The following is a 71026-nucleotide window of genomic DNA, read 5'->3' on the forward strand; positions in this document are numbered from 1 at the left end:
CAACACCTGGCCCTTTTCAGCTGATGAAATGAACCTTTGGTCTTGTGAGTAACCTTATATTTTGATCTTTCTCTTGAGCTCACTGACCTTGGGAAATCATTTATTTAGGACTTAGTCTCCAGCCAATTGTAGGCGTATGGCCCAAAGTGATCTCCTCCACCTCTCTTCCTCTGTAGCAGTTTGCTGAAAGGGACAGCACAAAACCTTTAATATACCGGCTCAGCAGGGCTCCCACCTCTCTTACCATGAGCATGGAAAGCCTCTTTTTTCAACCCAATGTTGTATCTTGTTAAATTGCAGGACCACAGAGTCGGATTTATACCCTAATTCTGTGTCTTTTGCACGAGCATTTGCTTCTCCTGTGACAGGACAGTTTTTGTACATCAGCTCTTTCTTGTAGTAGTCAAAGCATTGTAGGGGAGTTGGGAGCATATTTATTAATTGAATGGAGTATCATGTGTTATCCACATGAAGATGTCACTACGCTGGGTAGATAGAGACAGGCTCTGTGCAAAGGCTGATTAGCCTGGTGTGGCAGTGGCAGTTTCCAGGCTGGGCGCCACAATCCACACAGATGCCAGCACCCTCTCAGGTTGTACACACTGCAGAAGTGACACTGCAGCTCCCACCTCGCTGCAAAGGTGCTGGCACAGCAGGATTCTAGGTTCCCTCCTGGAGAGAGCAATAGCAGTATGGAGAAAAATCTCACATGGCATTGCGACTTCTACTTCATTTTGGGTATAGCCTGGAATCAAGGGGATACATTTCATTTTCTCTTAGTTTGCTTAAGAAAGAAAAAAATTATCCAAAAATGGAAATAAAGCTTGTTCCATCCATATACTGGAGATTTGCTCTTTTCCTGTTTCAACAGTCTGCAGCCTGTTCTGTATTCTCAATGTACTTCTCTCTTAGAGTTCTTGGAGGGCTGCAAAGCTACTTTCTACATTTGTATGTGGGATGCTGGTATCCTTCTCTCCTGTGATAATTTGGAGACAGACATGATGTGTCAGCACTTGGGAGAATGGTATTTAAAAGAAAAAAAAAAAAAAAAAAGATTTCTATGAGAAGCCAAGTCGCAGTGTTTGGGAGAAACGTGGCCGAAGGCTTCTGTTGGGGTGAAGAGGACGGGCAGTGAAGGCTCCCGTGCTGCCCATCCGCTGATGCTGAAGCTGATTCTGCTCTTCTGCGGCACCTTCCTGTTCGAGGGAGCAGGACAGGGTCCCATAACCTCCCTGTTCAGGCTGCGCGACTCCGCGCCGGCTTTCCCCGCACCTGCGAAGTGCCGCCGGAAAAAAATCTGGTCTTTTATTTAATTATTTAAATTTCAAGGTACGCCGAGGCTTGGCCGTACTGGCGTTGCGGTGCGGTGCTGTGCGACGCGGGCGGTGCGGAGCGATGCCATGCGGTGCGGTGCCGGTAGTGCTGTTCTGTGCGGTGCCGGCAGTGCAGTGCGGTGCGGTGCCGGCGGTGGGATGCGGAGCAGTGCCGCTGGTGGGATGCGGGACGGTGGGATGCGGGACAGGAGCGCTGAGCGGGCGGTGGGATGCTGTGGGATGCGTTGGGGGGGACGTGGGACGCGGCGGGATGCGGGGCAAGAGCGCGGGGCTGGCGGCGGATGCGGGGCAGTGGGATGCGGTGGGATTCGGTGGGATGCGGGGCAGGAGCGCGGGGCTGGCGGTGGATGCGGGGCAGTGGGATGCGGGCCGCTGGGATGCGGTGGGATGCGGGGCAGGAGCGCGGGGCGGGCTGCGCTCGCTGCCCCGGGCTGCGGCCGCGGGCGGCGGGGGGCGGTGACGTCACAGAGCCGCTCGCCAGCACAACGTTCCATTGAGCCGAGCGCGTGCTCGGGCGAGCACATGGGCAGCGGGGCCCGCGCCGCTCCGCGCCCGCCGCTCCGCTCCGCTCGGCGCCCGGCCCGCCCGGCCCCGGCCTCGGCCTCGGCCCGCCCGACCCCTGCCCGCAGCGGGGCCACTGTGAGTACCGGGGCCGCAGCGAGGCGGCGGGGCGCGGGGACAGGGGGTATTTATTTATTTATTCTGCTTTTGCCTTTACGTCGCCCAACACCCCCCCCCCCCTCCCCCCCTTGTTATCCGAGTCCCCGGCGGGGCGTGCGGGTCGCGGCGCAGTTCGGAGCCCGGGCGCGGGGGCAGCGCGGATGGGGGGAGGGGAAGGTGCGTTTCGTGTTATTTATTTATCTTTGTTAAAGCGCTGGGTCGCCCGTGGCCTAAAAATACAACTGCACGCCGAGACCCGTGCGGATGGGGAGGAGACGGGGCTGGGGCACCGTCCGACGGCGAACACGGCCGCGATGGGGTCGGCGCTGCTCGGAGTGACCCGCAGTGATGCGCCCATCCCCCGCAGCTCCCCCCACCCCAGGCTGCCGGACCCGGGGAGGGAGCGGGGACGAAGAAATGGGTGCGTCCCGCGGTGTGGGGAGACCCCCGGGGCAGGGAGGTGACGGGGGGGGTGCCCGCGGTGCGGGGCTGGACGAGCCCTCTGTCACTGCGCGGAAAATGCGCGCAGCGCGCAGGCCGGGGCGCAGAGCTGGCCTGCAGCCTGCCCTGCTGCCTGCCCCGCTGCCTGCCCTCTGTGCCTGCTGCTGCCTCGGCGTGCGGGGTCAATTCAGCTTTAACCAGCAACGCTCGGCCACCGTGAGTGTGTGGTCGGCCTGGTCCAGAGCTGGGTACCAGGAGGGCCAAAGGAATGGACTGGGAAGATTCTTTGCATCTTCCACGGACCGTTTCTACAAACGATTTTTTAGGCCGTCTTTTCCTCAAAAAGTTTTTTGGGGCTTTGGAGTACTTTAATAGGCCTCATTTTATTTTTATACCTAAATAGTACAATAGTACTGATGTGTTTCCATTGAGAGGGTGCATGCTTTAGGACTTGGATCTCAGTCTGTTAAACTGTTGGTTGCTGCATCTTAAAATATTGTGCAGAGAAATCCCAACAGAACCGAGAATTGAATCTGAGCGATGCTGTAGGCCTTCAGTGAGATCTTTGTAATCCCATCCTTGTTGGCAAGTTTAGACATGTTGTCCTGGCCACATATCTGGTCAGACACAGTGAGTCATGAGCTCTACACTAGTTCCTCTTTATCAATATGTTAAAAAATTGGTGTTCTTTAAGTCACTGATTTGGAACAAAAGAGCTTTTCTGAGGGTGTATTAGAATATGTTAGCCATTGCTAAATACACAAGAAGAACACAATTATGTTTACATACGTGTTACAGCTGCATGAGATGAGAATGTATATTTCTTCACTAGAGCAGAAATATAATCTCACTAATGCCAGTTTGCACCAACCACAGTCCACTAGTGTGGATTGTTTTAAGAGTACTTAAATACATAGTTGCAAATTAGGAAGATATTAAAAAAATGCAGCTCTGAAGTATGGCCATCACTAATAAATAAACATACAGTCTGATACTTAATCATATATCATAAACATCCATTTTCCTTTCAAATGTGATTTTTAAAATTATTTAACAAATATGTATTTTCCAAGCACGTGAGGCAGTAAGGTGCTCTTTTGTGCTAGGGGCTGCACATCTCGATAAATGCCAGCTTGCAGCCTCGGGGGTTTAAGTCATTTTATATTCACTAAGCATCATTTTAGGAATGCACCTCTAACTTTCTTTCCCCCTCTCTCTCTGTCTTATAGCATTAAGTCAGGAGTATGGCTTACAGCTATTTTAGGATTGTTGTAATTTGGATTGGTCTGACTATGCCTCTGCATTTTAAGTTATATTAAGGTAATTAGTGGTACAGGTGCAGTTTGTCAGCCAGCGGGAACGCCTCTGTACCTGTTTGGAGTGAAATGTACATGTGTGTCTCGCATCCCTGGGAGAGGGGCTTCGTGCACAGGGACAGCAGGAGCAGTGCCAGCTCGCTGTCTGCGCACGGCCTGGGGGATTTGGCATCGTTTGCATCTGCTCGCTGATGTCCAGCGGCGGCAGAGCCGTCTGCAGTCGCAGAAATAAGGAAGGGCTCAGGCCTGCCTCCCTCGAAGAGCCTGTCTGTTGCAGAAAGGAATCGCGTGTTCAATTAGTTTGTAAATTGGAATATTGGCTTCCCGGGTGAAAGTGCATGCTTGGACTATAACTTTGGCTAGAGCTGACGGATTTCCGAGGTGATGGTGAGTTGTGTGTCCTGATGGCAGCACGGTTCTGCATCTCTGTGTTATGGTGTGCCCTTCTCTCTGTGCCCCTGCACAGCCAAAGCCCAGCTTTTTGTTTCATTAAGGACTTTGCTGTTCTAAGATTGGGTCTTATGCTTAACTCTTTGCAAGATTTGAACCATATCTTCCTGTTTTTAATCAGAATGCTTTACAAAGACAGCTTATGCTTCCTGGCTGTATTGTATTTCATTCACCTTTTTTTATGAGAAATTGCTGTCAGGGGAAGCAAGGCTAGGGGAAAGAAAAGTGTATCTGTACTTTCAGGGTATTGGTGCATCTTGTGTTTGTTTAGCACCTTTCAGCTGAACATGTTCAGTGCATTATTACGGTATCACATTTTCTACAGGCCTCTTTCTATGTGTTTTTTTCAATAATTATGGTGATGCAGCCCAGAATTGCAAGGTCGTGCTTACAAGTGTGACAGCTTCAATAATATTTTTTCCCCATTGGTCTATGAAGACAGTAGTGCTGGCAAACCATGGGAAAATGTTTTTGGGTTTTTTGTGACATGGGAAGCATTTCTGCTGCTTGCAGGATTACTAGAGGTTTGTCTTTTGCTCCCAGCAGATGAATTTAAAGAAGTCTGATGTCAGGAACTTGTGGTGCAGTGCACTGCAGCTGTGTGCCAAGCAGTTCAGCAGTGCAAATGAGTCCATCAGAGCATCAGTGAAATCTCTGTGCTGCTCTCAGTGCATCACTGATGGGATGGAGATGCTGGGATGGTGGGCACGGCGCCCTGACCTCTCAGTGTTATCTAGGGGTGGTGTGATGTCCTGCTTTGTGAGCCAAAAGGGATGCAGAGCTGCAAACTGAGCTAGCAGAGAGGAAAATGCATCCCTGGTCAGGAAGCTTTTGCCTTTCTGCAACGAGGTGATACTGATCTTATTTTTTAGTACAGCATGTTGTTTTCTGTCTCCTTGATGGCTGGTAGCTTTAGTTCTGAACACCTGCAGGTTCCTGGTGAGATTTATGAAAGGTGAGAAGGGAATAAAAACATAGTCTGTCTCTTGGACTCAGTATCACTGCATCTAGGCACATTTTCCCTCATCACAGCTGCATCTGCTCCTGAGATTGTCCATCTTATGTAGCAAAGTGCTCAGTGCCCTGGCAAGCAGTGCTGCTGTATGCCTGCATATGGCATTATTATACCTGGGGGTGCAGTGCCTGCCATTTGCTCACCTTATGGGTACAGTTCCATGGAGGACAGCATTTTTTTTGAGCTACCAGTGTTGCTATTAAGGAGTGTTCTCAGTTCTCTCTCTCTCTGGCAAGTGCCAGAGATTGTTTAAAACAGGGCTTGCTGGTGGTGTTTTTTTTTACCCTGTTGCTTCAAGGGTGACAGATAAAAGCACTGATATGGTTACCTGGAGCATCAGCTCTCCTCAGCTGAACACAGCAGCCTGCTGTGACTCAAACACTGGGACTGGCCAAGCATTTGGAGTGGTCTGGATGTGTATGATCTAAAACATCCAGATGTGTATTATCTGAATGCCTTTTAATGCATGCCCTGATGGTCTCATTCATTATGTGAATTCAAGGTATGGATGTGAACGTCAGTGTGCAGCTCTATCCTGCAAATCAGGGTAGGATACCCTGAATAATGGGGGTATACTGCTTGAGCATCACCCAGGTTTTCCTGGCAGGTTTGTCCCACCCCTTCTGATGCCTGTGCTGTCACATCTTCACTGCTATTGGTATCTTATATTTGTCAGCAGATACTACAATTAAATCTCTAGTCACTTCAAAGGAAAAATGATCCATGAATTCCTGCTGATACAGTGCATCATGTAGAAAGGAGCTCTCAAATGCAGCAGTGGCAGGCAGACCTAAACCCAGTGCCTAGTAAATAATTCAAATCAGAATTTATGGTGAATTAGAAATTAAAGACAAGAGTGATTAGCTGCTAAAACAAATTGCCAAGAGAAGGGGCAGGTTCTGTCTCTCAGTCTCATTTCTGCCTTAAAACCTGAGTTGGAAGGAGCAGTAGAAGCAGCTTTGTATAAAAAGTACTGGGTAGGTTCCTGTAAATTTGCTCATTACAAAGTTCCTGGATGATAAGAAAGGAGGTTTGACCATGCCCCCCACACTATGAGGTTGGGTTATGCAGCTGTTGGGAGCCCAGCTGTGCTGTTGGGGAGTGGGCTGAGCTGAGCTGCAATGTGTGGAGCACTCAGACAAGGAAGAGTAGCCCAAAGCCCTGGAATGACTGTGTATTTGCATGGAAGAGTGTTATTGTACAGCAGAGTGTCTTTGGCATGAGATATTTTGGAAATCAGCCTTTTGTCACCTCTTTTGTTGTCTCAGGCAGGAATACCCAGTGACAGATCATGTACCTGGCCAAGAGCTGCAGGATTTTGGGAACTTTTGAGGGGTGAGGTTTACATCACTGGGATTGTTATCTGTAAGCTGGGGGCTTATCCAGGCACAAGACCCAGCTCCTCTTCTAGAGGTAAGAATGAAAGGCAGAGGAGCCTAAAGAAAGCCTGAAAAGCTCTCCTGTTTTGGGGAGAGGAGGTATCTGCTGCAAGAGCAGTAGCTGGAGCTGTAGGTTGTTTTCTTAGAGGCAGGTACAGAGCAGAGCTGAGTGGCAAAACCACATCCCATCATGTGGTTTTGAAATCAGCTTGTAGAGACCCGCAGCACACTGCGGGTTGTGTTGGGAGCCCCCAGACTTTGAAGGGGTCAGGTGCATGGATTTTAAGGTGGAAAACTCAGGTTTCCTAACCACCCATCATCATCATCATCATCATCATCATCATCATCATCATCATCATCATCATCATCATCATCATCATCATCCCTTTATCCAGTTGGATAGTCCAGTCTGCTTTTCCCTGGCTTTCTCTGAATGGCTGTTCCGGGCTGCCTGGCTTCCGTGAGTGCCTGCTGGTTTGCTGCCTCATCTGTGCTTTAGCTTTACTGCTGGAATGGAGCTCGGTAAGGGGTATGTCAGCCCAGTAACACCTTTGGTGTGGATGCAGCATCCTGGTTTTTTGCTTGGAATTGGTAGAAGCCATCACGTTAGTACCACTGTAAGTTCTCCTGCTCCAGGGGATTTCTGTAATGTAGCAAATCCTACAGGTTTGAAGTCATTCCCAAGCAGGCATGGGACAGGTTGTCTGCTGCTGGTATTCTGTGAAATCCTGTATAGATCTCAGCTGGCTGGTGAACTGTTGCCAGCAACTTAGAAAGGAGAAGAAAAATCCCATTTAGGAGTATAATTTTTTTAAAAAAGCAGCAACCTACAACTCTTGATTAGCACTTTGTATTTTGAGGCCTAGATTTGATCATACTGCAACCATCTCATCTTGAACATGTTGGCTGAGCAAAGTCCCAGCCAAAGGAGAATACAATGCATTGCTTTGCATGGTTCCCTGCCCAGGTAGGGAGTGAACAAACAAGCGAAAGGGGCATGCTAGCTGTGCAGGAGGCTGGAGTCTCTTACAGCCTCTGTAGGTTTAGGAAAAGTGGCTTTTCCTAGATGTCTTTCAGCGAGGTGCTGTGTTGTTGCAGCTTAGTGTCAGATCAGGTATCACTGTCCCTGCCTGTGGTGCAGCTCTGGGTTCACATGGTGTTGTGTGTGCTCCTTTACGTGGTGGAAACAGCAGCCCTGGGCTCCTGGCTGAGCCTGTGGGATGTGGAGCAATCACAATGCCCAGACTATGCTTGAACCCTTGACATCTCCCTGACTGGATAAAGCACAGGTCCCTGTTTGCTGATATGGATGTTTGGTATTATTATTATCCTCATCAGTGTAACCATTATTACTGTTTTATAAGCTGTATTGTAAACATAATGTTTACTGTACAGTCATGTAGTCATGCTATAGCAGTCTCTAGAAGTGATGTACCAAAACCCATTTATGCTTCAGCTGAGGTAAATAGGTAGTCACAGCTATCAGTGACTAATTTAACTCACAGAGCAGAAAGCTACCATACATCTTTTGGAAATATTTAGCAATCTTTCCAGCTCTATTTAAATAATAATAATGGGTTGTTTAATTTTGATCCTCCTTCATAAGAGTAGGAAAGTCTGAAATACATTTTCCCAGAAGTTCTCCTGGGGGGAGCAAAGGCCAAGAGCTTCATGTTGTGGCACAAGCAACTGGAATACTGCTCAGGGGTTTTAGAAGATGAATCCTTGGATTTACAGGTATCTCATATCTGGTTTTGGTTCTTCTTAGTTAGCTTTTGGGGGTGAGCAAAGCTTCATACATTTCTTAACTGTTAAAAAGCTGCTGTTTGTTATCATTATTTAAAAATGATAACAAAAATGTACGTGTGTTTGGTGTTACAGAGGAAAATAATCAGCCTTGTTTATGAGCTGGGAGGTTGGATTGGACACCCCAGAGGGTTCTTCCCACCAGCATGTCTCTGTTTTTGTGGTTACTGAGGCAAAGCTGAAAAGCTGAGCTTTCTCTCTCCATTTGTGGAAAAAGATGGAAGGAGGCCCAGCTTTCCTGAATACACAAGAAGAGTAAATAAATGTGATTAAGATAAACAGGTTCAGAGGGGAAATTTGTCTTGTAAAGTTTTCTTTATCTTGAGTTGTTAGTACAAAGGCCCACCAGTTCTGCTTGTTAAAAGCACCTTGAAAACATAATGGGGTTTCCAGTGATCCGTTATGGGGAGAGTTAGGTGGCTCAACAAACCATTTTTCTCCCCCCAGCTTCTACTCTTCTGCTTGACTCTTTTATTTGCAACTGTGCCAGGGCAGCCACTCTCTTCCATATGGTTGTTCACAGCACAGAGTAGCAGAGCTCTAATGTCAGGTGGATCTCAGAGGCTCATGGAAATGGTTGAGCTCCTGTGCTTGACATGGTCAGAAATTGCAGTGATGACTTGTGTAGGTGCTCTTTAAGGGGCAGGTCTGGCGGCTGCATCCAACATAACCAGACAGAAAATAAGCTTTTGAAAACTTCTTCCCAAGCAGCTGTGTGTTTCAAGTGCAAATGTTGAAGGTCTGGAAATAAGACCTTCCCTAGCTCCTCTTTTACAGTGGCAGGTAAGAGTAAATACTGGCTTTTCATCTTTCATAACACGGTCAATGGCCATTCTTCGTATGGAGAAGAAAAGGGAAAGGAAATTTGCAGTGATTTTGTAATTTTAGTTTTAAGGATAAGCGCATCAAGTACAATCTACAGGTTACTAGGTGCTAGTTTGGGTGTAACTATCTTTGGGGTAGATTGTAGCTCAAGATGTTGCTATTAGCTTAATGCAACATTATATTTCCTAGGGGTTCAGCCTGTACCCTCTGTGGGTCTCTGCCTTCCTTATAAATCCTGAGATGACCTGAGAGATTTTTTACCAAATACCTTATTTTGCAGGATATTTTTAATAACTTTTAGTGATTATTTTTCTTGGCTGCTTTTGTGAGACAAATTACAATAAATAGGATTTAAATTCCGTACATCCTTCTGTTAATTAACTCCACCTCATGGATCACAGCAGTATGGTAGGGGAATGGATGGCAGAGATCCAACAACCTTCAGTCACTTGTCCTGATCTACTAAGATTGGGAGAGCTTACGGTTGTTCTTGATAATGCATTTCACCTTCTTGCAATAATATTAGGAGTGATAATTTAATGGTGAAAAATACCTGTATCTTGTTCTGCTTAGCAAATTTGGATGCTGAGCAGGTAAAAATGTTGCCTCCACTGTGGCAGCAGAAAGACTGCTCAGGCTGTGAAGGTATGAGATACCATCAGGGATGGGCTAACATGTGGGAACCATGCTCTCTAGAAAATCAGGGCTAAATCTCTTTAAGACTTCCCTGAAGTGTGATGAAGCCTGTAGACCCATGAAATACTGCTTATAACATTAATATTTTATTTGAAGATATTCAGGGGTTTCAATGCCCATTAGAAGCTGCCAAGCGTTAAGGCTGAACTCCTGTGGCTGCAGTTTCACTGGAGGCTTGGCCAGCAGAACAGTTCTGCAGCAGAGGCTCCTGACGTCCTTCCACAGTGGCAGGGCACAGTGGCACCAGAAGAAAGAGCTTGAAGTCACATATGAGTTTTTTGAAGTGTCTGGTACTACAGGAAAAATTATGAGATTGCCTCCTCCCACCAGTCTCGGCACGTGGAGCCCCACGCTGCCTTGCAGGTGGCGACCTGGCTGGGCAGCCCAGGCCCAGGTGGCCACAGTGTGAAGATCATCTGTTTAAACTTTTTGTACCCAGCTGTTGCCAGGGAGCCAAGTTCCTGAATGTTGTTGGTTTATTGATGAGGAACAGCTCTCTGAGCTCCAGCAGTGTCCAAGAGCATGGGGAAGGGGGTGGAGAGCCTGTTGCTGTCCTGCTGCTGTCCACAGGTGGTCAGTTGAGTGGGAGGGTTAGGAGTGCTCTTGACTTTCTCCTGGTGATAAACTTTCTTCTTCTGGTGTTTCTTTCATCTCTGGTTGTTTAGCAGGTCCAGCATCTCTTCATGGGAAGAGTCCTGGTCTTGTCCTTGACATTTGCTGTGTCTTGGCTTGACAACAGCAGAGACATACTTGGGCAGGGAGCCTGAAAGTGAAGGGAACATCATCCCATCCAGGAAGCTGCAGCCCATCTCAGCTGTGTGTCTTTCTTTGCTGGCTTCTGTTGGAAATACAGATAAAGTTTTGAGGTCTTTTGATCTCTTGTTAGTGTGCTCCCTGAACTGCCTCAGGTAGCAGGAAGATTGCTTAAAACTGTGCCAAAGGCCACAGGAACTTTCTGCAAGGATATGAAGCTCTGCTCTCTGAGGGTCCAATTTTGCATAAATTGTGCAACCTCAAGAGATAAGGATCACCACAAACCTCATAATATTCTGCTCCAAGTTATCTTCAACTGAAGGTCCTTTTCTTATAATATATAGCAATGTTTTGTGTGATGTTTAAAGACGGTTAAGGAGCACACAAGCAGAACAAGCCTCTCCATTGCTGGGTTGGAGGAAGGAAGAGAAAGAACGTGCCTCAGATGTTAGTTCATCAGCTAATACAGTACCCAAAAGATAATATGGTGATTACTGTAGTGTTTAAACAGCATTGAGAAAAATACCTTTGACTGCAGTTCCAGTTACCTGCAGTGGTTTGAGACTTAGGAATATTTAAAAAAAAAAAAAAAAAAAAAAAAAAAAAAAAAAAATCAGAAAATTGCAAGAATAAGGTAGGGGCCCAGATGTCCTTAAGTCTGCCCTCCTCTTCTTCAGCCATTTCAAACTGGGGTTAATTTTTAGAAATTTTCTTCAGTCACAAGACTGGTTTGTAGCACTTTGTTGCATTAACAGGTCCAAGCAAGCGCTACTATCTAGCAGATGTGTTACATGTTAAACTTTTTTTTTCTTAAACTATGTTGCCTCATTTATCACCTGGGATGGTCTCACAGATTCCAAGTAAATTAATGTAGGACTCTTGGTCTCCATCTGTTTTATGTGTCTCAAAATGTGATATTTAAACAAACCAGCAGTTAGAAGAAGAATCTTGAAGTGAAGATTGTGATGGACATTGTGGCCACTTTAGTTAGGGGTTGTTTCTGTGTGGTTTGATGGATGTGGTAGTTTTGATGTGGGCTACTGCTTACTGCTGGTTGTTTCAGTAATGGGGAATCTTTACACCATAGGCATTAGTGGTTTAAGCAGGAGTTCAGAGAACAGGAAATAGCTGGGTCTTTGCTCCCTCTGTATTGTGGTTGACCCCTTCCCAGCTTCCTGTCTAAAGCAGGATTCTTAGATGTGTCCATCCAGGATTGCCATGTATGGTGAGTTGACAGTGTCTCCTTTGGCATGGCTCCATTCTGGTCAGCCTGCCTTATTTGTTTCTGCTTTCTATCTTTATCTCGGTTTTACCCGAGGTCATTGGGTCTCTGGGACAGGGTCTGACCTTTCTGTTCTATTTTTACATAACATCTAGCACAGACATGTTTGGTATCTCAAGCTCTTGGTGGTGCTCTATGTAATGCCAATAACTAACAGTGCTGATATTCCTCCTGGGCATCTGTGGCTGTTTGTGCACACGATGACCATAAACATGCTGCTGTAGAGTGAATTTTCTTTAATAGATCCTGTGATGTTTTGCCTTTGAATAGCAGTAAAACTGGCAGCCAGCTTGGTGCAAGAAGTGTACAGAAAGCATTTCCATGCCAGTGAAACTGTCAGTGCTAACCTGGCTGGTGGTGAAGATAAAAAAATCACAGAAACTATGAAATGGTTTGGGTTGGAAAGACCTTAAAGATCATGTAGATCCAACTCCCTTGCCATATGCAGGGGTACCTTCCGCTAGGGCAGGTTGCTTGAAGCCCCATCCTATATGACCTTGAACATTTCCAGGAATGGGGAGTCCACAGCTTCTCTGAGCAACAAGTGCCAGTGTCTCACCATGCTCGCAGGAGAGAATTAGCTTTTGTCCAGGACAGTGCAGAGTTTTTCTACTTGTGTTTGTATGAATATATCTATATACAAGTAACATTTCTTGTATTTTATATATATATATACAAACATATGTGTGAAAGCATAATTGCCTGTGTATCTCTAACTTTGCTTCTTCCTCATAGTTTCTCTCCACTTCTTTGTTTCTGTTCCACTTTGTGTTTGAGTGTTATGCCTATGGTGTTTTTCATAGGCCTATTTCCCTTGTTTTTTTCTTACCTTCTTTCCCCTTTCTTTTCTATTCTGGCTGTTCATTCTTTACCTTCTTGTCCACATATTTCTCCTCCAGGTTGATTTATAATTTGTTTTGCATAGCTTCTCCTTTCTCTCACTGGGGCAGGTTGGCCAAGCATCCTGTTAACCTCTCAGCACACCCCAAGAGCTGGTGACCTGAGAATAACAGCTGCTTTCTTGGAAAAAAGGAATAAGAGAATTGGAACTGCTCTCATTTCCCTTCTTTCTAAATTCTCAACATGAATGTTTTGTTTTCCCTTGGCTGCTCTAGATTGCAGCTGCTGTGGCTGAGTAGATATTTCTCAGATGGTTAACAATAAAATTAAGGTTAATGGCCACAGTTGCCTTGCACCTCAGGATCAGTGGTTTCCTTCCTTGGTGGGTGCAGTCTGCACTCCAAGTCCAGACTCTGCATTCCTTCTGTTACCTCTTATCTTTCTGTCACTAATTTTAGTAGCCTTGTCTGTTGTGCTGCATGCCCAGGGCTTTTCCACCTGTTTCCAGCCACGTCTGTGCCCTGTGGGGGACTGAGGCCCTGGTTTGTGGTGGTTCTGTGAGGGCTGCCATGGCCTGATGGCAGAGCTTTTGGCTGTGGGAAGAGTTGAGCTGGTGGGTTTGTGTGTGCATTGGTGATGGCTTGATTTGAGCAATCCCCATCCCCCTAAGAAGATGCCACCTGAGAAGAGCAGGCAGGCAGCATTGACATGTCCTGCACAGCACTTCCCAGTCTGTGCAAGCAGTGAGAGCTGCCAAACTGCCTCTTTTAGGGGTTGACTTGTAGACAGTGAAACAGCATTTCGACTGCTTTTGATTATAGAATCAGGGAGATCTGAAATGGGAAAGGCTTTGATGTTGGTGATCTGCAGAATATGCTCAATATCACTCAACAGCAGACATTTTATTCTCAGCTGCATCAGCCTTGCAGCAAGCGCATTGGTTGGGTGATTTCGCTTGCACAGCTGTTTTGGTTTTCCCCCTCCTCCCAAAAATCCCAGGACTCAGCACTGCATTTCCCGTCCTGAAAAGCCGACACTTCTAAGCCCCAGTTTGTGGCATTGGTTATTTTCTGTGCACGGCAATTCCTGAACGTGCCCAGCCAGCACTCCTGGGGGGTCAGGTCGGGTGAGCTCTGCTGAGCATGGTTTAGGCACGCAGACCTCTGGAGGGGCTTTCCTTCCAATAGGTGGAAAGAGGGGTTTTGTTTCTTGGAAAGATGTAACCCGAGCAGAATATTTCAAGGGATGTCATCAAGGTGAATAAACAGAAATCATACTCCAGACTGTTCCCTGCATGTGGCTGATGATAATACATGAGGCTTCTTATGTGAAATGTGAACACTCAGTGTCGTGTTTCAGCCGGGATGACACTTCATTTTTTTTCCTTTTTTTTCGCCTCTGCAATGCAGACTTTCACAAGTCATGCAGGTGTCCTGTGCCTCTCACCCCCACCCCTCAGTCCCCTTGGATGAGGGGCTATTTCAGGCCATAATTATAACCTGATCTGCTGATTCCTCTTGCACCCAAGGATCATTTAGTGAGAATTGGTTGGGTGATGTGCTATTTTCAAGACACTCAGGCCCAATTCCATTTCCCTTGCTTGCCCAAACAGTTTGTTTTTATTTTTTCCCTGGTTTAGTTTGGCTCAGGAATGGGCTGTTTATCTCCTCATGAATTTGGTGCTGTCAGTCCACTGAACACAGGGATGGCACCTGAACTTCTCTAATAGCTACAGCCACAGGGTGGGAGACTGAGTAACACTGGTTGACTTGGGGGATGCCAAGGACCTTGCCTTGGAAAGCATAAGGAGCAGATCATGGCTGAGATAACCTGGCAGACAGCTCAGAAAATTTGTTTCTACAGCCAGCTCTATTTAATGCTGAGCTGTCACTGTGCAAGTCCTCTCATATTCAATGCTGAGGCTTGCACTGCTGCTGGTCTTAAGATTTTGGGCTCAGGTAGGGTAGACTTGCTATACTGGGAGAGATGCTGATGTTGTTCTTAGCCAGCATCCTGTCTCTGGCCCTGGTCAGGTGATACAAAACAAAACAAAACAAAACAAAACAAACTGTGGGTGAAAGTGAAATAGATGGCTAAAAAGTAGCCAGGTCATATGAGAAGCTTTCTACCAGAACATTTCAAGCTCACGTTGGCTTGTAACTGAGTCATGCCTGCTCACCAGAGGGCTTGGCGATGAATTGTAGGTGGCAGACTCCAGCTAGTTTACAGCATCTGAACATATAAATCTTTCCTTTCTTCCTCTCCAATATCCAAGTGTGTGGCCTTTGCTACTTCAGTGTCTCTTTTAAGCAGCTTAAAAGTTTTTCTAAGTGAAATATGCTTCTATGCTTCAGTTCAGAGATAAATATAGCTGATGAGTTGAAAGAAGACCATAGTATGTGTTATGTTGCCTTACCCAGTATTTTTTTTTTTTTTTGTGGTGATTCTGTGCTAACTCAAAATGGAAAATCTCCTGAAAGATGTTATTTTTCCTTTTTAAAGAAATTACAGGCCAGAATACCATTCACTGCCTTAAGCTGCATCCAGTAAAGGATTAACCCTCCACCCCTCTCCTCCAGCCCAGCACTGTGTGTTTGGAAAGCGAGCGCGTTTGTAGCTGAGCCAGCTCTAATAATAATAATTAGTGTTGAGAAGCACAGAGCAGCCTGTGATTAGCAAAATAATTATTGCAGAGTATATAAATTGAGAGGTGGGGTTTTGACAAGGCAAGAGGAGTGCACACTGCAGCTTCCTGGGGCGGCAGTGGACTCCTCTCTTCCTGTTGATGTTCTCCCTGTAAAGTTGGGTGCAGGGACTGTGCAGAGCAAAACATGTTTGTAAAATGATGATTGCTTTTGAGTTTTTCCAGTAAATTCTGGTGATGAAAGAACAGCCAAAAAACTTGTAAATAAGAGTTTTACAGTGTGCTAGGCTCCCTGGGGTAATTTTTTTTTTTTTTTTTTAATTTGGATGCAATTGTTGGATATGATCACTTTGCTTGCCAGGAGGCCAAACTTTGGCTCTGTTGGCTATCTGTTGGTTCGGTAACCTAAAAAATAGCCTAGGAACCCTTCCAGAACTTCTCCTTCATGGGTTCTGGTTCAGATCCTGGTCAGTGGGATGGAGAAAGATGTCTCTATTATACGAGTCTGCTCTGACATGTACAAAGGCAAGTTTTAGGCTCATACCTGATGACTTGTTGCCTTAAAATCTAACCTGTCCTGCTGCCTAACAGTGAGCAGAGGATTTTACACAGAGCTTTCCCCTCTATGCTTGGTCAACAAGGGCAGAGTTTCTCTGGGGCAGCTGCCGCCGGAGCTGCTGGCACAGAATGGGTTGGGAGGTGGCACAGGGCACACACGGTTGCCATGGGCCATCACTGGTGCAAAGCTTTGGGGTAGAGCTCACCCCAAAGGCAGGCCCATCATCAGGGGCTGTTAGAGCTGATCTAGCAAAAAAAAAAAAAAAAACAGCAAGGCTTGGGAGATACTTCCTAAGGGTGGTGGCAGGACAGGCATCCCCAAACAACTGATCTGTGGATGGACCCCTGCTTGGGTGCTGCCCAGCCTATGTACCCTCCCTTTTTGTAACATAATCTGTCTGCAAATAAACATTATACCAATAGAAACAAGTCTCTAAACAAAAGGGTTTTGGCTAAAATGACTAGGGGGAGCTTTTATGTCAGTCTAAAGGAAGCCAGATGAATCTCTTCCAGACTGCCTTAAGTGCTTGTATTGGACTTGTACAAACAGGGCTTGAATCTTCCCCCATGATGCTTGCTACTGCAATAGACAAATAATAATAATTTTTAAATAGTGCCTTAGTTAGGTTTGTTTTACTTGAGACAAGCAGGTGGAATGCATCCTTTTATCCTTCCCATCCTTTGTATGTTGTGATTTTGTTTTTCTTTCCTGTATCGTTTTTGACAATGATCAGAAGGACATGTGTGTCCATCTATGTATGTGCATGTATGAATACACATGCCACACATTCACACACAATTACCTTAAGCTCTTTTTCTGTATTATAAAAAACATAGCTGTTTTTTCCCCTGTGTCAGAGACAGCTGGTATTGCCTGCATCCAACCAAACAAGCCACTGAGTTAATACCACCATGTAAAGTTCAGGAAACCCAGTGAACGTTTTTCTAATAAGAGGATATTCTGGCCCTCTTGATAATCAGCCCCCCATTGTAAAGTCATTTTGAGTCAGAGGTTTAAATCTTTGTTCCAGTGGAAAAGATTTTTATGGGCAGCACAGCACAAACAGGCATTACATTCTGGGTATTTTTTTAGCATAGTTGCTTAAAATAGTACAAATTCTGCATCCAAGGGAAGAGAGAAAAGTTGAAACAATAGAAATCATGGGCTGGTGGCACAAACCTCACCCCACCCCAGCCCCTGTTAGAAATTTGGCAGAGGCAGCAGGCTGGGTTTCCTTGCCATGAGACACTGAATCACATGCTGGTGGTTGCTTTGGATTTCTGTCTCTGCTGGTGGTCACCCTGCTTTCATTTTGAGGATGTCATAATATGGCTTTGGAAGTCAAAACGATGCCAGTTTTATGCAGATTTATTCTCCTGCTTCTTGCATCCCTCTTGTATTTGCAGGGAAAAGGCTTTTCTGGCAAATGTGAATTTTGGAAACATTGTCCCCATGATTTTGGGTTTTGACTCCTTTTCCTTTCCCTTCTTTCATACTGTGAGTAGGATACCCCCAAATGAACCCAGTTCCTCCCACCAGTCCTGCACAACCAATTCATTACCTTTGTTTTCAGTGGCTGGGGTTGCCATGGCAGCAGCAGCCCTTGGAATAATTATTTTGTCATGGCAGAACAAGGGAGTCCACACCTCAGGGAAGGTGTGACTTGTGCGTTGATGAGGTGGCAGATGGCTCAGAGGAGACAGTACCCAGGTCAAGGTGAGCTGGGAAATCTCTCTGGATTTTCCTGTGCTGTAGAGGATGCTTGCTCCTGAGCGCATGGTGAGTTTTGCCAGCAGCATTGCAGCGATGGAGCTCAAAGCTCTTAAATCTTTTTTTGCTCCTCATTCCTGAGCAGTCTGGTACTGAATGGTGGCCATGCATCATTTTCTGCTTCCCCTTCTCATCCAGATGCTGATGCTGGTGCTGATGTAGCAGCTGGGTACACTCAGATGTGGCATCACCCTTGCACCTGCTGTGCTGCAGGTGATGGATGTGCTGCCTCCAGAGCAGCCTCTTCCTTATCCTTGCAGGCCCTTGGTGGAACCTTCTCCTGGCAGGTGGGAAGGGCTCTCCTCTTATCTGCCCCCAGATATCTTGATGCATACTTTTGCAGGTAAGCACTTCACCTGAGCAAACAAGAACAGCACTTTGATTGCTGCTTTATCACACAGGAATGGCAGCTGTGGTGCAAAGAGCTTTTACACTGATCAGGGGCTCAGATTGACAGTCCTCAGCCCCGGAGGCTTCTTTTGTTCTCCTGACCCTGCTACTAAAGCATCTTTCCAAAATTAAAATGTGACAGCAATCTTACTGTTTTCCCTAAAACAGTCCCTGAGGATGGAGGAATGGTGAGGTTAGCATCTGGAGCTGACACATTTATTATTGATGATGCCTTTAAATGATTAAACTAATTTTCCTCGCATTATTTAGGGAAATTATGATATTCATCATTAATGGAAAGATGTCTGGGGAAATGTGTGATTCAGAGCTGTAAATACCTTCTCTTCTCCTTTTGTCACTTGCTGCCTGTCTTCTCCCAGCTCTTGTTTGACATTTTGGAGTCAATGTTTGTCCTTCTGTCAGTACCTCCTGCTGCCTTCCCCCCTGATAAAGGTGACTCTTGGTTGCATAAGGGTGAGATGACTTTTATTCCAGACAGGTGACTTAATTTTCAGTGTCATCAGGGCTTACATAAGGGATGTAATAATCTGGATAAGGAAATAAGGTTTAGAAACTCTAAAGCATGTTTAAGAGCTCTTTCTAGCAAATGTTATTCATAGTTGTGTTCTATAAAGAACTTTATAAATTTATAAATTACTGTCAAGGATAACTGGAAGCATGAACAACCCTGGCATTAGTTATAAGCATAGTTATGCTTATCTCCCTGCAATATGATGCAGTATTATAGCTGGGGTTTATTGCAAAATGAGGCATTGTTAACAGATAATGTGGCTGTGTCAGGGTAGATTTCCGTTTGCAGAATATGGGAATCCCTTTGCACCAATTAGTTTTACTTGATCCTTTGCACACAGCAAAAATACTGTTTACAGGGTGTGATTTTAAGCATGGAAGTGTAGTTTTTAGCTTACTTGCCAGAGTCTTCCCCCAGATTGGGGTGACTCCGGGTGGTGGTAAAGTCTCTCCTCCAACCCATGCCTTCAAAGAAAGACTCAGTAGTCTTCAGTCGTCTGGTCTCAAAGCAGTTTATTGCATGTTATCTCAAGGCACACAGACTCCCTGGCATTCTCCCTGATTCCTTCTCCCTCTGCGTCTCTCTCCGTCTCCCTCCGTCTTCGTCTCCCTTCGTCTTCCTCTCCCACGGGGCTGGTGCCATCTTTTATATCACACATTACGTATTAAATGTTTATAGTTTTTCCCCAATGCCTATTACCTATGTTGAACAGTGGCTTTCTACTCTAAACCAATCTGTGAGTGCCAACATCACCAAGAACATGGGGAATAGGAAGGAGAAAGAAGGAGGACAGGGCACGCCCAAATCCCTCCATCTTAGAACCTCTGACCCCCATGTACAAAACTCAGACCCCTCTGTACAAGGCCTAAAACCCCCCCGTACAGCACTCAAAAATCCTACCTTTCACTTTGTGATTACTTCTATTATAATATCTAAACTTTTGTGATTTCTTGTTCTTCCTGCAAAGTTGGTAAATTGTTCCATGGGTCAAACTCAAAACCACAGGGGTTTCTGGCTGCCTGCCAGGGTCTCAGAGGCTTCTGCCCTGGACCCAGAACATCCAAGAGTGTCTGAGGGACACCTTGGGTTCCGACACTTACTTGCTGTCCCACAGAACATTAACATCCGTCAGTGAAGCTTGGGTTGACCTCCATATAGTAAATTTAGTCTTCAAAAATAGTTGTCTTCAGTTATTAATCTAAAAGCTATTTTTTAAAGAAGAGGGTATTTAGATGGAATCTCAGTTGTTGATACTCAGTCTTTTGGCTGATACTGCATATCTGCCTCATGCAGAGCGGTCCTAAGAGGTCATGTGGACAGGAGGGAGGAATGTGAGGTGCCTCCAGGCTAGGCTGGAAGGTGAGAAGCTCAGCTTTGAAGGGGTTTGCGGAAAGGTTGAAAACTACACTAGGAGTCAGTGCCTTCCTATAGAGCAAGCACAACAGAAATAGCCTTGAGCAAAAAAGAAGAAAAAAAAGTTAGGTAAGAGGTTCCACCTCTTCTTCATGCTTCTTCCTGCCTTTACTAATCTTTATTTCTGGTTTTTAGACTTGAAATCATTCCTGTAGGAGCCTGGAAAAGGTTTCATGCTTTTGTAACTTGTCCCCACACAACTCTATAAGGGAAAACAATTTTTTTGCTACTTTTTCACTGTGTTTCATTCATGTGAGGGCTGAGAGGAGGTAAGAGGTGCTTCTCACCTGATGTCTTAAGCTTGAGTGCCCTTACAGTGTCTTTCTGGTGTGAGTGTGGGTAGCACATGCAGGGACCTCAGAAGGGTGTGGCAGCCTGGGAATGCAGTGATTTTGGAGTGGACCTGGATAAAGGTCTCTCAGCTTTTTCTGAGAAACCTTCTCCTCTGTGTGTTGTAGTCCTCATCCTTTGGACAGGCAGCTGAATCCCAAAGCACTTGGTTATGCAGGGCACTGTTGTAGTGATGGGGCCCCACTCCCTGGCTTTCCCTGTCAATCCGTTCAAGTCCAAGAACTTAAGGATTTATTGTTTTTCTTATTCCACCTAATCTCTGTACAGAGGCTCTGTTTAATGTCTCACCCTTGTTTGAAATGTGGAATTCATCTGCTGCTATTATTATCCCAACACAAAGGGGCCACAAAACTCTTCTGGTTCAGCCTAGCCCGGATCACTTTGTGCTGGGGATCAGGGCTGTGGGATGGGGCTGCCCTGGCTACATCCTCTGCAAAATAATGTTTTCCCCCTTATTCTGCAGCTACAGATCCTGTTCCTCCAAAAATTGTGAGTAAGGTGAGAAGGTGCACAGGTTGCTTTTGGGGCCTCGTTACCTGAGTGATCTTTCATCACCAGTGATGCAGAAAGTGCAGAGGAGACATAGGGTAGTTTTCCTAGCCAGAAACCTCACATGTAGCCCCACCGTCTTGCTTCTGGATTCCTTCCCAGCAAACTCTAACCCATCCCAGGAGCTAAATTGGGTCATTTCCAGATGCTTCTTGTAATCTTCTTGTTACCTTCTTGTGACAGGCAAATGACTGCCACCTCTCTAAAGTTGCAGCCCTGCACCTTCCGGAAAGCACTTGGCAGCCAGCTGTCTCCTGTGCCATGGATATCATCACAGTTATCCCCCTCTGGGCTGTGCCTGTGCTACAGCTGGTCACGGGGCTGTGCTGGCTTTGCCAGTGCTGAGCACTGTCACAGGCACATGGTCCTGGGGTACAGCACTCCCTCCCTCTGGCTCCTGTTTTGATGGGGAAGGAAGGGAAAAAATCCCCTGAATTCTTCACCACTGACTGCAAAGGGCAATTATTTAATGGGATTTTGGGCAGAGGGAGCCCAAAAAGGTTAGGCTGTTCTGAATCTGGGCCATGAGGCCGCACCGGATGAGTCACGGGGAGAGGAATAAAAATCTCTGAGTCATAATCCCTAATACTACAGAGCAGATTTGCTCTGGGTTGTTTTCATGTTCCTATGTGCTGACTAATGTGCAGAGAAGCAGTGAGAGCCCTTTCTCTGATCTTTCACCCATGAAGAATGAAGCCCCATGTCCCCCTCCTTGCCTCTACCCAAGCCTGGAGTCCCACTGCTTCCCAGACAGCTGAGCAGGACTCACCCTCCTCAAAACCCCCCAAATTCCAGTGGCAGCAGGGTGAGCTCTGGTACTTGCCCAGCTGAGGGGACATGCCAGGGCAGGACCATGTGCCAGCACCTGTTTGTGCCCCTGCAGCTCTGCACCACTGGCAGCAGGGGCCAACCTTGAAGTGCCCCATCTTGCAATGGGCACCTGCTCTTTGAGAATCTTAAAGTGATTTATGAAGGGGTTCAGCATGGTGGCAGCCACCCAGCACCTACAGCTCAGTGACAAAAAATACGCCGAAGTGAACTAGCTGCCATCTCCCTGGAGATATTCCTACAGCCTACCTGAGGCTAAGACCCCAAGAAATTTGAAACTGATGTATTTTTAGAGGACATATCAATTTTGCCTTTTTATTCTGTCAACCAGCTCTCACTGTACTTTTGAATTCAGATGGCAGTACGATTCCTCCTGTCTTAAATTAATTTTGATTAGATCTCCCCAAAAGACATGTATAAAATCAATATTTAATAAAATATACCTGCCCCTAGCCCTTTTCCTGCACTATATTGCGGCCAGGGATAGAATAGTAAACCAAGTCCCTGGGGCTGGTCTTGTCAGCAGTGGCAGCAGCATTAAGAGGCATCAGACATCCCCAAAAAATGTGGCTGAGAGACTGCAGGGGATCAGGTTATGGGTGACAGAGTGAGGTCTCCCAAGAAAGGGCAGCTTCCTTCTTGGGAGCCAAGATTTGGCCATCAGTTATTCTAACTGATTAAGTTAATTTCCTGGATGTGGTGATTGATTGACATTTTTAATGTTATATTACTGATATAAACTGCTGGTTTAGACTCTGCATGATTTTTAAAATATTTTTTAGTATTTTCTTTGCCTAAAAAGTGTAAAGTTGAAAACTGGATGCACACCTGTACTTGCTCACACACAGAAAAGTGGTGTGAGAGATTGTAATTTCAGTGAGAAAAGTTGTCTATTGGAATATGAGGCTGTTCTTTTTCCTTACATTGTCCTTGATCAATTTTTCATTATCACAAGTATTGGTGATAGGGTAAATGCTCCTCCCCAGAGAAGAGTTGGTAGCAAACTCATCCAGGAGTGGCAGCTCAGAGCTCCTAGAGCTGGATCTGAGTTCCACTTCCCTTGGGTTTCATACACCTTAAACTGCTCAGATAGAGTGACAGTTTGCACTGTGTAGTTCCTACATTGTTTTGTTTGGGTTTTATTCCTCCTCTATAAGGTTATATTTTGTTTCCCTGATAGTATTTGCAGTCCTTCTGCAGGAAAAGAGGAGGCAGCATTTTGGAGGGCAGTGCATGATTGGGTGATGCAGATATCACTTATGGGAGGTTATATTATCCACTCCCCTCTTGCTGGGTACAGCCCTTCTGCTGTGCAGCCCAAAGCAGGGAAAAAAACAACAATTTTTTCAGCAGAAAAAAAACCCTTTTTCCTGTTTTTTCTTCTCCACTGCCTCCTTAATACTCCTTCCAAATGAATTGCATTTCCTCAGCAGAACTACAGCGGTTGTGGCTGTGGGTGTATTCTGAACTTTATTTTAATTTATTTTTCATCATTTCACAGGCTTCTGGGACATCTTAAGTATGGGTCAAGCCAAGGCAAACATGAGATGTCTTGGTTGCTTGTCTGTAGAAAGGACCTGGTATGCCTTTGGGTGTGAGGATAGGGGATTTACAAGTCTCTGGATACAGATTTTTTTTTTTCTTCTGTTGTGCTTATTAGTTTTAAGGTGGAAAGGAAGTCTTTGTATATTAAAATGAAGTTTTTATTTTTTAAATACTACAGCATTTCTGTATATGCAAAGTCTTCACTGACTTGATATTTAATTCTTTATCTTTTTTAGCCACATTACCTGTAGCAATGCAGATGTTGGAGTAAGTGCTCTTACACTGCTGTGCTGACCTGGAATGCAGACAGACATTTTCCAAACCAAATTCAGCACTTTAACACAGGATCACGCTCCCAGCCTGCCTGATTGCTGCCTTGGGTTGCAGCCTCAGCACGCCTTGCCTGCTGTGACCTGTGATGCTGTGATGGTAGCAACCCCTGCCTTATGAGCAAGCAGGGAGGGTGATAATGTTTTAAATAAATATCCATCCAGCTGAGCCTGGTCACGGGTCTGAAATGAGAAGTGGATTCCCTTTGCAAACATCCCCATCCTTTATACAAAATCAGAATGAAATGGGGATACTAATTAAATTCATGCACTCCTGGCATGTCGAAGGCCAAAGATGAGTGTGTTAAAGCAGGTGATACAATCCCAACAGCTTTACTGGAGGAGGGAACATATCACTGCTGCTAGGCTTTGATAGAATGAGGGCAAACCTCTCTTAAGATGCTGATGTTTCTGCTTTGTCTCATATTTGCATATTTCCCTGTGCTTTCACAGGGCTCCTCGCTTGCAAGTGGTTATTCAAACACGAAGTAATCCTGAGCACCGCGGAGCTCTCATTGGCTGTAGTTTCTTGAAGGGTGGGAGGGCCTCCTGCTGATGAGGTTTTGTTGAAGGTGGAGCTTCTCCAAGAGGTTGGACCACCTCCACCTGGGACAGCCCAGCCGTGCACAGCAAGATCTGTCTAAACTCAGACTCCAGAGTAAATTTGGGTGCTATCTGAATCTGGATTAAAAGCAGAACTCCTGGTTATTCCTGACCAGCTGCAACTGGAGCATTTTTTAGGGGATGGTGTCCTGTGGTTATTGTAATGGGGTGGCTTGAGGTTTGTCTCCAGCTGGTTGCCCCTGAGCTTCCTGGAGGCTGGAGCACCTGTGCTCAGGTTTTCCCCTATATCCTCAGTGCCAATGAGACATTTCAGCTTAGGTGGAGCGAGTGCTGCAGCTGTGCCTGTATACAGACAGGCTTTCCCATTCGCTTGGCTGAGAGTATGAAGGCAAAACTGGGGTCCCAAATTTTCTGTGGAGCCTATGGGACCCCTCAGCAGATGTGCATGGAGAGACCTCCCTGCCTTGCAGGGAGCTGGGGGTGCCCTGGCTGATAGCAACCTGCTGGTCTCATGAGCACCCTTGCAGCTCCCAGTCAAGCCTTACGTTAGAAGGCACTGGAGTACAAGAAATGAATCCATTCCTGTGTCCTGGTGGCTGTATCAGAGCCACTGGGGTGTCCAGGAGGAAATGGTGTCACATGTTGGCAAGGCAGCAGCTGCATTTGCTGGCTTAGCTGAGATCTGGTCATTGAAAATCTGCAGCTGAAAGGCTGAACTATGAATCTTGGACTTGAAAGTAATTTTTATCTAAACACAGGGATCTGAAAGCTGGAAAGGTATCAAAGGTATAGGCAAAGTATCTGAGTACCTTTGAAAACAAATGGCTTAGAAGAACACTGTGCAGTAATCTCCAAAGACAGCCCAAACAAATGCTGGAAGTACTTAGGGAATAAGAAACTAGAGTGTCTGATGTAGCAGAGGGCCTTCAGAGCAGTGGGATGGAGATGCACTGGGAAGTGGTAGGGACAACATCTCTCTATATTCATTGAGAAGATACTGGATTTATTGCAGCATGCATCTGAAGGGCTTTCAGGAATGGACAAGGGTAATGGAGCCTTGCTTGTGGTGACCAAAATAACAAAAATCAGTGGAAAGCTCTGGGATTTCTTGTCCTTGGAGGAGTGGGGTTGTAATGCTGCATGGATCATGAAAGTCTCTTCCTTAGCTTCATGAGCATCCAAGGTGTATAAATCTCATTAGCAAATTTATCAAGCTGTATCTTAAGACTGATTGAGCTGCCTGCCCTGTGACTGCTGAAAGGCATCTAGAGCTTGGCATGGCCAGGGACCTTTGTGCTGCAGCCTGAAGTCATTCATAGCCAGCTGATGCTGATTTGTTCTTGTGTCAGTGTTGTCCTTAGCTTAAATCCCTGTTTCCATGATGCAGACAGCATACATCCTACCTTTACAAACCCGACACAGGCAGCTCACTCACGCTGTCCTCTCGTCCAAGAAGGGTTTGTCATTCCCCTCCTGCTTCTAACAGCTGGATCCTCTGCCAGGCTCTGTTCAAACACATCCTTCTTGGACATGAGCTAACAGGGGGGATGCAGCTCCTTGGAGCCAAGGTCTCCTGCTACTGCTGGGGCAGCCTGACATCTTTAGGTCTCCCAGAAATACTTTGTCCTCCAGCTGCTAGCAGAGCCTCATTGCCCTTGAAACCCTGCTGTGCTGATGTACCTGTTCACCTGCACTCACTTCCACAGAGAGGTGAAATTTCAAGTGAGACCAGCCTTAGCTAAAATCAAACTTCACCCAGCTCTGGTACTAAGCCCCAAGCTTGGTGGCTGTGGGAAGGTCAGTGCTTAAAAGGACCAACAATGAAAACTGTTTATTTTTCATGATTGTGTCTTCTTTAGCAGGATTGTTTGGCAATGTCATAGAATCCTAGAATGATTTGGGTTGGAAGGGACTGTAAAGGTCATCCTGTAAAGTCCATCCCCCTTTGTGTGGGCAGGGACATCTTCAACTCTATCCAGTTGCTGAAAGCCCCATCCAGCCTGGCCTTGAATGTTTCCAGGGATGGGGTATCCACAATTTCTCTGGGCAACCTTTTCTAGTGCTTCAACACTTTCTGAGGAATGTGTCCCAGTGTTAAGCATCTTCATTCTAAAAATCTTCTTTAATGTATATCAACCCTCTTTCAGGTTAAAACCATTGCCCCTATCACAACAGGCCCTGCAAAAAAGTTTGTCCCCAAAAGGAACCATATGCATTATAAAAGCCCCAGTACATGTTATAAAAAGTACATATAATACAATAGCTTATTTGTTTATGGTTGTACTCTTGTCAATGATGGCTAAGACGCAGTTGTAATTCTGTGATGGTTTTGTTAATAATAGACTTTCTGCTCATAAGCTGAAATTTTTACTTCAGATTTTCTGCAGATTTTGAGTGCTTCAGTTCTTTGTTTAAACTAGTTGTGTCTTCTTAAATGGGGGTCACGGGGGCTGGACTGAAACACCAAAGCTTTTAGGCAGTGTCAGGGTTCACTTGGCTTTCCAGGGTGCTCCTCAGCGATGTGGGTTTATTGCAGCTCCAGCTTTCATGCACTCAGGTCAGGACTAGACCTTGCTGTGGAGGGTCAGAAAAGCTTTTTGCAGTGGTGCAGTTTGCAGTAGGCATTACTCTGCCATAGATAAGGGGTTTATCTGTCCAGTTGTACTTGTGGTGACTGTAGTTTGAGGCCCATCACACTGGCTGGCCCTGAGGATTGAACTGTCAGTGCAAAGCAGATGCTGACAGGGGCCCTTGCTTTCCATGCTGCATTTCATCTGTGTGGAAGGAAAGGGGAAATAAAAAGGGAAAAGCCAGCAAAAACAAAAACAGAATTTCTGCTGCAGATGTTTGAAACAATGAATGAACCATGATGTGATGTTGTGGGTGTTTGTTTCATTTTCCCCCTCATTTCCTCATCCAACTTTTGTTATCTCTCAGTCTTGGAGGTGGGAAGGTCCATTGTCAAGACCTTGTGCCTTGCCTTGAATCCAGACATCCCATCCCCCCATTAGCTAGAGTGGTGGGGCAAAACCAGAAGAATAGAGATATCTGAGATGAAAAAATATGTCTATATATCTATCTGGAAGTAAGTGGTTGGTTTAAGTAGTGGCCTTGTGGTACAGTGGACCTCTAGAGGTTGTAGCAGGTGATCTCCCAGTGATGCATCCCCCATGGTAGATGTTGTCATCTCTGACAGCTGCTTGCCCTGCATCCTGGAGGCTGCCATGCTTGCCATGGGTGGCAGAAGGGAAGCTGTGTCAGCTTCTCAGCTGCTACTAGTCAAAGCTGAGGAATTAGTTTAAACTATTGATTTAATTAAGCTGGAGAACACAGCAAATAGTTTGTGCATGCCAGTAATGGGTGCCAGCAGGAGCGTCCTCTCACTCCTGCCAACTGCACGCTCTGCTCTTCTGAACATCTGAGAACCGGATGCTGACTAAGGGTGGTGGTTGGGTTCGATCCCCTCTGGTGATTTTTGTGTCATCATGTTTAAAAAACCATCCCTTTCACTGGGAGGCTCATCACATGGTCTTTGAAGAGGTCACATTCTTCAGAGTTATTCCTGGTGCCTTTAGATAGGCAGAGCTGTGATCTTTAGGTATTGTGCCTGATGTGCCTCAGGCCATCCTAATGAAAAGGACTACATTAGTGCAAAGGAACCACTTAAAAATAGTATACAATAAACGATCACAGGCTTCTGGCCTTCCTGCTTTGAGGGCTTGGGTTTAGAAGGCAGTTTCACAGAGGTCCCTTTCTTAGGGCATGTAGAGAAGGAGAGTGGAAGGAAATGGTGACATTAAGGCAGCTGAGGATCACAGATTCTCTCATCCCCCAGTATCCCACAAATGAGGCTGTTTGTTGCCCTTCATTACGCTGTGTTAGGGTCGGGAGAGAACAGACTCCTTTCATCCTTCCCAATCCCTGTGTGGTCTTCAATGATTTTACACTGTTGAGATTGTTCATTAAAAGACAGGGAGATTGGATGGCCTCATATCATCTTGGGTGCATTGATGCATATCTCTACAAATGGAACTGCTTCAGTTCAAGGAAAATCAGCAATTTCCCTTGGTTTCAGGTCCTTACTAGTGGTGTTTCTGGTACATGAGCTGCATGGGGTAGCATGTGGCAGCTGTGCATGTTTCTAAATGTAGCTGAGAATAGCTGGACCTCCTCAAATAAAGTGTTCTCAGAGTTGATGCAGATACTTAGCTTTTGCTTGCTAGAAGCTGTTTGCATCCAACTTGAGTAGCCAGGTGGGCTGAGGTTGGCAGCTGTGAGGAAACACAGCCTTGAGAGGGTGAGTTCTTACACAGATTTGCCCGTGCCAGTGAGAACAACAGTTACCCGTTAAATGGGCTTTGTTAACTCAAGGCCAGAACTTTGGTGTGGCTCTGGAAAGAGCAGGCTGGCTTTGGCAGGTTTGGATATCAACATGATGCATTTCCTGGTGGTAGGTGGTGGGAAAGCCCACGTCTGCTGTGAAAAGAACACTCTTTCCTTGGAAAAGTATTTACTGAGATAGCGATGATGGACAAGTCTCTGATGATAAACGTGACTTCACAGATCGTGTTTTCAGCCTCATGGGAAAAATAGAAAAGGTATCTTAACAGAGGTCTGGAGGTTTGAAAGTAATGTATTCTAAAAATAAATATTAAGAATTATTCTTGATCTTGGGCCAGGTTGTTTCAAGATCAAAATCAAGGCCAAGCCACTTCAGGTTAGGTTTTCAGGTCATTTTTATTGGCTTTGTTAATTCATGCTGCTTATGAGGTAGGAAAAAATGGTAATATCTAGAAGGATCTTCCTCCTGAAAAAATGTTCGTAAGGTGTTCTGACTTTTCTGCCAGATACACTGGTCTGCTTTGATACAACAGTTTATTCATTGGGAAAAAACTAGTTTTTGGTGCTTTTTGTGTAATCAAGAGTCTTGTGACATTGTTTTGGTGAGTTGATATATATATAATGACAGTAAGTGGTTTAATTTAAAGGATTGTAGGAGGACTTTAAAAGATAGATAGCAAAATAAATAAAGAAATTAGAAATTGCCATTAATGTGACCCCAGATAGGCAGACCAAAAACGTGGCAAATAAATAGCTGGAATCATTTCTTCCTGGGTTTTCTGATATCTTAATGACTAGCTCCAGCACTTCTGATAGCTTGGAATTCCATGCCGCTGGATGGCAGAGCTGCAGTGAGCACATCAGCTGGAGCCACCTTGGCCCTGGGGAGGATGTGGAAGAGACCAAAACCTGGTTATGACCAGGCCTGTACATCCTGATCCAGTACAGGAGGCAGTGAGAGCATCTTGATGGAACCAAGATCAGATTTGGCTCTAAACATTCTCCTGATGGTGGCTTCTGGTGTGTGCCTCTCAGACTGATGATTTCTGATGTTTCCTCTCTGAATCTCCCAGATTTTTGTTGCTGGCTCTCAGGTCCTGAGTCTGTCACACTTTGCTCCCAGGCTGGAGAGCCAGGGATTTGGAGCTGAGAAAACCACTGGAGCTTTCTGACGTGCTGGTGCTGTTCCTTGGTGCCCCTTTTTGGGAAGGGAGCATCAGTCCCCTGCCTGAGACAGCTGGGCTATTGCTTCCCCCAGCATGGAGCCAGCCTCTGAAGGGGTGGGTGGGGCCGAGCACTTCAGGAACCACTGGGGATGGGAACAAGTTCTCTTTTCCTAGGAGAACCTGTTCTGATCCCCCTATCACTGGGGATAGCTTTGTACACGGGGTCCCCCTCTCCTGCCCTTAGCTTACTGTCCTGGAAGGCCATAACTCTGATCTGGGGACCAGCTGGAGCGAGCAGCCATGGCAGGGCTTGTTTTCCCAAGATAATCTCCCATCGGGAAGGCGGCTCAGCAGATGTAGGTGAAAGGTGATGCTGGCAGGCCCAGGTTGGCTGCCACTCTCCAGGCTGAGTCCTCAGCTTTTTATATCCTTGCTGCCTCACACTGCAGCTGCCACCCTCCCCTGCGCTGAGGATCTCTGGGCAGGGGATCTGAGCGCCGTGTCAGCTGCAGGAGCAGCGCCATACACCGCAGTGTTACCACAGGGTTGCATCAGCCGCAGATGTGTCTGACCTGATAGCCCCACTCCCAAATAACCAGTGTTGGGTCAGAGGAGGGCAGGAGTGTCATCTTCTTGAGAAAAAAAAAAAAAAAAAAAAAAAAAAAAAGATTAAATTTAATCTTCTGTAGCATGTTAATTATTGTTGCTGTTTTTTAGCCCTGAATCATGAATTTTACTTGTCAGTATGCCACTTCCTATTATATTCTTGATGTGTTTCAAAGTATGATAATTTTGATGTGTTTCAGTGTCCTCTCCTTCCTCCTTTTTTTTAAACTTGGAGCTTCTTTACAAACTGTATTCCGCATTCTGGTTATCTGCTGTGGGTACCAGCTCTGCACTTCCCATGGAAAAGGGGTCTGGAAAGGGCACTGATTTCTGCTGCAGCATCACCCCCTGGAGAATTGAATTCAGAATAGGAAGAAGACTGATGAAAAGGATGTCTTAAATGACAGTCTTCAGAAAGAAGACTATGTTGGGTATTTCAGCCAAAAAGCTCTGAGGACTTATGAACTGGGGCTAACAGTATCTTCACTTACACAAAGATAGTGTCTTCTTTGTGATAAAAGATGGACATAAAAACAGATCTTCTGTCTCTGGAGCAGATTGTGCCCATGACAGAGAAATCCTGACTCCACTGGAGGGAGGACAGAAGTGGGACTGTTTGCTCCCAGCAAGGGTAAGTCAGATGCTTAAGAAAGGCTGGGCTTCTCCCAAGCAGCTCTTGGGAAGGAGAGACGTAAGCTCAGGCAGCAGCTTCTCGCATGGTGGATCTACTGTTGGTGTTAAGGATTTGCACAGCAGGGAAGAGACATCTCTGACTTCACCTCTGGGTTTGGTAGACTTTTTGGTGGTCCTTCCTTCTGCAGGGAGGCTGTGTGGAGTCTTTGGCTGAGTCTTGGCAGTGGAGCCATGGAATTGGTGTAGAGTCACTGCTGCAGGACCAGTTGTACAGGCTCCAGGTTTTTCCTCCCTATTCAGTGAGTTCAAATTGATGTTTAAACAGCTTCATCTGACCCTAGGTTTTTTAATATTTTTTTTTTTTTTAGCAGTCAAAGAGCACTCACCTGCATTGCTGCCTTTGGAGGGGTGGCAGTGCTTCCACATGGGGCTGTGGCATGGCAGAGAGGACAGAAGTGCCAAACTGTAGGGTGTGTGGATGGAGAACCCTGCACCCTCCAGGCCAGCATCATCCCTCCAAAGAGAAGAGGCCTTTTGGGCTTAAAACATTGATGAATGTGACTCTGAGCAACTTGATGGAGTTGAAGATGTCCCTGCTCACTGGGGACTTACACTAGATGATCTTTAAAGGTCATTTCCAACCCAAACCATTCTTTGAATCTCTGATTCTCTGACTGTAAGTTTTCCTGAGTCTCACAGGCTTTGTATGTAAATACACTATTTAACTGCATTCTGTATAGCAAGTGGTATGTGGCTAGGAATTCCTTTGATGCCTTTAGATGCTAATGTAGTGATAAAACAATCTCTTCTTTTCCCTTGTTTTTCTCACAGTATGTAAGCTCTTCAGAAAATCATGTCATTAAGTATTTAAGAGCCTAGAAGTGATTAAAATAAAAATATTTTTAGCAATATATGAGTGAGAAGAGATGCAATACTTCGTCAGTCTTGGAATAAAAATTTAAAAATATCTGAATACAGGAAGGTTAGTTGAATTTGTGAGCACATTCAGGCATCAAAATAACGGGGATTATTTTATATAATAATATATAAGTTATTTTATATGATAATATATAACCTCCATCCTAGGGAGGTTATCCATCCATGAAGCTGAGCTGGACCCTGGCTGATGCCCTGTTTGTGTGAGGTGCAGGGTTGGTGGGAGGCAGCTCCAGGGTGACGAGCAAGCAGCTGATTCCCTGCAGCTCTGTGCTTGTTTTGCAAAGGTGGAAAGGGTTATACAGGAGCCAGATGTTTTCAGAGGTCTTGTTTTTTGTGTTTCTATTTTTTTCCTCTTGAGGTGGCTGCAATAATATTCACTAAGGATGGAGGTGAAAGCAGAGTGGTAAGAAAAGAGACTTGGTAGGACTGAATTGTTTTTCTTTAGCAGAATTAAAACTAAACTGGTGCATGGTCAGGAGTCTCTGTGAGTATAAGACAGTGAGCAAAACATCTGTTCACGAACGCATGGGATGGGACAGGTAGAGCAGGAGTGCAGTCCCTGATAGGAATCCTTGCATCAGCAGAAAAAGGATTTACTCTTGGATATCAGTAGAAAAATGAGTCCTGGCCTGTAACTTAATAGTGCAACTGTGTGATGCAATAAATAGAACCTTTCCATGCTGATTTAATTAAACCAATGCAACATCTATGTTTAGACGAAGCCAAGTCCTACACTGTTACAAAATCTTTTCTAATAATAGTATTTTTTTCACCTCATGAAGGTCCTGAACACTGAGCTGCATGTTAAAGCTGCCTGTAACAGCAGGACAGGCATTTATTTGGATCTGACAAGTCAGAATGAGTCAAGATTATTCCATGGGCTTTAGTTTAATGGCAAACACTTTGTTATTATTTACTAAATATTGAACATGTGCCCTTAATAAGAAGGACCTTTCAAAAAAGTAACAGGAAGCCTAATGTGCCAAAATGTTTCTGTGCTGGTATTCCCAGTGCTGTTTTGAAATCTTCACCTCAGTTGCCTTTGCAGAGCCTTGTGCCAAACCCGGAACACATGGGGCTTCTCCTGGGCTCCACGGGGATGCTTGGACCTCAAGCCAAGTGTGACAGTGCACAGGGAAAGTCATTACCACTGGGCTTCTGTCCTGTTCTCGCATGAGGAGGCAGCCACCAAGGATTCAGCTTTTAAAGGAGCCAGATATTAAGCTGGAAATGCGTCAGTCCTGCAAGGAGTGACTTAAGCTCATTAAAAAATATCTTTTTCCTTCTTGGCCTTTACTCCCTCGCTGCTGCTTGGCAGCTTTGTGCTGATTTGCTTTGCCCACAATAAATGCTCCCAGCAAGAGCAGAGTGTGGTTTCCTTTGGGTTGAGGAGTTGAGGTCCAGAAGGATACAGAGAAGGGCTCAGGAATGTCCCCTTTTGGCCAGCAAATCAATTTGGTGTTCGTGGGGCTGGCACTGTGTTGGTCCAGTGCCACAGGGATAAAACTTCACCAGCACTGGAGCCATTGGCTCAGTTTTTGTCCCACTGGTGCCTTCAGAGGACCAAGCCCATCATCCCAACTCAGCCTTTTTGGAGCTGAAGCAGGGGTAGCATAGATAGCATAAATAAGGACAATGATGGCATAAATGGCTACAATTGCAAATTCATTTTAACAGAGGAATTTCAAGAGTCTGCAGTGGTGGGGGGTTGATAAAAGCAAATGTCAATTGCGACCAAAATGCCTGGAGTTGGTTGGTTTTATCTTTGAAAAGTAAGGGTTTGCGTCTTCTGTTCTGTGGTTTGGTTTTTGTTTTTTTAATACCATCCAATTAATCTCTCTGTTAGCCACTTTTATAATTTTAGCACAACTCCTTTGCTCCTGGAGCGATGTAGTCTTGTGAGAATTTCAGCATTTATTTGACTATAAAGCATGTTGTTAGCTTGCATGGTGACAGCCTAGATCCTGAAGGCTTAAAGAATAGGTCTAAGATAAAGAACTGAAAATGTAATGAGCAGGAGGATTATTTTTGCAGCTGGCATAGTGATTTTTCTTTCCTTTCATTGTAAGCTGGTAACTAATGCTGTAGACTGAAAATCATAGAGAAAAGGTAGCAAAAAGAGTCTGCAGGGTTCAGACTGAGCCCTGCTCTGGGAAGCTGGGATGGTTCATGGTGACCTAGCCAGCTGTGGGAGCTGTGGGTCATTTTGGCCAAGGCACAAAGTGAGTTTGCAGTGAATTTTCCCAGTTTTCTGTGAACTGCAGCAGTGCCCAGCAAGGGAACCTGGCACTGGGTTGTGTGTTGATATGCAGTGGAGCAGCTCTGGAGATGGAGCAGCAGCTCCATGTCATTCATGTGACAGCACCTTGGTGCTAGACATGGGATGGTGGGAAAGCCATGGGGGACAGAGCTGCTGTGTGCCAGCATAAGGGGCCAGGGAAAAGAAAGAGGCTCTTGCTTGAGCCTGCCGGCAGCATGGGAGGTAAAATGGTGCCCACCTGGGTGGGAACATTTGGATGGAAGGGCCCTTCCTTCACCCAGGTGTGGGAACCTGACTTTCATTTTGATACACAGGTCTTGACTTCCTGTGGTAGTTGAACTTGGTGATAGAGATAGTGGATATAATTGAGAGCCTATTTTAAAAAAGCAAGCAAACAAACAAAAAAAGTGCAAAAATCCATTCCCTCATGCACTTGAAGGGTTACAACTTAACCTCTGCAAGATTAGCCTTGGGACCAGCATTTCTAAAAAAAAACACCTTTTAAGCCACGATGAAGTTTCTTGCAAGAGCAGGAGGCATGAAGTGCTATCCTGAATTACATCCCTTGCATTCCTGTGTCCACTTCAGTGGATACTGTGTCACTTCACTTCTGCAGGTCTGATTTTCCCCTGATGTACGTCTCATGCCAAAAGTGTTTGGCAGCTGACATCAGACTGGCCTTTTTTGCATGTCTGTTACTGAGTATCCCACACTCTTGCATCAATGAGTGGTCAGGTGGGTGTTCCTCCTACCCAAGGAGCCTGATTGCATCACAGGAGGAGTGTGGTCATTGGCTTGAGCTGCAAGTGGTTCAAGGCTGAAATGGTCCTTCTTTATAGACTTTGTTTCTCTGTGACCTTTCAATTTTTCTGGGTGAGGCAATCCAGTATCTCTTAAGTATCACACTCTTCAGTTCATTGTAAAACATCTTTTTTCCAAGAGAAGGATGTGTGGAATGCTGTGTTCCATATTAGAGATGATTTTGATAGCATGAAATAGAATTTTTTTTTTTTTTTGGTACTATCACCTCAGTTGGGAAACATTCATGTCTTGATTACTATAAAAAGGCAAGCTAATATTTATCTTACAGTTTGTTCCTTTAGTCTTTTTATGTAACAGTCTACCATTTATCAGGAGAATATCTCCTCCCACTTCTCCTTAGTGAAGGTTTTCAAGATTTTGTCTCTTAATGTATCTGTGTCAGTTGGTGCAGATGGAGAATAAGGTTATGAAATTTTGCTTTGAAAGTGGTCCAAGGTGACATTAGGTGCTTAAAATGTCAGATTGTGTGACATTTGCTTAAGATTTTGCTTTTTGTCTTCAAAAATGGTTAAAAGAAGGGGGTTAGTTGTAAAGCATCTCAGCAGTGCTTCAAATTGTAGCATCCCAGCTTGCGATCCTCATGTAGAGTCATTTTGTGGAGTCAAAAGAGCATAGTCATGATCTGCATTTTGTGTGAGAACTTGAGGTGTAAGTTTACAGCCTGTCGGTGACTTGGGTGTTGGTTCAGGTTGGTGGGCAGACCCATCCCAAGTGTAGGTGAGGAGTCCTGGATGGATGAGAGGGACGCAAATTTGTGTGATGATACCTTCAATAGCTTGACTTACACTTTAAAATGTACACTTTATTGTGAAAATATTACAAGAGTTCTTGGACGCATTTTTATGTTGTACCTCATGCCTTACCAAACAGTGCATCTTTGGACAGAGCATAGGTTGGAATTCCCAATCTACCAGGCAATCCTTCAGTGCTTGTCTTTTTTCAACCCTCCTTTTCATTGGAGTTCCCAGAAAGGAATTGATTTTTAGGATGAAAAATGGTAGGGTGTGGCAAGATAAGAAGTTCTTGCCTCCCTCTTGTTTTCCTCAAATACTCAGTCTTTGGATGTGCACGTGTCACACACTGGTGGAGCATCTGCAGTGCCCTCCCCTCATTAATCACGTCCTGGCCGTAGCTGCTTTATCTTTATTTGGGAGCAAAAGCCTCAGCTCCAGGGACTGCCTGAGATGTTGGCCAAGTTTGTGAAGCTCTCAATAGCAGCCAGGTTACTCCGAAAACTTGGTGTTGCTGAGTGAGAAGAAAAAGGCACAGCAGCCTTTACATTTTTTTCCGTTGTGTTTCTTTGGGAAATAATTGGTTTTGTTTATTTATCTTTTATAAGGACTTAAATATTATGGACACATGATATAAGAGATTGTTAACTGGTGTCCTGCCATAACTCCATGAAGCAAACAAGTTCATGTTTCCTCACTGGTACAGAACACAAGTCCTGTTGACCCAGAACTCCATGATTTTGCTGCTCTCACTTCTATGTGAGATTCAGTCTATAGCTGTTCTAAAATTTCATGCCTAAGAACAGGAAGCCAAGGAGAGGTTTTAGAGGTGGCTTGAGCTGATTCACCAGCTGGATGTTATTGCAGGGGACAGTCTGGGCTTGATCCTGTCCTCTTCCTTCCACCAGTGGTGGTGCTGATCCTACTTTGACTCACTAAATCAGGAGAAATGCAATCCCTTGTGGTAGTTGAGATATCCATGGCAGCAAACTGCTGCCTTTCAGGAAATACACCTGCAGCCATTTGCTGGAGAATTTATAAAAAAACAGAAAGGTTGAATTGTTTTTTCCTTTCTATTCTCTGTTGGGTAACATTGACCTCGATAAGCAATGTTCTTCTGCATGGATGTTCTTCTGATGTTCTTCTGCATGGAGATGTAATAAAACCATTTTGCAGTGCTCACCTTGTGTTTAGGTGGGGACTTTGGTGTTGGCAAACTGAACACATGCTGCTCACAGTGCCTGGCAGAAGCAGCAGACATGAATGCCCCAACTGCATTCTTGCCCACAATAAAGTCACTGCTGGAGCTTACTGCAGTGATCCTGAGGTTTAACAGGTACCTTACTTCATTTAACTCACATGGCTGGGTTGTAATAAACATGTTAGAGTGTAAAAAGCCCAGCCCTTTCCTTCAAATCAAACAAAGGCACAGAAAACATCCCTTGTTTTTTAAAATGAGCCATTGCACTTGGGACTCTTTAACATTCAAAATTTAACAGGTGGGGTCTCCTCCTCTCTTCCTCACGTATTTTTCAACTAATGAGGAACAAGTCTTTTCACTCTTTTTGTGTGTTTATTATTCATTTGGGGTCTCTAGTGCAGGGCACACTTTGCTCATTGCTGGGTCCCTACAGCTCGTGTTGACAGGTTCTTGCTGTCCTTGGAGAGGAGCCGTGGCTCAGGATGCTGCTCTCGTGTTGAGGGTGATGCCTTGTTTGCTCAGAGCTGACACGTGCTCGGTCCGTGGTGTTTCTGTGTGTGAGTGATTCAACCCTTGCTGTATACAAGTAATGGAGTAGTTCTTGTCAAGGGATGGGGAAGATGAATGTGTTTGTCAAGTGCTGGCCCATGACTTGAAAAATCTGGATGCGCTTCAGGGCTTTGCTGCCAGCCTACTGCATGACCTTCAGTGAGTTGTTAAGGGCAAGACCTCTACTGTTGGGGTTGGAGAATGCTCATGGACAGTCTGCAAGGAAGACCCTCCTTCCAGTCTGTGGGGGAAGCAGCAGTGGAGTGAGCTGGAGTGATGTTCTTTCCATCAGGCAGTGTGCTCAGTCTTAAAAAAACACATTTTAAGGGTAGGGTCCAGAGAACTTGAAGGTGTTCTTTTCAGGAATGTGCTGGGCACAAGGGTTTGAATTTCATCTGCCTCTCAAACAGGGTAGCAATGAGACAGTGTCTTCTCCTTACATCAGGGGGTGGAAGGTACTGAGGTTCCTCCATACCACAAAGGAAGATGCTTAAAATGAACATTAATCATCTGCCATTAGTTTATCTGTTACAATCTGGCTAGAAAAGCCCATATGTTTATGTAAAAACATAACTTGTGCAAGATGCTGGTCACTGAGCTCTTGTATAGCCTGTGGATCCTTGAAGGCAGATGATGGGAGTGCTGTGAGTGGTGTGGTATATGCGAGATGGGGGGAGATATAAAAGATAGAAAACAAAAAAAAATATTTTTTCGCTTGCTGGACAGTGAAGACTGCTGAGCTCGTCTCCCAGGAGAACTGAGCAAAGTACATATTGACACATCCATGTTGGAACCTGGAGAGAAAGCCCTGCTGGTGCATCAGGCACAGCGCAGCGAGGGGCTGGGTCGGTGGGACAAGTCTCATTTCTCTGGAAGCAGAGATTCATCTCTGTTTGCATGCTCATATTTTACAGGTAATTGGTTTATGGAGAAAACAGCTCGAGGATTTTGGGCAGGTGTTCTTGCTGTAGAGAAATAGGTTTTAGAGGCATTTTCTATGTCATAGAGTTATCAAGAGTGGCTGAGATTGGCTGTGTAATTAGTGGGATGGGAGTTATTTTGGGAGATTCAAATCCTTTTCCAAAATGTTTTCATCAGCTCAGGGACTTGGGCCAGACCTTCTTCAGCTTCAGTTCATTTAACTGGGGGGTAGTAGGGGAATATTTAATTTCCTAACCCTCCCCATCACTGGGAAAACACTAGAAGCAAGGACAAGGCAATTCAGATTTCTTTTTCCACAAATTAACAGACTTCAAGTCTGCAGACTTCCAGTTGCCTTGTACCGATTTGCTTGCTTGTTTTTGTAACAACAAAAACACGTTGCAGACACACCAGATTTTTGTGGGTTATGGTGTTGTCCCCACAAGCCAGCTTAGCCTGGGTTGTGCTAAGGTAATGGTTCATCTTTCCTGCAAAGAAGGCAATTTTGATTGTTTTCCCAAGGGAAGAAAAAGTTTTGGTTCAAAGTAGATTTTGTACGTGAGGTGAATTAACATGATCAAAGTCAGTGGAATTTTATTTCAAATAAACATGTGATTCTCCTAATCAACCCTTTAAAAAGAACATCTGGGGGAAATGTCAGGGTTTTGTACATTTAATTATTCACTTGATTTTTCCCTTTTAAATATCTGATGACGTTTCCGCTGTTTGAGGGTAGATAGGACTTTATTGACACAATTAGCAAAACAAATTATTATCACACCTTTTCCTTAGCCCTGTCCTATTTGATCTATTTGCTTGCACTTTCATTACTCCTTTGCTTGGTTACATTACACACAATGTTATCACCTTCCTGTGCTTCTGCAGCTAAAACAAAATGAAAAAACCTCTTTTGGCTCTCAGCTGCTCTCTGCTGTTTTCTTTTTACAGATGAACTAGAAAGCAATGTCAGGCAGAGTTATTTGAGTTTCCTTTCAGCACTTGCTTGGCATTGTATCTGGGCCTGGCGCTTGCCTGTGTTTATGCGACAGCTTTCATATTTTAAAATAACAAACAAAAATCCCAGCAACTCTACTCCCAGCACAATTAGTAAGATCAGATTAAAAGAATTGAAAAAACAAACAACCAAAACCCCCCAGATCATGATGGGTTTACATACGTCAAATACTAGAATCTTTATGACTAATTCCTCGGGCATTTTGAGCCACTTTGCTGGGATGTGTTTATTTTCTCTGAAAGCAGAGGTGGGAAGTGTGGCTCTGTCTGGTCGGAGGTCACATTGGGTTGTTGTACTGAAGGGCAGGACCTTGCTGTGGGTTGCTGAAGGTGTGATTTTCCTGATGGTGGATAGACTTTTTCCACTGTGGTCAGGAAGGCAGATGGTGCTGCTGGCCTGCTGCCTTACAACCCTTTCCGTCCTTCTCCTCTCTGGTAGTGAAGATACCTCATGATGTTTAGGAGGTGTGAAAAAAAGGAGAAGGGAGGAAAACTCTGACAAAAAGAAAAAGAATAGTTTTGGAAAGATCTGTTGGTTAGGTGAGAACTACTTTCAGTTGCTGGCTTGTCCTCCTCTTCCTTTCACATCTCCTAGAACCTATGAGGCATCTGGAGGTGGTGCCCTATGCTGTGTCTATGCTCACTGTTACATTAATTTAAATAAATTATGCAAATTAAAAAAAAAAAACTAAAACCCTCATTCTCTGCAAAAATAAATCAAAATATTGGAGTTTCTAATCCAATTTTTTGTCCAACGTGGTAAGAACTGTTGTGTAATGGCCTGTCCCTTTTTTCTCTCTGAAGGTCCCAACCCCAATTGTCACACTTGTCTGGATTAACGTTTGAAGTCTGACAGTCTGGTCCTTTGTGTAGCTCCAGAAGATTTTTAGGAGCATGGGGAGCATGGGATGCATGAACCTGTGGACCCACAAAACCCTCTGGAGAATGTTGGCTGTGGATAAAAACATCTGGAAGTTTCTACCATCTTTTTACCCTGTTTTTTCCCTGGGTCACCCTGTGTCGTTTGTGGTCCTGCCCTGAGGATTATAGCATACAGTCACTTACTGGAATACCTCCCCATGCATCTTCTTGAAATGGAGCCATTGCTTTACCCAGCTGGAAGATATTTTCTCTTCTCCCAGAGCTTTTCCAGTGCAGCAGCACTCCTGTCCATCAGGTATGTAAATGGTTTTCTCATTGACTGCCCAGTTTGCTTTATTGATCTTCAGCATTTTTTTTTTTTTTTTCCTTACTAGCTTCTGCTAAAGGTAAGACCTACCAAAAGCCCTGATGCCATACTCTGGGGGGGGACTTTTCTTTGTTGGAACAGGTCCAGTTTGAGAGGTAGGTTCTTGAGGAGCAGTAGTGTCAGCTTCTGAAAGTTCTGATGACCAACCATAGCCTCATACATGAGGGAAAGGATGGATCTGATGCTCCTTATTCCTCCACCTGGGACTCTCGGGCAGCTGTGTTTGTAACCCACAGCTGCCATCAGCCATGCGTGGATCAGCTTATTGGGCTTCATCGTCTCATTTCAAAAAAGGTGACACAAGTGTTAAACACATTTTTTCTCTTCTTAGTTCAACAGAATTTCTGCTGAGGAACATAATTTTGAGGATGACTTATCCCATAAAAAAGGAGATGCCATTAGCTCTAATATTAAACTATTCCTATTCCATGTAGATATGTATAACTCAATAGCATTAGTGACAACAACCAAATTTGCATTTTTAGAGTAATTTACAATGAATTAGATGTTTTTGTGGAGGTGACAAGTTTTTTTCCCATTCTTACTAACATAGAATTTAAATTTTTTTGTGTGTCTGTGGGTATCAATTTGCTGTGAAAATCATTCTTTTTGGCACTTGTGCTGGTTTAGTAAAATGCTCAGGTGTGCTGGTGTGTTTAACAGATATCTCCTTCTACAGAGTAGATTAAAAATTAGCTCTTTGTCTCTAACTTTTATTTTCACCATACAAAGAGGAGGTGCTGAAGGAAAAGGGCTGAAAATGCTTTGATGTACATTTTTTCTGCATTCCCCTCAGCATTTGTGAGGCATTAAAAGTTTCATCTTCTTGCATTGTAAGCACAATTTTGCATCAAAGGAAGGAAATGAGAGGGGTAGGGTGGATAGAACATGTTCAGTGGGAAATATAATCAGTTGCCTTGCTCTTCAGTTTGACTGTGACTCGTAGGCCAGATGGAGATGGTAGACAGAGATTGGGGATAAAGATGCTCTTTGCTTTATCAATGAGCAAAGTCAAGTGCTTGCTGTGCTTGTAAGAGAGCACGGAGCTAACAGCAGGGATTTGGAGGTGGAGGTAGAAACAGCATCCTGCCAGGCTGCTGGGGATGGTCCATGCTCGAGCCCCTGCTCTGTAGTCGTGTGCCAAGGCAGAGCCTTCTCCAGCAGCACTGCCTGGAGGCTCAGCCCAGCTGTGCCAGACCCTTTTGTGTGCTTGCATGGACTTTGTGCTCTGCTGCAGAGACACCCCTGGACCCAGCTCTTCATTTGCAGATAGTTTTCCTTCCTTTACCAGAATTAACAGTTTTCCCATCACTAAAATCCCTAGTGTTTTATTAACTAGCTCCTGACGACTTCTAAAGCACCTAAGAAAGACAGATCACTTGCAGTTGTTCTTTTTATCTACAATTAAAGCAAACACCACTGATATTTAAATTCTTTTCTTTTCTTTTTTTTTTTTTTTTTTTTTTTTTTTTTTTTTTTTTGTGGTCAGCTGTTTGATAAAGACATTGCAAACCAGATCTCCCCTTGTTGCTGTAAGATGTGAAGAAGTCCTTTGTCAGCAGCACGTTGCAGTAGAATGAGCTTTATCTTTTATATGTAGCAGGGAGTGAATGGGGCATCAGTTGCTCTGTTCTGGTACTGCCAGGCCCTTTGGTACTTCTGGACACTGAACAAAACCTGCCTGTAACCTGGATAACCCAGAGCAGCCCTGGGTGCTTGACCTCTGCATTGTAGGGTCTGCACTGACAGTGAGCAATGAGAAATGCCACGGTAGATGTACCCTGAATTTTGTGTCCTGCCTTGCTCCTTGCAGTGTGACTCCCTAGTCACACACAGTCTGGCAAGTGCCTGGCACATCTGGGGTACCTGGGAGTGGCCCAAGAATTAGAGCTTGGCCAGGAATGATGTTTCGGTTGCGAATGTGCAAGAGGAAAAATCATCTCAGGTTTTCTTCAGAGCAGATGTCACCCCGCATAGATTTGGGGCAGCTTCAGAGGGTAAGTAGTTTAAGGGCTTTGCTGTTGGTCAGTGTGAGCATCCAGGCTGCTGGCTGCACCCCTAGGTGCTAATTAAAAGGTGAACCCCATTAGCATTCAAGAGATCTGCTGGTTAAGTAGCAAAGATTTGCTTTGAGTCAGATTGCGGATCCTTGGATCAAAATGTCCTTTAGGGGGTTGGGCTGTACACAGATGCATGTTATTAATAATAATAAAAAAAATACAGAAAGCTTCTATTTGGCTGCCTCTGAGGGTTATGTATGTGGGTGTGTGTTTCAAAAGCACATAACTGATTATAAAAATCATTGATGATCTAAGTCAGTATTAAGGATGGTTGGATGACGGTGAAAAGCAGCCCTGGCACATTGCAGGGATGTTCTTTTCATGACTAACCCCTCTCACTCTCACCCCAGTGGAATTTTTCAGTGCCCAGCACAGACCAGCACTGAAATTGCAGGTTTGCAGAAGTTTTTAAATCTCTCCCCAGCTGGCAGCAAATTAAGGAATTGCAAGTATTTATTGGTTTAAGGATAAAACAACCTCAAAGCTATAAAAAAATTTGACAATGAGGCTTTTTAAAGGGAGTCTTACTTTCTTTATGATTTCATGAGTCAAATGTGTCAAAGCCTGACAGAGGAAAAGGTTTTAATCTACAGGTGCTGTCTCTTTCTTGATGGTTTCCTGCTTCTAAAATTACTTCCAGTTTTTTTGGAATTGGGGTTGAAGCTAGTTTCAGCTGTCAGTTTGTGGGCAACCTCACCACTTCAGCAGGCTGGATTTGTGAGGGTAAGGGGTATCAAATGCTAGTGCTTTTAAAGATTCTTATTTTGGCTGCCAAAAGTCCATTTGCCACTTTTAAAATATTTATAGCTGAATCTTTGGCTTCACATCTTGTTTTGCTCGAGCAAAATGCTGAAGCTGGCGATGCTGAAATTTTGCTTTATTCCCCTGTCCTGCATGGGGAGGTTGGAGAAGAGCGTGCTCAGGGTGAAGAATGTTGATTCACCTGTGCTCATCCTGCACAGGCTGACTTTTGTTCATCGTGCAGCAGTGAAAATCAACAGGAGCAAAGCCAATTAATGGTGGATCTCAGTCCTTAGTTTATGCTAAAAACATCAACCCCTTTTGAAACATGCATTTTCTCTCCTTAAGGGCTGTCTCTCCTTTGGAGCACTTATTAATGAGTGCCATTTGTGCCCAAACTTGGTGCCCTTACTGCAGGGCATGTAATTGGAGATACATTAGACCATGTTTCCATTTATTTCTATAAGTAAATAAATATTTATATATTTTTAAATATCTGGTTTAATCCTCCTAGTATATATAGAATATATATATAGTATATATAGTATATATACTATATATAGTATATATAGAATAATCTTTAATGATTCTCTATTGATTGCTTTAAGACCTTGTTTGGAATTTTTTATTAACCAAAGCATCCCAGTCATTACTTTCAGAATAAAAATGTTTCTTTATGTGTGATCTTTGCTTTTCCATGAGCACCTGCATCTGCAGGTGCTGACTTACTATGCACAGTAAATACTGAACTATCTGCTGACTTACTCTGCTCTTCAGGCTGCAAAGAAGCAGTGACCTATCAGAAGACATATTGTTAATGCCAGCAAGAAAGTAAGAGGTGTCTGCTTGCCTTCTGAATCTTTTGTGTTGCTTTGAGGGGTTCTGTGCAGAACTGAAGGTGTCAACAGATTGTTCTCTGGTGCTCCCAGCTGCTGGGCAGCATTATGAGGATTAGCATTGAGGAGCTCTTAGCAAAATTTGTCTCATGCCACGAAAATGTAAAGCCTTCAAAGCTGGCTGGCATCCCAGGGCTGTGAGAGGCCCTTGGAGGGGCTCTTGGTAAAGGTGGCAGGATTTGCACCGTCCCAAAGCTGTGAACGGGACATGATCTGAAGAGTTTCTGATTAAGCGTTAATCATTTCCAAGCTGGTTTGGTTGCTTACATAGGGCAGCAGACAAAAACTGCTGAGCAGGAATGGCTGCTATGGGGCCAGTCTACCACCATGGGAGGGAATCTGCCTAATCTTCTTGTCCTGCAGTGTAGAGCCCAGTTCAGAAACACAAAATGCCATTTTGGGCAATATTTTATTTCAGAGTGTTTCCTGATCTGGAATCAAACCCATCCTCCTACCCTGGCAGTGTTTTGGGTATCCTGTGATTTTGCTGGCTCTACTTTTGCAGGGTACCATCATTGTACTGCTTCCTCTTTCTCTTTGCAGTGTCAAAGCCAGGAGGTCAGATTAGAGACCTGGGGCTCCAGCAGCAGAAACAGGGCCTGAGTGTGTGCAACAAAAAAAAAGTACCTATATTCATAATGATTATTGTAGACAACTTGGGGGATGAGGCAGAGCTGCGTTCCAGCCCTGGTGTCTCTGGATCTCTTACTATCCCAATTAGAAGTGTATCTTCAGGCCAGACTCAGTAGCCCAGTTTACCTAGCTGGGGGCATCCCTGGGGAACTGAGTGATGCTGGAGACCCTGCACTGTCCTGTCTTGGCCCCCTCCACAGCTTGGATGTGCCCTCCTGCTGCTGGCAGCATTCTTGTGGCACATGGATGTGGAATCGCCATTATCCTCCCCACTGGCACCATCTCTTGGCTTTCATTAAGCTTTTGCAAAGAGCAACCCTTTGTGGTGGCCCCTGTGCAGTTTTATCCAGGGCTCCATTTGCATCACCATCAGGTGGTTTTCGTTTGACCTTTGCCTTGCTTAAAAATTAAGTACCAAGGTACTAGGAAGAGAAGTAATTTCCCAGATAAGCACTTTTTCCCTGCTCTTCTGTAGTTCATGGGGGAGCTGGCTTACCCTGCCTGTGGATGACTAAGGAGGAAATTCTTTTTTGGTTAGGATAATGCTAACAGTTCACTGGAATTCTTTTTATCATGGGTTTATCACTTCCTCCCTACGAATTCTTATGTGCAGGGCAGGAAAAAAAATAGTGGTGACCACAAGTTATGGAATTTACCTTCTGTGGAAAAGATGCTGAACAGGTAAATGACGCTGTCAAGTTTGCTATGGAGGATTTACTTCATATCCAGTTATATAAACAGGCTAGGTAAGATACATGAATATTCTAGCAGCTATCATCTTTCAAATGTGTTTTTTTAATGTTAGAGTTAATTAATGCTCATATCTCTTGAATATAGGTGAGTGTAAGCCTCCTCATCTTTCAGTTGGGGAGGAGGTTTGGATTTATCAGTTGTCTCTCAGAGATGGCAGGGTCAAAGTCGAGTTTATGTGTAAGGGGTTTCTGGGTGACCTTGTTAATCTCCCTACCTCCCTTTTTTTTGTAGAAAGGAACTGGATGTGTGTCTCTAGAGAAGGCAGATGGAGTTTGGCCAGAGAGACTCTGCCTTTTGGTAAAACATGTGTGTTCTTGCAGTGTTTGCTTCCTGGTGGTGCTCGGTGATTGCACTGTTGATCTTTCTGCAGAGGCTTGACACTGCTGCTGAAAAGCTTTGACACTGCAAAGCATTGTTTACTTATGAAAGTGTTATTAGGTTTTGAATATCTATTATTCATCTCTTGTGCTAAAAGTGACATAATGTCATAAAATTGCTCTTAGATTTCAGAGCTTTGAGGAAAAGTTGTTTTTTTGTCCCAGACTCTCTGTGACAGTACTGGAAAGTGCCTTACCCTTTGTATCTCTGTAGACCCCTTTTATGAATTGTGAGTGACAGCAGGAAAGTATAAAAGAGTGCAGAGGAGCTGGTTTTGATGTTTATAAAGGGCTTTGATAAAAGATGCAGCACACAGACTTGATATTATTTCCTATTTTTAACTTAGGAGCATAAAGTGCTCAGATCCAATATTTATGTAAAAAGGGAAAGAGGGGGGCTGTATTTCTTCTTTATTTTCTCCTTTATTTTTCTTTTTTAGGGCCAGGTGAATTAAAATAGAAAAGTGTCTCTCTTCTATGCCCTAGTAAAATTTTCTTCCATGAAGCATCAGTAAAGCCAACTGCATGGTGCTGAACGTGTGGATGATGCTGGAGGAGACCAGCTGCAGTTTTGAAGGCTCCTTGTTTGCAGGCTTGTGTCTTCAACCTCCCAGCTATGGCTGGCTCCAGTGGACCCAGCAGCCACGGTAATGTGCATGGTGATTCCCCAATAATGAGAATGGGGAATGAGAGTCAGAGAAATAAAACATGGAAAAGCTGGGGCAGTTCCTCCCCTTTCTCTTAAGAGTCAGATCACAGTAGAGGCATCATAAGTAGATTTTCTTGCTCCACAGAGATGCAAAGCTGTGTGCTGGCTGGATAATTGCAGTTTTACTGATGAAAGTGCTTGTCGTTATTTCCAGCATTCTTGTTTCAGTCTCCTCTTTGGTCTTGTCTGCCAGCATGGCTGGCTTTTGTGGTGGGCCTCTGTACTCCTGCATATGAGCTCCTGCACATTCTCATGCATGTAACACATGAGGAGGCTTCATGGCACTTTGCATGTGCGTGTGCATAGGCACATCTGGATAGAAAATATGTATGAGGGTGGGTGTGGGCTGTGAGTTCATGCGTGACATTGGCACAGACATTTCCACGATTGGTCCTTCATCCACGCATGGGCCTCATGCTGGAAGGTGAGTAATGAGTGTGCAGACTTGTCCTTGAGATCCACCTGATGACAAAAATTACCCTCTTGCTTGAAACACCACATTTTCTATTTTATTGGGGCTAAATGCCTTGAAACTCCCTGTGCAAGGGAGTCCTGCTATCCTGTGGAGAACCCCAGGATGGAGCAACGTTGCTGAGTCCTATCTTGCTGCAGTGAAAGAATTCATCTTGATGGGATAGGCACAACAGCAGCTGTCAGTGGGGGTTTTGAGTTCTTGAGCAACATCCAGTCATCCAAGGGGCTGTTCAAAGCAGGTGCTGCTTTGAGGTTGCTGAACTTTAGCAAAGACATCTCAACTCTCACCCATCTGAGGGGAGTAAGCACTTTCTGCTCTGTTCTTCATGCAGGAGCTTGTATGCGAAACCATAAAAAAACCAGGAATTACCAGCCTTGGGTGGTCACTGGAAGTGTGTTTGCTTGGGTGTTGTCTCCCAGTCTCTGCTGTCCCTCTAGAAGATTGCCAAGCTGGACACTGAGGACTACAGGATGAGATGTTCATTTGGGATGTGTTGTCATAGAGCTGTGCCTGCTTGGTAGCCTTGCATCTTGTGTGCTCCTTTGTGGACAAGTCCCCAGTAACATTCCAAAAGGACGACTCTGGTCACACATAATTAAAGGGGATAAAAAAACAGTCTTAATTTCTTCTTGCCTCAGCCATGAAACTGTGTAACACCATAGGTGAGCAGCTGACTTGTTGGACTTGGCTAGCTTATAGCAGTCGTGTGTTGGCTCATACAGGTGTCTTTTCAACTTCTGACAGGCTGTTCAGTTAGGCAAAAAGTGTCCTTAGTTCTTTTGTAAGGTATGGGAGGACTGTTTTGTTCAACCAGAGTGGACACCACTGTAAATTGGAAAAGCTGTTGCTGAGTCCAGAAGAGATGATTCAGGGTAGAACTTGTTAAGCTGAAGTGACAGACACTGTCTGTGCCCCACCTGCAGCACTGGTGTTGGGGTGCTCTTGCTGTGTCTTGGTGTCTGCTGTTCAGCAAGTTGGGAAATGCATTTCCATTGCATTTCCAGCAGCAATCCATATGCCTAGCTCTGGAGCACAGTGGGCCCCCCCCCACCAAAACCTGGGGCTCTGTGTCATTGAGCAGAGCTGTGCCAAAGTGTCTGATGAAACATGGACCTTGGCTGGCAAGAGCTGCAGTTCCTCTTCTTTTGAAAGAAGCTGGGAAAGGCTCCCCAAAAGAACCAGTGGAGAAAGCATCCAGATTAAAGATCTGGAAAGTCTCAGTGTCCCCTCTGCGGTGTTTTCAGTCTCTTCTGTAATCAGCTGTCATTTCAGGATCTGGGCATATTGGACTTCAGGGAGTATGGATTGAAACTTAAACAAACAGTGATTCTTCTATAAATATTTAGCTCACACTGTTTAGGACCTGCTGGGAGTTGGAGACAAAAAATAGTTTAAAGTTCATGACTGTCTGGAAAAGCTATCGGAGGAAGGCACTTGGTCACCAGATTGCCTGGCATGTAGGTTTTGAATAGCTAATCCTCTTTTTTTTTCCCCTGAGGAAGAGGATGTGTTTAAGAATCATTTGGAGAGGCCTAAGGTTGCATTTTTCCATTGCTTACATGGCTGCACTGGGGACTCAAAGAAGTTTTCTTCAAGAGAAGATCTGGTATGGAGTAAATAGATGGTGCACCCTGGCAATACACATCTTTTCAAATTTGGGCTGGTCATCTGAAGTTCATACATCATACATGGGAGAGGGGGGATGTGTCTGCAAGTGTGTGCTTTTATCTGGCCACCTTGATACCAGGACAGAGCTTTGTGCCTGGGCCAGCTGCTGCTGAAGGAGGTGGGGTCCCTGATGGGGTTTGTGTAGACAGCATGGATCTTGGGCTGCCACATTGTTCCTGCTCTTGCAAAAACCTTGATAGTGAGGTAGACCTTCCTCTGCCAGCCTTTTTTGTCTCTCGAATATGGAGATAATACACTTCTTTCAATTTGCAGAGCTCTTTAAGGAATAGGAAAGAATGAAATGTGCTGATAAGCAAGGCATGGATGAGACAGGCAGAGGCATACAGGCTTTGAATAAGCAGGGAACTTTACCATGCACGTGAGTCTGGGGTTACTGATTAAAAAGAAGAGAAAATAATTGATTATTTTCTCTCTCCCTCTGTCTTGCTCTCTCTGTCTTGCTCTTCTAACACAAAGTACTTGCAGTTGAGCTAGATGATGGTTGTAGGTCCTTTCCAATTATCCTATCCTATCCCATCCCATCCCACTAATATAACAGTAAGCACAAAATGTGTGCTGTGCCCTGTGAAACATTTTACAACTCTTTGCACCTCCCCTGCCCCTGATTACAGGCATCCTGGATCTTTTTGTACCAGGATGATTGGTGTGCCCCGTCCTTGTGGTCAACTGCTTTGCCTGGAAGATTAATGGCAGAGGAGAAAATGTGAGGGAAGGGCAGGTAAGAAAACCGTAAATTTCTCATTTGTCAGGTTGTTGAAACTACTTTTTAGGTTTGAGAGAAAATGCCAGTATTTGAGTTGGAGGTGGTGGCAAGCTTGATGTTTTTTCTCTTTCAATAGTTTCTTTTAGTGCCCTTCCTAATTTAAAATAAGGTGTTTAAATTATTAATGTTTTAGCACTGAAGCAGAGGGATTCCAAAGCCTTTGGCAAGTATCCGCTAAAGCATCTATCTTAAAAAAGAGCTTCATGTTTTTTCTGACTCCATCTTTGACAGAAGCTCCCCTTCTGTGAGAAGCACTGAATCCACAGAGGTGGACAAAGAACTTGATTTATGTAGAAGGTAATTTTCTCCAATGGTGTTTGGCCAGCAAACATAAAGATGATAATGATTTTTATTTTTTGGCATAGCCTTTGCAGATCTCTGTGCTTCTGCCTGTGGCTGAAGCAACACTATGCCATGGGTGAGTGCCAGCACACTGTCCGTGATGCTCAGGTGCTGCTTGTGAGAGGTGGGTACCCTTATCTGGTCTTTCTGGCTGCAACATCCTGGAGATAAGAGGCAGCTGAGACTTCAGACATTCTCACCAAAGTTGTAGTTAGAGCTCAGGCCTCCCATTAGATTTACCACACATTTTCCTCCCTATTCCCTTTAGGTATTTGTACTGATTTTGTACCAGATCTCCTCCTTGCTTCTTGAAGAATAAAGTATTATAACTCTGGCTTGGGGCAACTGTCCAAGGGATATATTGGGATACACTTGGCCTTTGAAAACAAGGACTTTAGTCTCCAGCGCTGTCAGTCCTTCTGGCTCCTGGAAGTTTTTCTTCCAAATGGTTATTTCAAACCTCAGAGAAGAAGTTTGTGTTTTTTCAGAGCTATGATTAATACCATTTTTACGCTTCGTTGCAAAATGCCACACAATGAATGAGACCAGCAGGGTAGTGGTTTATGGGGGGCAGGAAAAAAATCAAACAAATACTTTTAAATGCTGTTTTGGAAGAGTGATGTGTGTGTGCATGTTTTATAATCTGTTGTGAACTGTGGGGTTATGTTCCAATTAAAAAGAAAAGGAGAAAAAAAGGCATAAACCTCATCTATGGAAAGGATGTCAGGAATAGTTGAGAAACGGAATAATTACAGTCTTTTTTGTGGGTCAGTGAAAGCGAAGGACTGTGATGCAGTTGGCTTTGCAATTAAAAAGTCACAGGGTGGTTGAAGCTGGAAGGGACCTGTGCAGGTGGTAGGTAGCTACAGCCAGTTGCCCAGGACCTTGTCCAGATGGCTTTTGCATATCTCCACAGATGGAGAATCCACAATCTTCCTGAGCAAGCTTGGTCACCCTGTTGGTAAAATGAGGCATAGTGCAAGGTGTTTCAGCACATTGGCCATAGGTTCCTGCTCGTTACTGTTGCAGTCTGGAAAGTTTGTGGGGGGTGTGTAGTGTTGGGACAGAATGTGTTGAGTGCATGGGGAACCTGGGCTGCAGCTGGCCCCCGTGGCTCGGTTTGGCAGTGCTTGGCTGGGACTTGGGAGAGTTTGGCTTGGCATAAGATGCCAAAAATGGTCCCTTCAGCGGTGTACAGGGAGTCTTGCTGCCTGATGGCTGAGTCTGGGTGCTTGTGGCCCCTCTGATTTGGTTTTGAGGCTGTGCTTATAGCTGAGCCACCAGCCAGCTCTGGTACCTTTTGCTTCCCTTCCCTTGACAGTGTGCCTATTCCCAGCTGGCAAGACACTTTGCCACGGGAATCTGGGACTCATTTACCAGCATAAAATCAGGCTAATTACACCTTTGAGGTGTTCAGCATCAGTGGTGCTGCAGCATCAGGTGCTTCCACAGAAAACTCTGTGTTAGTGGCAAACCCCAGGGAAAAGAGGCCCAGGTTTCTTGTGGCTGTGTGCCTAATATGTCCCCATCTTGGGGACAAAGAGGATGCTAGTGCATGTGAGAGGTCACCTAACCCTCTATAGAGACATTAGGATCAGCACAGATTTGCTTCCTGGTGGCTTCATGTGCATCCCTCACACATGGAAAACAAGCAAAGCCTAAGACTACACTCAGCCTCACCTTGGTCTCTAGTGTTTCCTCCTGTCTTCCATCCATGGAGAACAGTAGCCTTGCTTGTTGCCCTGGATGCATTTTTTTTCCTCTAAGCCGTGTTCTTTTCATCCTGTTTTTGTTGCTGATAAGTGATGGGAATAGCAGCAGTGAGATGATGCCTCCCAGTGAACACTCCCACTGTCCACAGACGTGTCCCATATAGCCCTTTTACCAGTGACAGGTATTTTCTCATTAAAAATAGACCACAGACAATGCCACTTCCTGAGGACTGTGATTTATCATTTAATAACAAGTGGTTACTCATTTCCTTCGGAAAACTTTCTGGAAGTGTTATTTTTCTTTTTCCCCTTGCTTCTTTTTTTTTTTTTTTAATTTCCTTCAAAACCCTTCATTACCCATCAGAGCCACTGTGTCTGTTAAATGAAGTGTTAACTTTTCAAGTGGAAATCATATTATGATTTAAAGTTAATGAAAATAGCAACTCTTAACCCGTTGGGCATGAGCTTTTCTTTGAAAGTGCCTGCAGCCCTGAAGTCTTAGCTCAGCCACAGGAAATAGCAACAGAGAGCTGGGTAGGTAAGACTTGAAAAACTGTGGTGCTGATCCTAAATGGGGAATGGATAATTTGCTTGAGCTGACTTTAAAGAACATTTAAAGTAACTTCAGAGCTCATATTGGCTTGAGTTGCTAGTCCTTAGCTGTGATACCTCCAAGTTTTCCTGAAGGATGGAGACCCTGCAGAACTGCCGGGCAGTCTCATACCAAGTCTGGTATTTTAGTGACTTTACCAAAGAAGTGCAGAAAGCTGTAGAGTAGTTCTCGAGGAAATCCCAACAGCTCAGTAAACAAACTTGGGAAATATGCTGAAGATGAAATTATTGTAAGGCGGTGCTTAGGAAACTAAAAGAAATAGTTCTCTGTTGGATCAGGAAGTAATTTCCAGGGTCAGTAGCAGATCAGATGGTAGACTGCAAATGATACCGGAGATGAAATGCAACCAGGGACATTGCAGGTACTTCAGGTCATAACATCTCTTACAGTTGCCTTAATGAGCTGCAAGGGCAGTTTAAAGATAAGAAAAATAAATTCAATAAAGACAAGTGCAAAGCAGCACTCTTGGAAAACAGGTGCACGTACCCAAAATGAGCAGTAACTCTCAAAATGAGCAGGTTAACTACGGAAAGGCATCTGTGAGCTGCAGTGAATTGCAAGCTGGTTGTGAATTGCAGCCAGATGCTGTTAGAAGACAGGTAGATCTTGAATAGCCCAGACAAAAATGGCAAAGGTAATAATTTGTCCTGTGAAAACCCTGTTTGAAACACAGCATCCAGTCTCAGCCCCTCTATTTTAAATATGAAAGCAGGCTTGGGAAGATGAAGCTTCTGTTCGGGAAAATTTACTTACAAGGAATGGCTGGAAGATTTGCATACGTTAAACCTAGGGAAAAAACCCAAAACCACCAGCCCACAGGTGTCAGGTCATGGTTTGATGGTATGCTGTCTTCAGCAGTAGTTTTGGGGCTAAGTATCTTTGCTCTCCTGGTATTGACTGTGCTGCAGCTCATTGTGTGGTCAGTTGTGTAGTCACAACTTGTGTCCACACTGTGAGCTGGGACAAAGAACTTCTCTCAGTGTAGAAAAAGCCGAAGTGTCTCCAAATTTATTTCAAAGTGTGGCCATTCAGACAGCAGATGTTATGCAGGAGGAAGGAGGGCAAGGAGAAGAACTGGAGATTGTGAGCACCTGGTAGAGCTGAGACTTGAAGGGAACACAGCAGATTTGAGACATCCAGGAAGGTGGTGTGAAGAGTGCAGCACACAATGTCTCTCCATGTCTGAAGACAGGACTAGACAAAAATTGCATACAGGGAATTCTTTCTCTGGGCACAGTCTTCCAGTGCATCGTCTCCGTCATGCCTGGTGGCAGCAGGGTAGGCTGGCATTTCTCAAAGTGTGGGTTCCAGCTCCTGGTGATGGTGCTGAAGGAGAATGAGTAAGGCTGGAGCTGACCCAAAAAGCATTAGAAACCTCTTTGTTAGCAGCACAGCAGCCCTTCCGAGGTGGTGGGGCAAGTGATACTCATCGCTGGGAACTGCAGCCGAGTCCTGCTTGCTCTTGGCAGGGCTGTGCCAGTGTTGCCTTGGAGAGCAGCACAAAGAGAAGCCAAGAGAGGGTTCAGGACTTGGTGGCTGTTTGACTTCCCTCCTGGCCCAGCATTTTTGCAGTTCTTGCATCCAGATTTTGGCATGGCTCCTGCCCTGTCAGTCCTGCTGAGGCTGAGTGTCTCAATATCTCCTGATGTTCTGAATCCAAATTTCTGTCATTACTGCTTTGCATTTGGCTTTTTGGCTCTTGGAAGTAGTTCGGTTGACCACAAAGTGGTCACTCTGTGCTTTGATGTAAGCTGATGATTTCTTCTGCTGTGGATGCTAAACCAAATATCCCTGCAACTGCTGGGATGTTACCAGGCTGGTGTTTGCAGCTGATGGGAATGTGCTGAAGCTGTGCAAGCCTTAGTGATTCAAGCTGATACTTAGGTTTATGATGAAATGCTAAATGCCTGGTCTGTTCTGTCCAACCAGCTCTACCCCTAGGGAAAAAAAGGGGGTTTACTGCAAGAAGAAAGGATATTCTGGTATTGGTTGGTTGATAATGAGAGCACAGAGCATCAAAACTGAAACATTATGTGCTGGGTTTTGAAATCACTGGAGGATATAGAAGTGCCTTGAAGAGGAAGATCATAGATAGGCAGACCTACAGGATATGCCTGGGTGGTTTTTTGTAGGCTGCAGAGCTTTTCCCTGTGGTTTGCAGGGTTCCCTTGCCTTGCTGCATCTCTGTGCAGCTCAAAGCACAGCATCTTTGTCCAGGATCTTGGAGGATATAGATGTGAGCCTTGCTAGGAAGATCTAGGCTTCAGTTCCAGTCTTGTTAATGCTAAAATTCCCCTGGGGAAAAAAAAAAAATGTTTACTATGTTTGCTTGTGACATGTTTGACATGTTGGCGCTGAATCTGACTTGTGCTGATCTCAGTTGCTTAAAAAATAAAAGAAGCATAGTAATTTGTCTTAAAAAGGGTACAGAGAAAGTGAAGAAGAGAACAAGTAGTTTACTAATTATTGCCTTTTACAGGGTGATAGGCTGGGGCTTACTCTGGGAAGAAGTCAAATTCCCAGACAGTTCCATGTAATATCACCAGATGAAGGGGTGACCACCATCTGAAGCTTACTGATGGCAGGGCTGGTGTGGCAGGACTGCTGATAGGGGAGCTGCAGAGCTCTTCAGTAGGGTCAGCAAAGTTGTAGTGGCATCTCAGGGATGTGTCTTTGGTCCCACAGAAAACCCATCTTTGGTGGTTTGGGTGATGCTGAAGGCTCTGAACTGCATTCCTGAAACCTCAGGGTGCTGTACAGGTGACTCAGCAGCATCAGCTCTAAATGAGGAAGTGCAGAGTCTAGCAACTGCTGGACTTCAGAGGACAGGGTAAAAGGTAGGACTGCAAAGACATTGGCAAAAAGGATTTTTTAAATGTTTTTAAGGAAGACAAACTAATAACAACTAACTTCCTCTTTAGAAGTCCCTTTTCTAGGAACGGATCAATTATGTTAATGACAGTGGTGAATATAATTATGTGTAAGGATGAAATCTTGGCTTTGGTGACTTCACAGGACTAGTGCTTCATGCAGAGAGATGTTCTTGGAAGCTTGTCTGGAAGTATAATCATGGCAGGAGGATGTAGGTCCGAGTGGGAGTTGTCTGATAGCCACAGGAAATGTTTAATGTTGTTTTTACCTTGATGCATTTGTTTCAGGGCTGTTGGTAGTGCTGGGCATTCTGAGCAGGTGGATACCAAACAGCATTTGTGACCAGGTGGGTCATCCATCCTCTGGTCATTTTTCCTGTAAGAGCATCTCTCAGGCAGGATCAGCACCTTTCCTGGATGGTACCTACAGCGAGCTGTGTGGCATCTTCCTGGGGTGGATGCTGGTGTGTGCAGGACTGACAGAGCTTTGCTTTCACCTGCTCATCTCCCCACACACTGGCTCAGGGTGCTGAAAGCAGGGAACCTCAACAGCCACCGAATGATGACAGAGCACACACAGCTCTCCACCTCAGCTCTCTTTCCCCATCATTGCCCCCTGTTTTCTATTCACCTCTCTCCAGCTCTGTGGCTGGGGGCTGCTGTGACCACAGTGAAGCATTGCACTGGCATCTTCCTCCTCCTACTCTCTTCTATCCTGCCTTTCCCTCCCTCTCCAGCTGCTGGGTTGCTCTAAGCAACTTTGGCTCCTGTCCCAGGAACAATCTCTCAACACACAAAAACTAGGAAGGCTAAAATAACACTTTAAAATTGTTAAATAAATAGCAATGGAGCTCTGCTTAAATGGGAAACGCAGTGTAATTTGTTAAAGGCTTTTTGTCCTGCCTTGGACAGGGATTGGCTGGATGTGTGTGTGTGTGTGTGTGTGTGTGAAGCATTTCTTGTAGTTTCTATGCTGCATCTCGTGGCCCCAAGTGGGCAGAGAGGGTTATGTGAGTCTGAGTTACTAAACACTTACAGTAAAAGTGTAGTCATCCAGAACCTCAGCCAAAGAGCTGGAGGTTTTGTAAGGCCTTTTTTTTTTTTTTTTTTTTTTTTTTTTTTTTTTTTTACGTTTTCCCTTCTCTCCCTGCAGGACGCTGCTGCGTCACTTACATTCTTCACCCCAGCCCAGCAGTAACTCTTTCCAGACTACCAGCAGCAGTCCAGACACTTACATCCTGCTCCATTCCCTCTCCAAGAGCTTTGTGCATAGGGCAAGTGCATCCCCTCTCCCTCAGCAGAGGAGCTGCTGCCAGCTCAGACAGAGGTGCCCATCTTTCTGAAACATGAAAAACACTCATTTCTTTCTCACACCTTTTCAAAACTGGAGCAAAAATAGAATAGCAGTTACTGCTATATGAGAGAGTGAGAATGGGAGGCTCTGGATAAGCATTTGTAAAATATCCAGGGGAAATGGATGCCGGCAAAGGCTCTGCTGAGTGGGAGTGGGTGTACCAAAATGTATGTGTCAGGATGAGAAATGTATTTCTTGGGAAGGACATGGAGAACTGGCTGCTTCCCAGCACACAGCTCCTCCTGGGGCTCTTCCTGTGGGAGCTTTCTGCATTTTTTTTTAACACATGGGCTATCTCCCCAGTCCACTCTTCTGAGTAGAAACTAATCTGTGTTTTGGGAGAGAGTTGTTTCTCATTAACTCTCTGAACAGGGAAAAAATAACCTCCACTCCCTGTAGTGGGAATTGCACAAGTCAAAATTTTACATTCCCTTCTCCAGACTCCAAAGTCATTCCTGGAAGGATGAGCTGTGGGTCAGAGAGGGGCTGTGCCCTCCTGCCACACCTGCTGTGACAGCTGCTAGGTCTGGCTGTCAATCTGAATGCATGATGAGAGCCGAGTAAAACTGCAGTCATGGCCTGAGCAGGGATACCCAAAATTAACATCAAGAGGAAAGGAGGGAGTTTTCCAAATACAGCCTGCAAACCTTTAATTCTGTGTGACAGTGATACCGTGAGCCAGGAAATCTCTAGCATCAGTGTTGCTGCAGTAATGGAAGCAGTTGATTCTGTGGGAAGATGAAGGTTTGATGGAAGGTATAATAATCTAACTTAGATGTTTTAATTTTCCCTTTTCATCTCAAACATAAGGGGCAGAGTTTCTTCCACTTTGAACGTGTATTTTAATGTTCTCTTTTTACAGTTGGGTAGAACAAAATCATGTTTCTTCAGTATATAAAATGAAGCTGGCAGCCTGGTTTTGTACTTCAGCTTCCCAAAGAAACAAGCAAGCATAAAACAAGAAGATACACTGCCTACTAAAATGTCCCACTTATTAAAAAACCCACAATAAAATCCTCTGTAAGCATCCTGTTTCAATTCTGCAATAAAACTCAGTGGTCAATTAACGGTGGATCTCCTGTTCCCATGCAGAAAGGCAGTTGCAGACTTAAGAAGTTGCTGTGGGAAAGGAGGAAAAAAATAAAATTTAAAAGATCCAGTCTTGGTCTTGCAAACAAAGGTTGCCTTGGATTGCAGTCACATGTTGCAGTTCAGCTGATCTTGCTCATGCCAAAAGGGGAAAGATTTCTAGTACTTGCCTGAACCCCACTGAACTGGTTTAGGGAATTAATTAGAAGAAAATTACTCACCTTCTGTGTTTTTTCCTATCTAGTTTCCTCTTAGATTCAAGTGCCCTGCTGTAGCTCACTAGGTCAGGGAGTCAGGATACTTGGCCATTGTGTAAATTTAACAGTGATTTAAAATTACACCACTGACAAATTCTGACTTTTCCCAACTGGGAAGAAGAAGTCTCTAAGTACCCAAATCTGGGATACCATTGAGCTTTCTAAGTCCTACCCCTGGTGGCTGAGTTGCATCAGCAGTATTGGGGCGGAAGCACCTGAAAGAACATTCTGGGGTCAATTGCAGTCCCCAGGCACATCAGATGAACTGATAAACTGGTGTTGGTAAAAACCTCACAATGCATATGTCTGCTTTCAGTAAATAGTTTTGGCCTGGTCAAGTTCCTTCCCTAGGGTGCACCACTCTGTGCCAGGGGGGAATGTTCAGATGACCCTCATATGGATGGACATCATGTGAAATTACGCAGAATCCACTGTTTTGGCTTCACAGAGTTGATAGTGAGGTGTTTATTACATGGCTTTTTGGGGCAAAGCCAGCATAACAGGTTTATCTCTCCTCCTGGGTGGTTTACTCAGGCCTTAGGGCTCATTTCTGATCTTTATAAGGTGTATCAGGCTCCTGGGTTTCAGAGGGTCAGAGGGTACTTTGACTGAAGGGTATGATCTCATCAGAGCCAAGTATTGAAAAACTTCCCAGGATTTTGTCACTTTGCCCATGTGTGTTCTGTGTCTGGCTGTGTCTAGAGAGCTGCTGGGCTGGCAGTTGCCAGGAACACCACTGCCCAGCTCAGTCCAGGCTCTTGCTTCCTTGGTATCATGCCATGTATCTTTATTTATTGTGGGGGAAAAAAATCTAGTGCTTGTTAGATCCCTAGACCTGTTTAATAGGTTGGTGGTTATTTCCTTTTTTTTTTTTTTTTTCCCCTTAACCCTGAGACATTATGGATTAAAGCTACTGAATAAAATAAAAGTGAAAAATCAAGTATGTTTTTAAGTTTTAATTTTACAGTTAAAAGGCATATCTCTGCTTCTTGGGTGAGGTGGTATGAAATGCTTGCCCCGTCCCAAGTTTCCTGTGCTCCCTGGTGGCATCGAGGTCCTTGTTTGCAGCACTCCATGGCAGAGATAAAAAGCTTTGGTGTATATTCCCTTCGGGGCAGTGTGGATTTCTCCTCAAAAAACTCAGTTCTGGGACCGGTTTTATAAATGCCTAAAAAATAAGGCTTGTACCTTATCTCTTGAGAGATCGTTGATGGATCCATTTCTCAGAAAGATATTTTATTCAGTCCTTTAATGCCATGCCACTCCCTTCATTCAGATGCCTGGAGTCTTTTATCACGTCTCCTCTTACTCATTGCTTAGCCAGGTTGGGCATATTTAGTTCTTTTAATCTTTCCTGCACCTCAGCTGTCTTTAATCATCCTTCTTGATGTCAGAACGTTTGATGCCCACTTCTGTGGAAAACAAGCCTAGGTTGTTTATTTATTTATTTATTTATTTATTTATTTATTTATGTGCCGGTGAATTGCTTGGGAAATGTCTCCGGCCGGCCGCTTGCCCAGGCTCATGCCTGGATTCCTCAAAAGCTTCCTCCAATGTCTCAGTGTGGATGCTGAGGAAAATTTCTGCCTCACCATGTACACCACTGGACTTGGCACTGTCTGGGATTAATTAAAATGTGTATTTGTTGGGTGTGGGCAGCAACACATTTGCGCCCCCCCCACCCCCCCCCCGCCCAGGATATTTCATGGATTGTGTTTCCAGGGCCAGATTTCTCTGGGCATCTGCAGAAGGGTGCAGGTGCTGATGGTGTTTATGGAGAAAAGGCCCAGAAAGATTACTGTAACCTATGTTTCTTTCCTGTATCTGCCAGCAACAAGGAGAGAGAAGTTTAATTGTTCCTATGATCTCAAGAGCAAAGCCTGATGGTAGCTTTATAGGTGCCTGTGCTGCAGGTCAGGGTAATGCTTCTCGGTGCTGGCTGGGATGGTGACCCCTTCCTGCTGCAGGTAATGATGCTGTCTTTCTTGAGACACCCAAAAATAGTCATTCACAGCTTCTTAAATCAGTTTGAAGGTGAGGATTGCTGCTAGCTGGTACCAGACTGATCACTGCATCCCTTCCGGGCAGGGTCTTCAAACTCACTGTCTGAAGCTGATGTGTGGAGGTGTCCAGAATTCCCTCCAAATGCCTCCTGGATACCTGCTATTTCAGTGGGAGCTGTTTCCTAAAGCCTGACTTGGTCATTTGATTAAAATGGGCAAGCTCAGATGCTGACTGGAAGGGGTTAAGGCACTGATTTCCAGGTTTGCTGGGTCTAGGCCATTGCTGTGCAGCCAGGGATGGCTTCCCTGACATGGACTTTGAATTACAGAGCACTTGGCAGGAGTTAAAGAAGGCCAGAAGCCGCGTTGTCCCTCCCCCACCTCTCATTAGGAGGGAATGCTTCTCATACTCTCCCAAATTTAGCAGTGCAAATGTGGCTGGGTTTAAGTAGGCTGAGCGAAGAGGAGATTTTGATGGTGATACAGGTCCCCTTCCCTCCTCTGCCTCACACTTACACTGCCAGCAGCCTGTGTGATAGAAAACTGTTTGATTTATGGCTGTGCCAACAAGGTTTCTGTGGCCTGAGAAGGAGAGGATGGGATCCTGGATGGTGGGAAAAAACAGTCTATGAGGACCACCACCCAGCAGAGCACTGAGAACCTGAACAACAGCCTGATGTCCACCTGGCTGTCCTGTGTGACTCTTGGGCTGTAATGAGAGGGGTCAGCAATGTCTGGAGGTCACCATCAGGAAAAGCTGACATCCTCTCTGTGATGACACTGGGTCATGGAGCAGGAGTCTGCTGCCTCCATTCCTTTTTCTCACAGCTCTGGGTCACCCAGGCTCCCTGTCACTCCTATCTGTATTTCCTCCCATTACACCTTAGTAGTGTTTGAGGAACTGCTCTAGAGCTAGCAATGAGCATCTCAGGAGGATCTTGACATGCATTTTTATGCCACGTTGCTGGGTCATTGTGGGAGTCCAGCATGGGACAGGCTGTAGGGCTCCATCATTGATGCCTGAACTTTGTGGCTGCAGAGGAATGTGCTGCATATTATAAATATTTAAATGTATACATAAGCTGCTATTAATATAAGCTGTAATTTATATATAACTGGTTTCCATTGCGGCCTTATGTTGAAAAATTAAGGGAATTGAAGGTTTTTGGTTGGAGGGAGGGGACAAGATTGAGCTTGCTGACATTTCTTTTGTTGTAATGTCATACAGGTCTCAGTTGACTGCAGAAAGGAGAAGGGAGGAGTGTGTCAAAGGGAGGTCAGATCCTGTCAGGGTTTCCTGGGAAATGAGGTGAGTGGTGTTGTCTTTCAGTACTCATAAGTCTGGAGATAGAAGCCATCTAGGTCTTCCCTGCACCCTTTGTGTGAGACCTCTTCTGCTGATCCTCCAGATTTCCTTTTGGTACAGGTTTCTCTGTATTTTGCCTCTTCAGGGCTGATGGGAGGATTGTAGACTGCTGTTGTGCTTGGGAGTCTCAGAAGGGCTGGAGACTATCTGGAATATGTTAAGGTTTGTGCATCACACAGGTCTTCTGGCTATATTTGGTTTCTGGCTCTATTTGGGATTCACAGCAGGGGACTTTATTCATCTGGGTTTAGAGAACTCTGCTGCAATTACCTGCTACTGATCCAGCCCACCCCCAGCCTCCTTTTACAGTTGCTGGAGGGAAATGGGCATTTTTAGGAAGTTCCTGACCCTGACCTGCTGTAGGCATCTGAATGGATTGAATCATTCCCTACAGTACCTGTTTCTCTGCACTGTCAGCACAGCTGGGGCAGCTTATTTGGTTGTAGGGTCTGCAAGGCATGTGTAATGTCTGTACTCTGTGTAGGAGGACTGGAGTTCAGGGTGCTTGCTTGTGGCTTCAGGTATCCAAAGCCACTGCATGAAAGCTTGGCCTCTCCTAAGCTGCCCTTAAATTTTCTTCAAGGTTTGGACAAAGCTTAAATCTGTGAGCCACTTGTCTGAGCCTGTTCTTGGCATTTATACACCCTGACTGGCAGCATACGTACATTCCTGAAGGATAGGGTATGATTGCTGAGAAGGTTTCAGTCCAACTGGGTCATCTCACACTGGCTGTTGCAGCCCCAGTGAGAATCAGCAAAAGATTCCAGCCTCAAGAGTTTATTCCAGCCCCAGGAGCCGCTGCACTAAGACCCAGTGAGGCTGCTTGGGCTGCACTGTAACCTCCTGGGAACCAGCCCTGGAGCTGCTCTGCTCTTTGGCTTTTTCAGTGATGTGGCCTGTGGCTTTTCAGCCACAGGAAGGTTTGGAACAATGCTTACCACCTCCCCATGGGAACCTGACACCTGTAGAGGGAGCATCCACATCCTGGTACCTTGGCTAAGGTGCAGAATCCCTCAGGTGTGGTTCTGTGAAGAACTGGGACTTGCATGCCAGCTCTCTGTTGATTAGAATCTCCATCAAGAGCTTTTGTGCACATCCCTGCATCTCTCAGCCAGGGGAAATCCTACACAGACATCTGCCTGTCTTTGCTAGGCCACCCCCTCTGCTTCCCCTTCTAGTTCTTGGAGATGGAGATGTTTTCTGCTTGACTTTGCAGAGTGCTCAAGCTGTGCTGGCTCATCCCTACTGCAGTGAGAATAAATATTGACATCGGTTGAAATTTAGATGTACAAGGTGTTGTACTTAAGCAGAGGTAACTCTGGAAGATTTTTGGTATGCTTGTGCTTCTGCTGATGCCCTCAATATGTTTGTTCTCTGAGGGCAGTATGTTCAGAAATAGAGATTGATGATGATGGTCCATTGTCAAGATTGTCACCTTTAAGTCAAAGAACAAATATAATTTGCTGTAGTACATCACTCTTGTTTAGTTGTAAGTGGGCAAAGGAAATGTGTGTGTGTGGGTGTTATTCTTCATTTATTTAATGTTTTTTTTCTGCAATTTACTGTTAGCTTTTCTGTATTACTGATAATTGGAGTGTTTTCATTGCCACCCTGGAGAGAGAATCTCCCCTTTTTATAGTAAGGGAAAGTGTCACAGTGGAATGACGTGGTTACTGCCCTTTGCCTGAGCCTGACACATACCTCTCCTGCCTCTATCTGTCTGCCTTGGGGACCAGAAGATGTTGCAGGGACTCACGGTGCCCTTGTATTTGATGCTTGCTTCTGCCACTGGTCTCTTTGCTCTGAATCCATGCCTCGATTCTCCATCCAGAGAGCAGGAATAAACTGATTCTTTGGAGTTGTGAGAATTGATGCTAAGGATGAGCAATTTAATGGGAGATGCGAGGGCTGTGTCTAAAGTGGGGGGAATGCTTTTTGCAATATCAGTGATTCCAGGGAACAGCCTCATTTTTACTTGGCTGCTGGACATCTGTCTGGGTTTTTCACATTTAAGTTTGCAGTTTGCCCCATCTGGCTTTCTTTCTCTGTCACGCTGGGTTTTTTTTTTTTTTTTTTTTTTTTTTTTTTTTTTTTTTTTTTTTTTTTTTTTTTTTTTTTTTTGTTTTTGTTTTTTTTGAACCTGGGCTGACACCGTGGATATCAAGCAAGGATATTCAGGGCTCATGGAATGCAAAACCACGAAGCTGATGGTCTGCTGTGAGGCTCTCTGCTTCCTTTGAGTTTGGGATTTCCTTGAGCTGGGATGCTTTGGGATTCTGAGACACGGGTAGCAGGAGAATGTTGTCATCTCCATCTTGACCAATATGAAATGAGCAGCCTGCCTGAAGTGAGGAGGGTTTTGCAAGCCTCGGTGACACCAGTTAAGTACTCGGAAGGGGTGTGAATTGAGGGTGTGTGGAGAAGGAGGTTTGTTATGTGCTTCCCGGCAGCTAAAAGCAGGTGTTCAGTCAACTGAGAGTTGCCCTAAAGGCAGAGAATAAGGATGCAAATGATCTGCGAAACATAAAAGGAACCATCTGAATGCCCCTTTTCTTGGTTTACCTCCACCCTGGGTAATTTGCATGACACAAGTTGATCAACCCTGAGAAAAAGCAGTTCGGTCCAACTGGAGAAGATAACTTTGTCAAACCTAACGACCTTGCAAAGAGGCGAAGAAAGGAAAGCCCAGAGGCCAGGATACAGAAAGAAAAGGGTGGACTGTGGCTCTGCTGTCTTGCTGGGGAGGTGGGGCCCTCGCTGGCACTTGTGAGGTCCCTGCTTCCTCCAGGTTCCACAGCAGCCCAGCTAAGTCAATGTGGATCCCAGTACGGGTCTGTGATTGCAGCTCAAACCCTCCTGGATGAAGGCAGTGTGAGGAGCACTGGATGAGCAGAGCCCACTGGGTGAGCAGAGCCCACTGAGCTGCTGCCCGAACAGGTACCACATGAGGCTGGTTGGTTTAAACCCACCTGGAACGGCTTCTAGGCCATGCTTTGCCTCATCTTCCATGCAGTAGCAAAGCACGAATCCAACCAGATGCTGCAGCTCAAGGGCTGGCTGCTCAAGTGGGGACAATGGCTTAGCTCGAAACTGGTGTGGATTTAGGACCCTCCATGGCCAGCCTGGTGATGCTGAGTGCAGGGTGGAGCAGTGCTCAGCTCTTACTCGGCCCATCCTACTCTGATTCTGCCTCAGTCGAGTTCTACACCCAGCCTGTATTTACACCCTACCAGAACTTTTAACGAAGTTCTGTGATTTGGACCTGCACATGTGTCTGTTGGGTGTTATCAGCTCAGCTGTAACCAGAGATGGCTGGTCTCCCCCCACCTCTCACCTGTGCTCTCCTGTCCTGCAGGTGACCTGCTTCATTTCATTGATAGTTTCACTAATCTTCCCGATGTTAATGAGTTTTTCCCCAGCTGCCATCCGCCACTTCCCCAAAGCCAAGACGTTGACTTTTTCACTGTGAGGGTTAATTGCTTATTTATTTTGTGGACTGCACCTCCCTCTTTCTGATTTCGCTTGATATGTGCAGGATGTGGTGATAAAAATCTGTTTGAGCTGTCTCCTGTTTCAGACATTTTTGCTTCTTTAGAGTAGCCTCATGGGACAATGAGTGTGTACAGGGGTGCTTGGATAGGAAGGTGGGGAGGGAGCAGCAAGCTGGGCCCTGCGCTCTCTGCATGTGCTCCATCCTTGCACCCAGGTGCTTGAACAAAGGTTTTGAGGTGCTCTGTCCTCACAGAGTCACTGCTATAAATCTGGGAGAAAAAAATGTGACATTGTTCAGTCTGGTCTCCCTTCAGCTCCTTGTGGAGTTCTCTTCGAGATCCAGCTGCTTTTCATCAGCAGCTCCCGGGGTTGTCTGGGCCGGCAGCGCGCCACGTTCAGTGGTGACACGTCTGTGTCTGGAGAGAGCACGGCATCACTGTGGATCTGTACAGTCTCCTTTGCAGACTGCATGGTGTGTACGGCCGTGTGGTCCCTTCCAGCCTTACCCATTCTATCATTCTGTGCCATTCTCTGTGTTCGTGGAGGGCATCCAGTTGCAGACTGCATATATTTAGTTGAACCAGGTGTTTTCTGGTCTTTTTTTAGGTTTTGCATAAATGGTTTGTTTGGTTACACTGTTTCCTCCTAAAGTTAACGGTGTCTATGGGTGGTTTACTCACATGCATGAAAAAGCTGCTCTCAGAGGTGGTTTGTATTGTCTGTGTTTTTATCTTGAATGTCTGATCTGCAGCATGTCCTGCAGAGATGTCTCCTTTGAGGAGATGTTGCCCTTGTGTACATGCTTTTCCTTAATAAATTTGACCCATTTGAAGAAAACTGTTCATTTTCTGAATTATGAAGTTGTGTATTGAAAACAAATATGGAGTAAAGGGGGCTGAGGTCAAGAAGGGTTAGTTATGAAAACTGGGGTGTATTCTGCTAACATCCCAGTGCCCCAGGGGTAATGCTTCTGAGCTGTAATCTTGAGTCATAACTGCCCGCCCCAGTGCAACTTGCAACCAAAGCAGTGTCACATTAGAGGAGTTGGCATGGAACTTGGAGCCTAGAGGCTTGAGGGGTCCACACTGTTGGGGCTGCTGGGTACATGATGCTGATGTACCCCCGTGGAAAGGGGGATTAAAAATTGGGCAGGAAAACACAGGGTCCAAGCTGCCAAATGGCTGCATGTATTACGTTTCCCTTTTTTTTCCTTTCTCTTTTGTTTGTCTGTTTGCCTGAATTTGGATTCCTCCCAAAAAGAGGACCTGAGAGGTCTTTAACAGCAATAAAGGGAGCTCATTTGAGGAGGAAAGGGTTGCCCTTATTGTGCCAAGCAGACAGACTGGGAGCTGCTGACTTGGGATGAGATGGGTGGTGGTTTTCCATCTTGTCTTTCAGCGTGGTCATGACAGGGAGAGCTGATGTTCCTTCTAATTGAGAATGTGTAGTGACATGCCAGGAATACCTCCTTGATGGATTGCATTCTTCTGTGGGAAGGCATCAGCTATACATTGTGATGGGGATTAACTCATTAGGCCTTACTGTATAGATAGTGCTTTACAAATGATCCTTTCCTGGGAAGATTTCCTAACTGGGCATAGTCCCAAAGAGCATGAATTGGATGGTTCTGACTCTTATGTTATTCCCAATGCCGTGGTGTTTTGGATGAACATCTGAGGCTGCAGCCCTTTCCATGTGCTCTGCTGTGATGGTGCCGCTGGTGTGGGCAGGGCTGCTGGGCATTTGAGCAGAACCATGTGGGAAGTGGCAGAAAGGGCATTCCTTGTGTTTGATTGCTGGCAAATCCCATACCATGTAGGTTATCCATGAAGAGAAGTCGCAATGATGGAGGAAAATGGATCATCTTGTTCAATTGAATTTTCATATTTCTTTAACAGTTGTGCTAAAAAAAAAAAAAGCCCTCCAAAAAGCTTGATACTTCTTGGGATCAGTTTTTGTGTGTTTTCTGAGAGCACAGATAAAGGCTATAAAAGCCTTTTCATTTTCCAAAAGGGGGAAGAGCTCAAGCCTGAGTGTGAAACACGCTGGTGTTGCAGCATAATTCCTGAGTGACCTTGGGCAGGTCAGAGAGCTGGACTAGAAATGTCCAAAAGTGTGACTGGGCATCCAAAATGCTGACCCACTTGGACATGTTGTGCCAGCAATACTGTGCCAGTCTCAACTGCTGTTTGGTGGACTTCACAGCTCTTGAATAGCTGTGGTTTGGAGTCAGGTGAGGTTGGGTGTGAAATAAAAAAAAAAAAAAAAAGGTGTTTCACTGTAAACACCACTTAATTCTGTGGGAAGAGTGGGAACAAATAATGCTTTGGACCAGGATCCTCTGTGGATCATGGAAATTTTCTGAACATTTGGCTTATGTTATATGCCCAATTTCCAGACAGCTAAAATTAGGGATAGAGCAGTCCCACCTTGTAGTTTCTTGATGTTTCTGTTGCTTGTGTGTAAAATGAGTTTAGTATTACATCCTTGTTTCCCTCAAACAGAGAATAAATATAAAACTTGGAGCTGTTTCCTGGCTACAGCGGCAAATGAATGCCTGTGTTTGGGATAACAGGCTAACCTTGGCCATGGGTAGCATCTTTGAAACTGCCAGCATCCTGAGAGTTAACGAATGTGGTTGTATTTCTCTTGATGAGCTGGCGTGTTAAGGCTTTAAAATCAATTTTACAGCTGCACACCACCGCAAACCTTTTTATTTAAGATGTGCATTTCATGAAGTTCAAATAGCACCCATGTTGGACTGAATTCCAAATCTCCAGGAGAGTTTCGGACAATTTTGCTTGAGGTTTCTCTTGTGGTTGCTTGCAGGAGAAAAAAAACAGGGTAAAGTAACCAAGGTCAGCACCTCACTTCAAGCTGCCAGTAGGACTCCTCCAGGGAGAGAGGGATTGAGTTACCCTCTGCCTGCAATTCATCCCTCATGCCTATAATCAAATAATCCCGTAAAACGGCGTCAAAAAGGATGGGAAAGTTAGGAAAACTTTTTGCTGTAAGTTGAGCTGGGCAAATGATGCTCAGAGCTGTGTTGGTGTCTCGGGCACATATTTCTCCTCAGAAAGTGCTGGGGGGGTATTTTACCCAAGGTATTGCATTGAAGTCCTGATGTCCATAAAGTGTGGAGCGGAACGGATGCGTCTTCAAATGCACCGTGCTTGCCCTCATCTCAGTAGTTGGTCTTAATTATTGACTGCTGTGATTCTGATTATATTTTGCACTTATTATTGATCAACATATGTAGTGCCTTTATTTGAATTTATTAGTTCTTGTTTCATATTAATAAATTATAGTGGGCTTTATTACAGATTAGTACTACCTTGCATTTATTAGTTTTTCCATTCTAGAGGATCTGTTAAGTCTTCCCAGGGTTAATTCCCAACCTTAGGATGCTCCTGCCCCCTTCAATGCCCTTGGACACATTATCCAATTGTAGTAAAAACTGTCCAGCCCATTTTCATTTATTTTCCATCTCCTTTTTCCTCCTTAACTTGATTGTTATGAAGTCATTGAGCTAACAACAGTATTATTTGGTTCCAATTTACATTATTGACATTTCAGCTTTCTCTGGGTTAAATGGCATCTTGATATTCCCTGCCAATACTACTTTTTGTCTTGTTAATGTTGGACTAACCTTCAAGGAATAGATTTTGAAAAATTATTCCTGAGGTTATGCTAATTTTTGCCATGTAAGGGCTGTGTGACTTTCAGAAAGTTGCATTTCAGCAGCAGGCTGGGCTAGACAGAACACTGGTGCACTCTGTGATGCCAAGGAAATAATTTGCTGCAGCGCCCTACCACATGCAATCCTTGTTTTTCTTGGGATATCTCCCGTGGACTTTCTGGCTGATTTTTCTCGTTCTTCAGTCTGATGTGATTGTCGTATGTTGTGGTATGCAGGGCTCCAAGCCAAAAATATCCAATATTTTTGAAATGTGTTCATTACTGTTCAAAATAGGCCTTTTTTCCATTCTCTTATAAGATTTTGCCACTTCTCTAATATGCTAATTTTACCCCTTCTTTGGCATCCATACTCCTTGATGTTATTTTGGTGTGTACTGTATATATATCTTACATATAACTCTGTGTGAGTATGCATTACTGTATGTGATTTATATAAAGCTTGTCTTGTCTGTGCTGTCACAAGGAAATAACTCTCACTTTTGTGGTGGGATCTTGGCTTGGATATGCTGTGTCCAACCAGCCCATTGCCAGGTCTCTCTGTCTTGCTTCCCTTCATTCCCAAGCATGGCCATTGCTCCAGCCAGGCAAGGGAAGACACAAACTATGGAGCACCATTGCAGGTGACTGCAGGTGAGGGATGTGGGGGCTTTGGAGCTGCTGGGTGGAAGTCTCCAGATCTCTGAGTTGCACACGCTCATGAGCTGCATGTGTGCAAATGAGCACAGGTCCACAAATGTGGTCAAAGTGTATATGGAGAAAATGGTTTTAAAAATGGGGATAAAACTGCCCTGAAGTAGAGTGGGAGACATATTGGACCATGACTAGAGGATCACAGATATGGATGAAAGCTGGAGACAGCAGCCAGGGCAGAGGTGGAATGTGTGTGAGTGGAGAAATCAGTGTGAGAAACTGCACTGGATGGCAAACTTGAAAGGAAAATTCTGATTCAGATAGGAAGATCATTAGTTGGGCAAATTGATTCCCCCATAGTTTCTTGAACACCTACCTTACTTTGCTATTCTGCTTTCCTGGGGTACCTGCCTGGGTCACATGCATGGACCCCAAAACTGGGTAGAAGGACTGTGACAGTGCCAATATGTTTGAGGACAGGAAAGGAGCCAGAGTTAACTGTGGCATCCGGTCATGGAGGAAGAGTGAAACTTTGTGGTCAACTCTGACTTGAGGGAACCAGTGGAACAAAATGACCACTTAATGTTCCTGTCTTTTGGTCCTGCTTAGAAGAGGGTGATCTCTACTGCTTGGACATTCATGGTCTTTGTTGTATGAAGGAATCTCTTTAGGGCCTCCACACTGTCATGATGGTATCTACCAAGGGGATGGAGACCTGGCTCATTATGGCTTTGTCAGTTTTACATATTTGCCCAGCTGAATTATGATGGGCCTTGTTGTAGGCAAGTAAAGGCTTCCAAGAAGCTCTGGAGTTCCTGGACTGAAGACCTGAAAACAGAGGCGTAAAATATGTAAGGTGAAGAATGGGGAGGATGGGTTGTTCCTTTGAGACAGTTGGGTGTTTATTAGGAGGAGGATGTGAGGCTGAAATTATTGCAGGTAAGTGCACTGTGTTCCTTGGCTGCCAGTTTCAAGGTTGTCAGCTGAGGCAGGTGTAATGCCAGAGAAGGATATTGCCACCTCCAACAAGGGTCTTGATGAGTCTGGCATGACAGGGAAGGCTGTAAACTTGATTTCTACTCAGTATTACACTGGGTTTCTGGGCTGAAGAGGCAGCTCTTGATCTAAGGAGCACTGTGGCTTGTCACCAAAAGGGCTGTGTCTGATTAGTGCTGGTGGAGTTGCTACTGGTAGTGCTATCAGAAATACTGATCCTTTCCTACAAAGGAGGACATCTTACAGTGTGATGGAGGCCAGAAAGGTGTTAAACTGTTGAGCCTGTTTTGTCACTACATGTGACACCATCAGTCAGCTAGAGCTCTGAAAATGGAAAACTTTCATAGTGTGAAGTTACTGAAGGAGGGGAGACACTCAACACTTCACGCGAGCCATAGGAAGTTGAGGGTGGGTTGGAGACTGTATGGATGTGAGCAAGCCTCCTAAACTGGTTTTCTTTATGTCAACCAAAGGGGGATTTTCCAAGATTGGTCCTTATGTTCTCCAAACGAAGCAGGCTGAATATTGTATCTGACTGCAGGAAAGCTGACACAGTGGAAGTAGCACTCAAAATTGTGTATTATTCCCTTCACAGCCAAAACTAGAGCAAGAAAAATATCTTGTGTCAACCTGGCCTTTGAAATACAAATGAGTGAGCTCAAGCTCACTTGTAAATGTCATTGTGTGCTTTGTGCTCTTGCTCCCTAATGTGGTTGCTTTGCTTTCCCAGGTAACACATTTTCAGGCTTTTGCTTCAAGTGATGCTTTGACTACAGGGAGAGGAGCAGAGAGTCACTGTGCTTT

At 44.9% G+C, this 71026-nt stretch overlaps 4 long non-coding RNA genes across 4 annotated transcripts; all 4 read left to right on the top strand.

Annotated features, from left to right (window-relative positions):
• Positions 1 to 1885: 1885 nt before the first annotated feature.
• Positions 1886 to 31732, top strand: LOC128800851 (uncharacterized). The gene is made up of 4 exons (XR_008435056.1): positions 1886 to 1973; positions 30942 to 31015; positions 31206 to 31298; positions 31386 to 31732. It is a non-coding gene; the product is annotated as an uncharacterized LOC128800851 (long non-coding RNA).
• Positions 17630 to 23778, top strand: LOC128800866 (uncharacterized). Its single transcript, XR_008435061.1, has 3 exons — positions 17630 to 17716; positions 18031 to 18113; positions 23615 to 23778. It is a non-coding gene; the product is annotated as an uncharacterized LOC128800866 (long non-coding RNA).
• A 16985-nt stretch (positions 31733 to 48717) lies between the features above and the next one.
• On the top strand, positions 48718 to 50259 carry LOC128800856 (uncharacterized). The gene is made up of 4 exons (XR_008435059.1): positions 48718 to 48953; positions 49289 to 49394; positions 49648 to 49754; positions 50165 to 50259. It is a non-coding gene; the product is annotated as an uncharacterized LOC128800856 (long non-coding RNA).
• Positions 50260 to 56774: 6515 nt separating this feature from the next.
• LOC128800861 (uncharacterized) lies at positions 56775 to 57709 on the top strand. Its single transcript, XR_008435060.1, has 2 exons — positions 56775 to 57446; positions 57553 to 57709. It is a non-coding gene; the product is annotated as an uncharacterized LOC128800861 (long non-coding RNA).
• The last annotated feature ends 13317 nt before the right edge of the window (positions 57710 to 71026 follow it).

Source organism: Vidua chalybeata, chromosome 1 (assembly GCF_026979565.1).
Source record: "Vidua chalybeata isolate OUT-0048 chromosome 1, bVidCha1 merged haplotype, whole genome shotgun sequence".
Taxonomy (NCBI): domain Eukaryota; kingdom Metazoa; phylum Chordata; class Aves; order Passeriformes; family Viduidae; genus Vidua; species Vidua chalybeata.